We start from the raw sequence: 72,089 nt of genomic DNA, 5'->3' as shown, positions 1-72,089 counted from the left end.
GAGAGCAGAAGAGGGTGTTTTGAAATGGTTTGGGCACATGGAGAGAATGAGTGAGGAAAGATTGATCAAGAGGATATATGTGTCGGAGGTGGAGGGAACGAGGAGAAGAGGGAGACCAAATTGGAGGTGGAAAGATGGAGTGAAAAGGATTTTGTGTGATCGGGGCCTGAACATGCAGGAGGGTGAAAGGAGGGCAAGGAATAGAGTGAATTGGAGCGATGTGGTATACAGGGGTTGACGTGCTGTCAGTGGATTGAATCAAGGCATGTGAAGCGTCTGGGGTAAACCATGGAAAGCTGTGTAGGTATGTATATTTGCGTGTGTGGACGTGTGAATGTACATGTGTATGGGGGGGGGGGGGGTTGGGCCATTTCTTTCGTCTGTTTCCTTGCGCTACCTCGCAAACGCGGGAGACAGCGACAAAGTATAAAAAAAAAAAAAAAAAAAAAAAATATATATATATATATATATATATATATATATATATATATATATATATATATATATATATATATATATATATATATATATATATATATATATATATATATATATATATATATATATATATATATATATATATATATATATATATATATATATATATATATATATATATATATATATATATATATATATATATATATATATATATATATATATATATATATATATATATATATATATATATATATATATATATATATATATATATATATATATATATATATATATATATATATATATATATATATATATATATATATATATATATATATATATATATATATATAATATATATATATATATCATCCCTGGGGATAGGAATTAAGAATACTTCCCACGTATTCCCTGCATGTCGTAGAAGGCGACTAAAAGGGGAGGGAGCGGGGGGCTGGAAATCCTCCCCTCTCGTTTTTTTTTAATTTTCCAAAAGAAGGAACAGAGTGGGGCCAGGTGAGGATATTCCAAAAAAGGCCCAGTCCTCTGTTCTTAACGCTACCTCGCTAACGCGGGGAATGGCGAATAGTTTAAAAGAAAGAAAGAATATACATATATATATATATATATATATATATATATATATATATATATATATATATATATATATATATATATATATATATATATATATACTTGTGATGAAGCGGATTGTGCCCTGGAGTAGGTTCTGGTTGATAACTGGTGCGAATCCATATCTGTTATAGGGATGATATAGGTAATGACGTCTTTTGGCAATTTTTTGTAACTATCCTAGAATCAAACAAAAGATCATAACGTCTTAATTTCTAGAGAATATACTGTGATTTATGATTCGGGGCGACTCTCTTTCATATCTTATACGGATGCCAGAGATGGTTTAAGAATAGTCTCCGTGTATTTCGAGGAAAGCCTATCTTGAGTCTTATCTCGTTCATAATACAAGCATGACTTGTTGCGAAACGAGGGCCATGAAATGTCATGAGAGCTAATTTTTCCATCTGATTCGTATTCTCTATTGATTTATTGCTGGTTTCAATAAAGATTGAAGGAATTTTCAGAATATCTAATTTTTCTTAGCATTACGCGAAAAATTGCTGAAAACGTCGAGTCATACTTGTGTCGTCTTATAAATTCAAGAAACTGATGGAAAGGGTTAGCAAGTAGCACTACGGCATCTCTTCTCCCTTGACGACTGTTTGAGTCACTGGAAGAGACCTAATACAGTCCTTATCTTCAGGAGTGAGGCCAGTTAGAATAGTTGACGAAATACGAACCAAAATCCTTCTCTACTGTTATCGTTCGTAAAGACGACTTCAAGAAACACGAAAGTGTAGCATAAAGAGAGATACTTGGGTTAGGGCGTGAGTTAAAATGGTATGGGAAGGCACTAGTATAAGTACTCCTCTCAAGTATTAGCCAATTCTTAGAAGTGCAGTCAGGAGGAGCAGTTGGGAGAGGTTTAAGTCAAGACCTTCTACTCATGTGTGAAGCTTTCCTGTATGGTTGAGAGTCAGGCTTGTCTTTTTATCAGTGAAGCTGAGGAAAATCCTAGAAGCAAACGTAAGTCACTTGAGTCTTTCTCAGCAGTAAAGTAAGAGTGAGTAAAAGAGAAGATACTTAATCATTCTGAATAGTAAAGTCATTGAATGTGTCCGTATTTAGCAAAGCCACTTTCTCCCTTAGAAAGATACAAGTGAAAAAAGAGACTGAAGGGACGCAGTTCAGTTGAAGCCGATATGAGTGACTGAAAGTGGTAAGAGCGCAAATTCTCCTCCTTGGCAGAGAAGCCCCTGCGAACTAGAAGAGTGACTAATCAATGTATCCTCAGAGTTAAAGCAATTTGAAACAGGGGTTTGCATGAGTCAGGTCTTTCTCCTAAAACTTGTTAGTTTAGTCACTGGGAAAAGAACGAGTAGATATTCCTCATTCTTATATTGAGACCAATGAAAGTGACGAAAAGTGGCAAGAATCATATACATCCCTTCGGTATCTAAACCAGTGGGCGTGAGTGAGAAAGGGACGAGTCTCTCCTCACCAAAGTAGCCAGCGAAAGTAGCTGAGGAAGTCGGGCATCTTATCGTTACACTTGAAACACAAAGGATATCGATGGAAGATATCTGGTCATCCAGGCAACGGGGGAAGTGGGATATCCTCTTGCTGAAAGCAGGAGTGTGATCCCAAAAGACAGAGTCTGTACCCAGACACAACACTGACTGTGATGGATTCTCACCGCATTTTCATGTTCACCTAAAAAGAAAGATTTTGTTAGAATAAAAGGATTGGAGAATTAATGTAAATGTAAAGATATAGGTTGAAGTAACGTATAAAGAAAACAGGAAATGTAACTCAGCACAATTAATTCTCACGAAAGAATAGAAAAAGATCACTAAAGAATAATAGATGCCACAAGCATCTTTTGTGCAAGCCATCACTGCTTCCCTAAATACGTCCCATTCCTCCCCTACCCCCCCTGGCGTCATTCGTTCTCAGCTTTTCCCATTCTACTCTCAATCTTTCCTTGTACTTCCTCACTCAAGTCTCCTTTCCAAGCTCACTTACGCTTACTACTCTCTTCACCACAACAATCTCTCATCTTTTCTGAAAACCTCTACAATTCTTCACCTTTGCCTCCACAAGATAATGATCCAGTTGCCCCTCTCAGCATATTAACATCCAAAAGTCTCTCTTTTACGCGCCTGTCAATTATCCCTGGGGATAGGGGAGAAAATATATATATATATATATATATATATATATATATATATATATATATATATATATATATATATATATATATATATATATATATATATATATATATATATATATTTTTTTTTTTTTTTTTTTTTTTATACTTTGTCGCTGTCTCCCGCGTTTGCGAGGTAGCGCAAGGAAACAGACGAAAGAAATGGCCCAACCCCCCCCCCATACACATGTATATACACACGTCCACACACGCAAATATACATACCTACACAGCTTTCCATGGTTTACCCCGGACGCTTCACATGCCTTGATTCAATCCACTGACAGCACGTCAACCCCTGTATACCACATCACTCCAATTCGCTCTATTTCTTGCCCTCCTTTCACCCTCCTGCATGTTCAGGCCCCGATCACACAAAATCCTTTTCACTCCATCTTTCCACCTCCAATTTGGTCTCCCTCTTCTCCTCGTTCCCTCCACCTCCGACACATATATCCTCTTGGTCAATCTTTCCTCACTCATTCTCTCCATGTGCCCAAACCATTTCAAAACACCCTCTTCTGCTCTCTCAACCACGCTCTTTTTATTTCCACACATCTCTCTTACCCTTACGTTACTTACTCGATCAAACCACCTCACACCACACATTGTCCTCAAACATCTCATTTCCAGCACATCCATTCTCCTGCGCACAACTCTATCCATAGCCCACGCCTCGCAACCATACAACATTGTTGGAACCACTATTCCTTCAAACATACCCATTTTTGCTTTCCGGGATAATGTTCTCGACTTCCACACATTTTTCAAGGCTCCCAAAATTTTCGCCCCCTCCCCCACCCTATGATCCACTTCCGCTTCCATGGTTCCATCCGCTGACAGATCCACTCCCAGATATCTAAAACACTTCACTTCCTCCAGTTTTTCTCCATTCAAACTCACCTCCCAATTGACTTGACCCTCAACCCTACTGTACCTAATAACCTTGCTCTTATTTACATTTACTCTTAACTTTCTTCTTCCACACACTTTACCAAACTCCGTCACCAGCTTCTGCAGTTTCTCACATGAATCCGCCACCAGCGCTGTATCATCAGCGAACAACAACTGACTCACTTCCCAAGCTCTCTCATCCCCAACAGACTTCATACTTGCCCCTCTTTCCAAAACTCTTGCATTTACCTCCCTAACAACCCCATCCATAAACAAATTAAACAACCATGGAGACATCACACACCCCTACCGCAAACCTACATTCACTGAGAACCAATCACTTTCCTCTCCTCCTACACGTACACATGCTTTACATCCTCGATAAAAACTTTTCACTGCTTCTAACAACTTGCCTCCCACACCATATATTCTTAATACCTTCCACAGAGCATCTCTATCAACTCTATCATATGCCTTCTCCAGATCCATAAATGCTACATACAAATCCATTTGCTTTTCTAAGTATTTCTCACATACATTCTTCAAAGCAAACACCTGATCCACACATCCTCTACCACTTCTGAAACCACACTGCTCTTCCCCAATCTGATGCTCTGTACATGCCTTCACCCTCTGAATCAGTACCCTCCCATATAATTTACCAGGAATACTCAACAAACTTATACCTCTGTAATTTGAGCACTCACTCTTATCCCCTTTGCCTTTGTACAATGGCACTATGCACGCATTCCGCCAATCCTCAGGCACCTCACCATGAGTCATACATACATTAAATAACCTTACCAACCAGTCAACAATACAGTCACCCCCTTTTTTAATAAATTCCACTGCAATACCATCCAAACCTGCTGCCTTGCCGGCTTTCATCTTCCGCAAAGCTTTTACTACCTCTTCTCTGTTTACCAAATCATTTTCCCTAACCCTCTCACTTTGCACACCACCTCGACCCAAACACCCTATATCTGCCACTCTGTCATCAGACACATTCAACAAACCTTCAAAATACTCATTCCATCTCCTCACATCACCACTACTTGTTATCACCTCCCCATTTACGCCCTTCACTGAAGTTCCCATTTGCTCCCTTGTCTTACGCACCCTATTTACCTCCTTCCAGAACATCTTTTTATTCTCCCTAAAATTTACTGATAGTCTCTCACCCCAACTCTCATTTGCCCTTTTTTTCACCTCTTGCACCTTTCTCTTGACCTCCTGTCTCTTTCTTTTATACTTCTCCCACTCAATTGCATTTTTTCCCTGCAAAAATCGTCCAAATGCCTCTCTCTTCTCTTTCACTAATACTCTTACTTCTTCATCCCACCACTCACTACCCTTTCTAAACAGCCCACCTCCCACTCTTCTCATGCCACAAGCATCTTTTGCGCAATCCATCACTGATTCCCTAAATACATCCCATTCCTAAATATATATATATATTCCTAAATATATATATATATATATATATATATATATATATATATATATATATATATATATATATATATATATATATATATATATATTCCTAAATATATATATATATTTAGATATATATATATATATATATATATATATATATATATATATATATATATATATATATATATATATATATATATATATATATATATATATATATATATATATATATATATATATATATATATATATATATATATATTAGATAGATAGATATAATGAATGCTGTGAAATTTAAACGACATATTTTTCAAAATTATTCATAAACTGCTGTCATCCACTCTAATTGGCAAATCGTTCCATATGTTAAACTTCTTGAAAAGAAAGTACTTTGCGTCATTCGAGATAAATCGTTTGCCTATGAGTCATGTCTTCTGTAACTTGATTGATGAAGGTCATCAAAGCATTTGATCATTTTGATCATTTTGAATACCTGTAGTAAGTCATTTACTAACCCTCTCTTTTGTAGGCTAAATAGATTCAAATTGTTTAATCTTATTTCTTAGGATTTAGAGCACCGTCTAGGAATCATCTTAGTAGCTCGAAGCTGTGCTCTCTCTGTTCTGTCTGTCTTTTCCTAAGTAGGGTGATCAAAACTGAATACAGTATTCAATATGCGGATGAAGGAAAGAACTTTTGTATGCACTGCATACTTAGTTTTAGGTCACTAGAGATTATATAACTTAAGTCTTTTTCCTCGTTTACCATTTGCAGTTCAACAAAATTCATACTGTATCTCGCCTTTAATTTCTACTTTCGATATGTAAAACTTTGCCCTAATGAATATCAAATTTCATTTGCTACATACAACATACAAGCCCATTTACTCAGCTTGTTTATGTCAGTTCGAAGCTATTAGACGTTCAGATTCATTTGTAGACTTATTTTCAAGCTTTGTATCATCAGCGAATTTTGCTATCTTACAATTCAGCCCATTATCAATATCATTAACATAAATGATCAAAAGAACAGGTACCAAGACTGATCCTTGGGTCATTTCAATTGCTATGTCTCACCATTCTGATTGAGGTTTCACCATTAATCACTACTCTGTTTACGGCCAGTTAACTAATGTCCTTTCCATCAATGCCATGTGGCCTAATTTTTCCTTGTAATCTTTGATACGAAATCTTCTCGAAAGCTTTCTGAAAATCGACATAGATAATATCAAATTGCTTTACTTTCCTCATACATGTTGATTATATCCTAAAGGAAATCAAGCGGATTTCTCAGACATGATCGATTTCTTCGAATATGAATCGCTAATTAAGCGGTGGTCCTTTGAATGGTTTACAGTTCTGTCTCAAATGATGGTTTTCATCATTCTTCACCTTCAATGCTGTGTACAAGATCCTCATTTGTAGTTAGAACTAAATCAAATATAATCTCGTCGCAAGAAGGTTTCTTAGCTAATTGGATTAGGACTCTATCAGCATATTTATGTATATCGTCAATCAATTCAATACAACGGTACTATACCCTTCCACCCTAACAACTATATGAGTAACGACTATAATGAATTGGATCTCAAAATTTTTTGGTAGAACTTCTTTGAGAAGTGGTATACCGTTTAACTGCGCAAAGAGATAATTAGGATATTCATAAGAAAGTGATTTACTTTCGTAGCTCATAATCCCTTTTTTGATTACAGCGTCAAGTACAGGTTAACCAAAGAAGAGAATATACCTGTAATCGCTTATACTAGAGGACAGAAAACTTTCCACATGTTGTTGAGGAATATAGAAACTGTTAACTGGAAAACTATTTGAAGACTTTGAAAAATTTTTGACCAGACAGAGAACGGAGCTAATGTACAAATCTCTGGGAGACCGAAATTAATTTGCAGGTATGAAAATTACAGTTACGCAGATCTAATATAAATTTGTAAACAGTTGAGTGAAATACTGGGATACAGAGCAAATAGACTACATCTGCTGTATGGTTTTCTTCAAGATTCCTTAAACTTTAAATGTGTAAGTCGTTTAGGTATTTAAGCGAACAGAATCTATCTCTCAGGAAAATTGTTTTGGTGGAGGAGGCATACTTCAAATTAAATGGGTCTGTAAACAGGCATGCTTATATATATTATGCCACTGAGAATCGAAATATCTTTATTGGAAGCACAATTTAACCAACGCGGAAATTAGAGTCTGGCTGCAATTTCCGGCCTGGGAGTCATTGGGCTATACTTTCTAAAGTACATTATAAATGTTGATAACTACCACGAAACACTAACCATTTCTACGACACTAAAGTTTCCACAGCTTAATAGCTATAACAATGTAAATTTTATGCAAGAAGAGGCATCTGCTTGCCATGGAAGAACTGAAGATATTTTTTTTATATTTTGCCAGGTGCATAGCCCATAGCACGGGAATATTGAAGTGAAAACAAGTGCTCCGGATCGAAAACTATTGATTAATTCCTCTGCGTTAGAGAGAGAGAGAGAGAGAGAGAGAGAGAGAGAGAGAGAGAGAGAGAGAGAGAGAGAGAGAGAGAGAGAGAGAGAGAGAGATTAATCAAATTAATCCACAGAAAAATCTATGTATAAAGTGGTCAACAATGATCTTTTGTTTCACATAATTTGACATTCTGACTACAAAAAATGGTGCTCATAAATTTCCTTGTCATCACTGGGTGTTGCATGTCTGAGCTAAGTCGAGTTCTTCTGGAATTTTAATATGTTCCTAAGATGCTTTTAGTTCATTTCAACGAAACATTGACGTTTGAGTTATTAGAGTACAAAGTTAAGTGAACACTGACAACGAACCATAACTATGCTGCAACGTCTGAGGTAAATGTAATCACTAAAAGCTATTCTCCTCAATAATGTTGAAGTTTGGTACAACTGATGACCGACTTATCATTTTTGAAATCACTTTCAATACTACACGTAATGTTGGTCGCGGAAAAAATACCAGATTTTAAACTTGCAAATTTTACCGATCTTCATGCTGCTCTTGATAGGCAAACTTGGGAGAATATGATCAATGAACATGCTCGGTGCAGATGAGGAAACATATATGCCAATGCGTAATAGATTTTTGTTTTTTTATGTTATCTACGACGGCAAAGGCTTCTGAGGCCCTAATCAAGGCCATCCCATTGACGCTATATATGCATATACCTTAGCCTGAGCCAGATGCCCATTTTATCGACCAACCCCTAGGGTTGGATGAACATTTGGGTTGACTGTGGACCGACTGACGTAACCAGGATTTGAGCCTATGAGCTCGACTCTGGGCGGCCCGCAAATGCATTACAGTCAGGAACGCTAACTGCTGCACCAAGGAGGTTTGTGGTATATCTTTAAAGCAAAGCCAAGATGGTCATAAGGAGCTCAAAAATACCAATTGTCAACATGATGAAAATTATAAGAATTTGTGCAGAGAAACATACGATAAAGTAAACGTCAATATGTTGTTTTTGTTTCAGCTAAGTAGCAAAATAGACCCCAAGGAGGTTACGAGTTGTGTTAAGATGAAGAGTCATTACCCTGTTAAATGGTCCATTAATTACGGAAACTGGTGATTTAGTTCAAGACACCGAGGCAATGAAAAAAATTCTGAAATGAGTTTATTGCATATCTATTTGCAACTCACATCCCAAAGACATAGCTGAAGACATACCATCAGCAACAAACAGCGTGAAAAATAAATGAAATTGCAAGTCCTGATAAGTTCTATCCGAGGAGAATGAAGGAGAAATATGAGTTAGTTAAGCCCTTAACTGCTCTTTTCAGTCAGACGCTGTCTACGGGAAAAGTTCCAGATGAATGGAAACTTGCCAAATTAACACCGATATTCCAGAGAGGGAATGCAACGCTATCCGGTAATTATCGTCCAATTAACGTCTGTAGCTGAGAAACTTAATAGAAACAATTGAGACAGAAGTGTAAACCATTTAGAGAGCCATCACTTACTAAACAGTTCTCTGCATAGTTTTCGACGAAATCGCTCATGTCCCACAAATCTGCTAAATTTTTCTGTTATAATCAGTATATATGATGAAAGTTTAACATATGATGTCATTTATCTAGGTTTTCAAAATGAATTAGATAAGGTTCTGCACCAGCGCATCATAGGTGACTAACAAAATTATGTACGTCAGTACATAGGAATCTTTTTGACTGAACCTAAACAGAAAATTGTGATTAATGGTCATGCCTCAGAATGGTCAGAAGTAACATATGGGGTTCTCCAAGGATCAGTCTTGGGACCAATTTTCTTTTCCCTATACATTTTATTGTCTTTGGAAATATTAAGGGATAAATTACCCTATTTTCATGATTGATTATTTTATGTCCTTAAATTTGTCATGACTACATATGTAGTCACTGGGGATGTGCTCTATCCTTTCGTTATTTCCAGCCTTCAACATACATGATAATTTTTAGTATATGCTAACTTTAGATATACACTGTTATGACACGGATATCACATTAAATTCTGTTTATTTACTCAAGGGTGTTGCTAATACCAAGAACAAAAGCAAAAAATGTAATACTGTAGTCATAAGTTTTTTTCTCAAACCAAAATATTTCATTTGTCATGTATACTAATACATATTTCCATGAGAAGAGTTCATTGTAATTATACAGTATAAGTCATCATTCGTAAAAAAAAAAAAAAAGTAGAACCAAAATATCTTTAAAGAAAATATCTCATTTCTAGATTACAAAGAATCCAAAGAAAATTAGCATTATTGTTAGGGCCTCAAAAAGTTATTTCTCGTGGTAGTTTTGAAAGCAGTTGTTCAAATGCATTGATTTATTGCATATATCACATTGAATCCTACAATTCTTTTTGCACACAGAGCAGCGTCTTACTGGGCAGCTCTGTGGGTAGTGGTTTCGGTTGTCTGTCCTGACATCTACAGGGACAGAATAAGAGGGACCAAGTACTGGTTCTGCTCTTGGCCTTGGCTTTGATTGCTTCAGCATTACTGCAACTAAGCTTTCGTCGGAAGTCTTTTTGCTTCATTTGAACATTTGTGCACAGTTGATAAACTATCCTACTGTAAACTACTGCAACGTTTACTGCATTTGCAAGCAGAGGCCAATATTATTTCTTTCCTTTGAGTCCTGACCTGTAATCAGCCAGTGCTTTCCCCACGATATCTACTCCACTCATTCCACTGTTGTAATGCACAACTTGAGCGTGGGGATCGTTGCTGGGCCTTTCTTTTTCTCCTATCGTTTTATTGTGTAACCGGGTCAACTACACCAGAATTACTACGTAAGGTTACTACTAATTTATCATTCCTTCTAACCATCTCGACATCTCCATCTGATCTATAATCATATGAAACTCTTCCATTTTTTTTATTTCTGCTACGCTCTTCACGACACACCCTTCTGTGCGATTTGCCCTTATTGTGCCAGCAGCTCTGTATCCAAGGGATTTCAAATCAGTAATTAGATCATAGGATGTACAAAACTTGTCAAAGGAAGTGTGGTGAGAGGTAGGATTTTCATATACTTTGAGACAGTCCATAACAACACGCGTACCAAGAGGAATCTCTTTGCCGTGCTTTCCATCCTTTCCTTCATGTGTGGTAACCTGTAAGGCATTCCACTAGAACTAGCAATTACCCAGCATTTGAAGCCAGACCTGATTGGCTTTCCTCATATGAATTGCTGACATGAATGCCTTCCAGAACATGGAACCATAGACTTACCAATACTAAGGTGTTCATTTGATAAACCAAACATCAGTAAAGATTAGTTTAGAATATAGCGGACAGATCTTTGCCATTTTCTCTGAACCAAATGATTGATCGGGTGCGTGGAGTACATGTTTGATCTGCTGGAAACGATTGTGACTCATAGTTTCTGCAAAAGCTCGACATGATAGATCAGGTGATTCACTCCAACAATATCTCTCAATATCTCTCACTTGTGCGAAGGTTGTACCCAGAAAGCGTTAATGAACCAAGAAAGTAGTACATTTCTTCATATGATATTTGGAAGCCTGTGATGTTACAGTCTTTCTTAGCATACTTATTTGTCTCGCAGACAAGATAACTGAGCATGTTCTGAAACCAGACCTCTCAGACACTCAGAGCATTTTTCAGTAGGGTCTGTTTCGTACTTTCTTGTTTGTCATGGATCAGGTCTTACTGAGGAGCAATATGGCTGCGTTTCCATTTTGGCAGATCTCTTCTTTGTTTCATTCTATTATTACAGGAATCTTCAACAGGGTCCTCATAGAACACATCAATTTCACTCGCAAAATCTGCTGGTATTGTCTTTTCATCGTCAAGGTTATCGTTATCTTCTTGTTCAGTATCACTGCCATCACCATCAGCTGGTGGGCCAGTAATGGCAATATCAACACCTCCTTCTAGATCTTCAGTGAAGTGTACAGTGTTGGTCCATTTCCTTAGCCTGTCAAAAAGAACATTATGAAGAATGGATGACAATGGAATTCTGTAAAGACGTAACAAAAAAAAACAAGTTACATACTCTATAATATTTCATGAATTGCATCTTTCATAACCTGCATTCATGTATTGCTAAATGTCAATATAGTATCACCATCAACAAAGTCATTGGTAAAGCACAGGAGCTACAGGTCATCAGCCTAGTGGCTAAATATGTCGTCTTCCAAATTCACACTCTCCTTATGAGGACATAAGAGCAATTGGTGGTCTGTCCCCGCGTCTGTCTTATGTGGCATTCAGCTTCTGACAGAGAATGCTCGGTGAAGCAGTCTCCTACATCTGTTGCGAGACAGGTTTGAACAAGATGGTGTTGGAGACCAAACAAAACTGGTAAAATTAACGTTCGACGGGCAATTAAACCTCGGGCTACCTACTAGAAAATATATTCTCGGCCACAGTATGTTACAACGAAGCCAGCTAAGGGATTGGGACCCATATTTCAACAAATAATCCTGTCACAATAAATCACGGAATTTTTAGAATCAGGACTACAAAGCTGGGTAATAAATCGACAAACTAACCTGAATGTCCACAATTTCAAACTAACTTAGACAAACAGAGTAGACTGGGCTCATAGGTTAGGAAATGACTTGAAATATAGATAAGTGCAAAGTTTGGCATAAAGGTAGTGAAAACGAAAGGGTACGCCACAGTATGAATTCTGTTTAACTGCAAAAGGTAAACCACGAAAAAGACTAGGGTGTAACAAGTTCTAGTGACCTAAATTCAATTAGCAGTGTATAGAAGTAGTGAAAAGAGCGAACAAAATTCTTGGATTCATAGGTGGGGCTTTCGAGATGAAGTCTAGGAAAATCACTCTTGCTTTTTGCAATTCATTAGTTCGTCCCCATATTGAGAACTGAATTCAGTTTTGGGCAACCTTCCTGAAAAAACGACATAAAACAGAATAAGAGCTCTTAGTGCAGCGTCAGGCTTCTAAGATGATTCCGTGGCTGAGAAGAAAATCTTACGAGAACCGACGAGACGACGAATTTATTTAGCATACGAAAGAGGTTGATTTGATGTAGTGCAAGTATTCAGAATTATTGAAGGTTTGATAATGCTGATCTAACCATCTACTTAAGACTTGACTCATCTAATTTCACTCGAAGCAATGGATACAAACTCACGGACAAACATTTTACCTCGAATGAGGAGAAGTGCTTTTTCTTCGATAAGATTTTTAACATATGAAAAGATTTACCAACTAAGGTTGTTAAAAGCAGCTCCATAAGTACGTTTGAAAATAGAATTGATAGATATTTCGCTTCAAGTCCACGATTTACATTATTTGCTGCTCTTTAGTCATAGTACGCCTTCTAGCTTTTGCTACATTAATTTGTGTGTCTGATATCTTCCACTGTCACAAACAGGCTCGATAGGACTCAGTATTGCTATTTAAATTTCTTTGTATACGTCTTGGTTTGCGTGAAAGTTTCACATTCCCCCAGTTCCATCCATCCCTTTGGAACAGCCTTGCAACTCAGGAGCACCATTCAGTGAAATAGTGGCCTGTGAAAGAAAAATCTGTTCCTTGGAAGACATGTAAAGCAATTTCCAATAATCGACCAAAGAAAACTTTCATACTCTCTTTACATATCAAACGAGGCTTGATGAAGAATTTTATTGAAAGCTTTAGCTAAGGACGGAGGCCCCTTATGTTATTTAAAGAAGTTTCGAAAAAATCAAGTTACCTTAAGATGAAAGAAGAAACTCATTTTGGACCGCAAACTAGAAAGAAAGTTAAAAAAGTTTTGAAAACGAGCTGAAATATGTAGAATTGGCTGTCTCGCGGATCTTCAATGCTTATATCGAAATGATTCTTAGGAATTAGAATAGCTATAACTATGAGACATATGAGTGGAAGCTTTTGGATGACTATAAAAAGTATGTGCTATACTATATCTTTAAAGATGATACAGACTCACTATCTAGAAACACGATGAGAAATTCCATTACCATATGTCGAGGCACATGGAAGTCAGGAAGGACAGGGAACTAACGGTGGTTACATTACACAAAAGGTAAAATGTGGTACAAAAACAAGTCTTATTCCTTAAAACAGAGTCGCACTGCACTTAGATTATTTTCATGTGAAGCTCCTGCGAGACCTCATGAACACTGATAGAAGATAGATTCCAAAACTTGCAGTCTTTTTCAAGATCATTAAATTCAGAAATTTTTTGGAATTAGTTTCCTAAATTGGAAATTTTGCTGCTATACTCTTCTGTGAAGACATCGCTATGAAACTTAATTGTGAAGACTCCATACATAGCATTCGTCAGCAACATTGAAGTTACAGTTAGCAGCATGCATTATCAGCAGCAGAGATGCCGTGTATACTGTACGTAACTACAACAAACAGCACATAAATAAGTTCGCAACAGTAGATACCATACATAACATACGTCAGCAACAGTAAAGACACCGTTCACAACATACATCAACAACTGTTAAAGATGGCGCCATACATATCATACGTCAGTAACAGTAATGATGCCTTACACAGCAAGTGCCTATCCTGTTCTGTGCTACACACACACACACACACACACACACACACACACACACACACACACACACACACACACACACACACACACACACACACACACACACACACACACATCACCAGCAAAAGTACGCTGTGTTAGAAGCTCACGTTATTGTTGTCATTGCCAATCTCTGTAGTGGAAGTCTAGTAAGGCTAGAAGGCTCTTTTGGATCCAACGAGGGTAATGTTGCCATACCTAACAGGAAAAGATTGAGTTCTATGAGGCAAAACTAAACGGGCCGTTTATAAAGAGGGTTGGCCTAAACCAACGTGGAAGATTTTAACATCATTATTATAACTGAGGATATAACGGAGGTGGAGGGTGGTGAGCGCCCCATACAGGAGCGCATCAGAGAAGGAATATAGTGGACAGGAGGGCAGGCTGGCGGTGCGGGCGTGAGGGGACTGTCAATATGTGCAGACTGAGGATGGGACGAGAATATTCGCTGAAAGGGATGCTGTTAGCGGCGTCGTCGTCCTGTGCCTCCGTCCCCTGCAGAGTTCCTTTATTGAATCAGAAGTTTGTTGAGCGGAATATGTTTATTTATAGATTTCATCTACATACGAGAGTAAATATTTATTGATGTGTGTGTGTGTGTGTGTGTGTGTGTGTGTGTGTGTGTGTGTGTGTGTGTGTGTGTGTGTGCGCGCGCGCGCGTGTATATGTGTGTGTGTGTGTGTGTGTGTGTGTGTGTGTGTGTGTGTGTGTGTCTTTAACTAATTTGTACCAGGAACTTTCATATTTGTGGCGCCCCCATTCCCGTTCACTACACACTTTTAAATTTCTATATGCGGTACCCAATCACCACGTCCTCCTTCACTTCTACTATTCATCCACTATAATTCTTGTAATAAAAAAGTATAAATTGTGACATTTAAAACAAGTTACTCGTTTCAATTCATGCTATGTTCCCTGGTTGTTCTAGCACTACATCTTTCGAGGAACTGTTCCTTGTCTGTCATCAGCCTTGTTTTCACTAAAATGTTATAAATATTCACTTACAGCTCTCGTCCTTGATAGGCAAATTTAAGGCCCCTAGCACTTCCCGTTTAATTCTTCTCTTGTAATTCTGTCGCCATCTTTGATGCTACGCTACAGATATTGGGAAAGATATGAGGGGTTATTGATATCCAAAGCAGAGAAGTGTTGAGAAAGAAACAGTTATCAAAACGGCCTATCCCTGAGTTACCAACGGTCACACAGTAATTATGTCACAGAGTAGCTTGGTGAGTATTACTTGTTCTAGGTAATGGTAGGGGCACATAAACAGTGAGTTCCCTGGAGCATACACCATATCAATACTATATACATAGACAATGGAAAGTAAACCTGCATTACAGAATGGAAAGTAGGTCAAGTTTTGAGATTAGCCTTGGAGAGTCAAGTCGGATAACTTTCCATTCAACTCTTTTTAATAAGGATTCAGAGCTAGAACTACCCCAGATGCGAGAGCAGTACTCCATAAAGGGAAGGATCAATCTATTGAAGGAACGAAGAACTGCTAAGAAGAAAAGAAATTTCGTCACCTCAATATCTATCATTAAATTTTAGGGAGAATTAAAAGATGTTTTGGAAGGAGGTAAATAAAGTGCGTAAGACAAGGGAGCAAATGGGAACTTCAGTGAAGGGGGCTAATGGGGATGTGATAACAAGTAGTGCTGATGTGAGAAGGAGATGGAGTGAGTATTTTGAAGGTTTGTTGAATGTGTTTGATGATAGAGTGGCAGATATAGGGTGCTTTGGTCGAGGTGGTGCGCAAAGTGAGAGGGTTAGGGAAAATGATTTGGAAAAAAGAGAAGTAGTAAAAGCTTTGCAGAAGATAAAAGCCGGCAAGGCAGCAAGGTTTGGATGGTATTGCAGTGGGATTTATTAAAAAATGGGGGTGACTGTATTGTTGACTGGTTGGTAAGGTTATTTAATGCATGTATGATTCATGGTGAGGTGCCTGATAATAGGAGGAATGCTTGCATAGTGCCATTGTACAAAGGCAAAGGGGACAAAGGTGAGTGCTCAATATTGCAGAGGTATAAGTTTGTTGAGTATTCCTGGTCTATCATAGGGGTGGCAAATGAGAGTTGGGGTGAGAGAGTATCATTAAATTTTAGGGAGAATAAAAAGATGTTCTGGAAGGAGGTAAATAAAGTGCGTAAGACAAGTGAGCAAATGGGAACTTCAGTGAAGGGCGCAAATGGGGAGATGATAACAAGTAGTGGTGATGTGAGAAGGAGATGGAGTGAGTATTTTGAAGGTTTGTTGAATGTGTCTGATGATAGAGTGGCAGATATAGGGTGTTTTGGTCGAGGTGGTGTGCAAAGTGAGAGGGTTAGGGAAAATGATTTGGTAAACAGAGAAGAGGTAGTAAAAGCTTTGCGGAAGATGAAAGCCGGCAAGGCAGCAGGTTTGGATGGTATTGCAGTGGAATTTATTGAAAAAGGGGGTGACTGTATTGTTGACTGGTTGGTAAGGTTATATATATATATATATATATATATATATATATATATATATATATATATATATATATATATATATATATATATATATATATATATATATATATATATATATATATATATATATATATATATATATATATATATATATATATATATATATATATATATATATATATATATATATATATATATATATATACATATATATATATACATATATATATATATATATATATATATATATATATATATATATATATATATTATATCTGGGTAAAACTGAAAGTTGATGGAGAGAGGTGGGTGATTGTTGGTTCATATGCACCTGGGCATGAGAAGAAAGATAATGAGTGGCAAGTGTTTTGGGAGCAGCTGAATGACTGTGTTAGTGGTTTTGATGCACGAGACCGGGTTATAGTGATGGGTGATTTCAATGCAAAGGTGAGTAATGTGTCAGTTTAGGGAATAATTGGTATACATGGGGTGTTCAGTGTTGTAAATGGAAATGGTGAAGAGCTTGTAGATTTATGTGCTGAAAAAGGACTGATGATTGGGAATACCTGGTTGAAAAAGCGAGATATACATAAGTATACTTATGTAAGTAGGAGAGATGGCCAGAGAGCGTTATTGGATTACGTGTTGATTGACAGGCGTGCGAGGGAGAGACTTTTGGATGTTAATGTGCTGAGAGGTGCAACTGGAGGGATGTGTGATCATTATCTTGTGGAGGCTAAGGTGAAGATTTGTATGGGTTTTCAGAAAAGAAGAGTGAATGTTGGGGTGAAGAGGGTGGTGAGAGTAAGTGAGCTCGGGAAGGAGACCTGTGTCAGGAAGTACCAGGAGAAACTGAGTACAGAATGGAAGAAGGTGAGAACAATGGAAGTAAGGGGAGTGGGGGAGGAATGGGATGTATTTAGGGAATCAGTGATGGATTGCGCAAAAGATGCTCGTGGCATGAGAAGAGCGGGAGGTGGGTTGATTAGAAAGGGTAGTGAGTGGTGGGATGAAGAAGTAAGAGTATTAGTGAAAGAGAAGAGAGAGACATTTGGACGATTTTTGCAGGGAAAAAATGCAATTGAGTGGGAGATGTATAAAAGAAAGAGACAGGAGGTCAAGAGAAAGGTGCAAGAGGTGAAAAAAAGGGCAAATGAGAGTTGGGGTGAGAGAGTATCATTAAATTTTAGGGAGAATAAAAAGATGTTCTGGAAGGAGGTAAATAAAGTGAGTAAGACAAGGGAGCAAATGGGAACTTCAGTGAAGGTCGCAAATGGGGAGGTGATAACAAGTAGTGGTGATGTGAGAAGGAGATGGAGTGAGTATTTTGAAGGTTTGTTGAATGCGTTTCATGATAGAGTGGCAGATATTGGGTGTTTTGGTCGAGGTGGTGTGCAAAGTGAGAGGGTTAGGGAAAATGATTTGGTAAACAGAGAAGAGGTAGTGAAAGCTTTGCGGAAGATGAAAGCCGGCAAGGCAGCAGGTTTGGATGGTATTGCATTGGAATTTATTAAAATAGGGGTGTGACTGTATTGTTGACTGGTTGGTAAGTTTATTTAATGTATGTATGACTCATGGTGAGGTGCCTGAAGATTGGCGGAATGCGTGCATTGTGCCATTGTACAAAGGCAAAGGGGATAAGAGTGAGTGCTCAAATTACAGAGGTACAAGTTTGATGAGTATTCCTGATAAATTATATGGGAGGGTATTGATTGAGAGGGTGAAGGCATGTACAGAGAATCAGATTGGGGAAGAGCAGTGTGGTCTCAGAAGTGGTAGCGGATGTGTGGATCAGGTGTTTGTTTTAAAGAATGTATGTGAGAAATACTTAGAAAAGCAAATGGATTTGTATGTAGCATCTATGGATCTGGAGAAGGCATATGATAGAGTTGATAGAGATGCTCTGTAGAAGGTATTAAGAATATATGGTGTGGTAGGCAAGTTGTTAGAAGCAGTGAAAAGTTTTTATCGAGGATGTAAGGCATGTGTACGTGTAGGAAGAGAGGAAAGTGATTGGTTCTAAGTGAATGTAGGTTTGCGGCAGGGATGTGTGATGTCTCCATGGTTGTTTAATTTTTTTATGGATGGGGTTATAAGGGAGGTGAATTCAAGAGTTTTGGAAAAAGGGGCAAGTATGAAGTCTGTTGGGGATGAGAGAGCTTGGGAAGTGAGTCAGTTGTTCGCTGATGATACAGCGCTGGTGGCTGATTCATGTGAGAAACTGCAGAAGCTGGTGACTGAGTTTGGTAAAGTGTGTGAAAGAAGAAAGTTAAGAGTAAATGTGAATAAGAGCAAGGTTATTAGGTACAGTAGGGTTGAGGGTCAAGTCAGTTGGGAGGTGAGTTTGAATGGAGAAAAACTGGAGGAAGTGAAGTGTTTTAGATATCTGGGAGTGGATCTGGCAGCGGATGGAACCATGGAAGCGGAAGTGGATCATAGGGTGGGAGAGGGGGCGAAAACTCTGGGAGCCTTGAAGAATGTGTGGAAGTCGAGAACATTATCTCGGAAAGCAAAAATGGGTATGTTTGAAGGAATAGTAGTTCCAACAATGTTGTATGGTTGCGAGGCGTGGGCTATGGATAGAGTTGTGCGCAGGAGGATGGATGTGCTGGAAATGAGATGTTTGAGGACAATGTTTGGTGTGAGGTGGTTTGATTCGAGTAAGTAACGTAAGGGTAAGAGAGATGTGTGGAAATAAAAAGAGCGTGGTTGAGAGAGCAGAGGAGGGTGTTTTTAAATGGTTTGGGCACATTCCTTGCGCTACCTGGCAAACGCCGGAGACAGCGACAAAGCAAAAAAAAAAAAAAATATATATATATATATATATATATATATATATATATATATATATATATATATATATATATATATATATATATATATATATATATATATTTATTATTTATTTATTATACTTTGTCGCTGTCTCCCGCGTTTGCGAGGTAGCGCAAGGAAACAGACGAAAGAAATGGCCCAACCCCCCCCCTCCATACACATGTATATACATACGTCCACACACGCAAATATACATACCTACACAGCTTTCCATGGTTTACCCCAGACGCTTCACATGCCTTGATTCAATCCACTGACAGCACGTCAACCCCGGTATACCACATCGCTCCAATTCACTCTATTCCTTGCCCTCCTTTCACCCTCCTGCATGTTCAGGCCCCGATCACACAAAATTTTTTCACTCCATCTTTCCACCTCCAATTTGGTCTCCCTCTTCTCCTTGTTCAATCTTTCCTCACTCATCCTCTCCATGTGCCCAAACCACTTCAAAACACCATCTTCTGCTCTCTCAACCACGCTCTTTTTATTTCCACACATCTCTCTTACCCTTACGTTACTCACTCGATCAAACCACCTCACACCACACATTGTCCTCAAACATCTCATTTCCAGCACATCCATCCTCCTGCGCACAACTCTATCCATAGCCCACGCCTCGCAACCATACAACATTGTTGGAACCACTATTCCTTCAAACATACCCATTTTTGCTTTCCGAGATAATGTTCTCGACTTCCACACATTCTTCAAGGCCACCAGAATTTTCGCCCCCTCCCCCACCCTATGATCCACTTCCGCTTCCATGGTTCCATCCGCTGCCAGATCCACTCCCAGATATCTAAAACACTTCACTTCCTCCAGTTTTTCTCCATTCAAACTCACCTCCCAATTGACTTGACCCTCAACCCTACTGTACCTAATAACCTTGCTCTTATTCACATTTACTCTTAACTTTCTTCTTCCACACACTTTACCAAACTCAGTCACCAGCTTCTGCAGTTTCTCACATGAATCAGCCACCAGCGATGTATCATCAGCGAACAACAACTGACTCACTTCCCAAGCTCTCTCATCCCCAACAGACTTCATACTTGCCCCTCTTTCCAAAACTCTTGCATTTACCTCCCTAACAACCCCATCCATAAACAAATTAAACAACCATGGAGACATCACACACCCCTGCCGCAAACCTACATTCACTGAGAACCAATCACTTTCCTCTCTTCCTACACGTACACGTGCCTTACATCCTCGATAAAAACTTTTCACTGCTTCTAACAACTTTCCTCCCACACCATATATTCTTAATACCTTCCACAGAGCATCTCTATCAACTCTATCATATGCCTTCTCCAGATCCATAAATGCTACATACAAATCCATTTGCTTTTCTAAGTATTTCTCACATACATTCTTCAAAGCAAACACCTGATCCACACATCCTCTACCACTTCTGAAACCACACTGCTCTTCCCCAATCTGATGCTCTGTACGTGCCTTCACCCTCTGAATCAATACCCTCCCATATAATTTACCAGGAATACTCAACAAACTTATACCTCTGTAATTTGAGCACTCACTCTTATCCCCTTTGCCTTTGTACAATGGCACTATGCACGCATTCCGCCAATCCTCAGGCACCTCACCATGAGTCATACATACATTAAATAACCTTACCAACCAGTCAACAATACAGTCACCCCCTTCTTTAATAAATTCCACTGCAATACCATCCAAACCTGCTGCCTTGCCGGCTTTCATCTTCCGCAAAGCTTTCACTACCTCTTCTCTGTTTACCAAATCATTTTCCCTAACCCTCTCACTTTGCACACCACCTCGACCAAAACACCCTATATCTGCCACTCTATCATCAAACATATTCAACAAACCATCAAAATACTCACTCCATCTCCTTCTCACATCACCACTACTTGTTATCACCTCCCCATTTGCGCCCTTCACTGAAGTTCCCATTTGCTCCCTTGTCGTACGCACTTTATTTACCTCCTACCAGAACATCTTTTTATTCTCCTTAAAATTTAATGATACTCTCTCACCCCAACTCTCATTTGCCCTTTTTTTCACCTCTTGCACCTTTCTCTTGACCTCCTGTCTCTTTCTTTTATACATCTCCCACTCAATTGCATTTTTTCCCTGCAAAAATCGTCCAAATGCCTCTCTCTTCTCTTTCACTAATACTCTTACTTCTTCATCCCACCAATCAGTACCCTTTCTAATCAACCCACCTCCCACTCTTCTTATGCCACAAGCATCTTTTGCGCAATCCATCACTGATTCCCTAAATACATCCCATTCCTCCCCCACTCCCCTTGCTTCCATTGTTCTCACCTTTTTCCATTCTGTACTCAGTCTCTCCTGGTACATCCTCACACAGGTCTCCTTCTCAAGCTCACTTACTCTCACCACCCTCTTCACCCCAACATTCACTCTTCTTTTCTGAAAACCCATACAAATATATATATATATATATATATATATATATATATATATATATATCATCCCTGGGGATAGGGGAGAAAGAATACTTCCCACGCATTCCTCACGTGTCGTAGAAGATGACTAGAGGGGATGGGAGCGGGGGGCCAGAAACCCTCCCCTCCTTGTATTTTAACCTTCTGAAAGGGGAAACAGAAGAAGGAGTCACGCGGGGAGTGCTCATCCTCCTCGAAAGGCTCATATTGGGGTGTCTAAATGTGTGTGGATGTAACCAAGATGAGAAAAAGGAGAGATAGGTAGTATGTTTGAGGAAAGGAACCTGGATGTTTTGGCTCTGAGCGAAACGAGGCTCAAGGGTAAAGGGGAATAGTGGTTTGGGAATGTCTTACTAGTAATGTCAGGGGTTAGTGAGAGGACAAGAGCAAGGGAAGGAGTAGCACTACTCCTGAAACAGGAGTTGTGGGAATGTTTGATAGAGTGTAAGAAAGTAAGTTCTAGATTGATATGGGTAAAATTGAAAGTTGATGGAGAGAGATAGGTGATTATTGGTGCATATGCACCTGGGCATGAGAATAAAGATCATGAGAGGCAAGAGTTTTGGGAGCAGCTGAATGAGTGTGTTAGTGGTTTTCATGCACAAGACCGGGTTATAGTGATGGGTAATTTGAATACAAAGGTGAGTAATGTGGCAGTTGAGGGAATAATTGGAATACATGGGGTGTTCAGTGTTGTAGATGGAAATGGTGAAGAGCTTGCAGATTTATGTGCTGAAAAAGACTGGTGATTGGGAACATCTGGTTCAAAAAACGAGATATACATAAGTATACGTATGTAAGTAGGACAAATGGCAAGAGAGCGTTATTGCATCACGTGTTAATTGATAGGCGCGCGAAAGAGAGACTTCTGGATGTTAATGTACTGAGAGGTGCAACTGGAGGGATGTCTAATCATTATCTTGTGGAGGTCAAGGTGAAGATTTGTAGGGGTTTTCAGAAAGAAGAGAGAATGTTGGGGTGAATAGAGTGCTGAAAATAAGTGAGCTTGGGAAGGATACTTGTGTGACGAAGTACCAAGAGATACTGAGTACAGAATGGAAAAGCGTGAGAACAAAGGAGGTAAGGGGAGTGGGGGAGGAATTGGATGTATTTAGGGAAGCACGGATGGCTTACGCAAAAGATGCTTGTGGCATGAGAAGAGTGGGAGGTGTGTTGATTAGAAAGGGTAGTGAGTGGTGGGATGAAGAAGTAAGATTATTAGTGAAAGAGAAGAGAGAGGCATTTGGACGATATTTGCAGGGAAAAAGTGCAAATGAGTGGGAGATTTATAAAAGAAAGAGGCAGGATATCAAGAGAAAGGTTCAAGAGTTAAAAAATAGGGCAAATGAGAGTTGGGGTGAGAGAGCATCATTAAATTTTAGGGAGAATTAAAAGATGTTTTAGAAGGAAGTAAATAAAGTGAGTAAGACAAGGGAACAAATGGGAATTTCAGTGAAGGGTGCTAATGCGGAGGTGATAACAAGTAGTGGTGATGTGAGAAGGAGATGGAGTGAGTATTTTGAAGGTTTGTTGAATGTGTTTGATGATAGAGTGGCAGATATAGGGTGCTTTTGGTCGAGGTGGTGTGCAAAGTGAGAGGGTTAGTGAAAATAATTTGGTAAACAGAGAAGAGGTAGTAAAAGCTTCGCGGAAGATCAAAGTCGGCAATGCAGTGGGTTTGGATGGTATTGCAGTGGAATTTATTAAGAAAGTGGGTTACTGCACTGTTGACTGGTTGGTAAGGTTATTTAATGCATGTATGATTCATGGTGAGGTGCCTGAGGATTGGCGGAATGCTTGCATAGTGCCATTGTACAAAGGCAAAGGGGTATCAGTGAGTGCTCAAATTACAGAGGTATAAGTTTGTTGAGTATTCCTGGTGAATTATAGGGGAGGGTACTGATTGCTTTGAATAATGTATGCGAGAAATACTTAGAAAAGCAAATGGATTTGTATGTAGCATTTATGGATCTGGACAAGGCATATGATAGAGTTGATAGAGATGTTCTGTGGAGGGTACTAAGAATATATGGTGTGCGAGGCAAGTTGTTAGAAGCAGTGAAAAGTTTTTATCGAGGATGTAAGGCATGTGTACGTTTAGGAAGAGAGGAAAGTGATTGGTTCTCAGTGAATGTAGGTTTACAGCAGGGGTGTGTGATGTCTCCATGGTTGTTTAATTTGTATATGAATGGGGTTGTTAGGGAGGTGAATGCAAGAGTTTTGGAAAGAGGAGCAAGTATGCAGCCTGTTGTGGATGAGAGAGCTTGGGAAGTGAGTAAGTTGTTCCAAAACATCATTTTATTCTCCCTAAAATTTAATGATACTCTCTCACTCCAACTCTCATTTTCCCTCTTTTTCACCTCTTGCACCTTTCTCTTGACCTCCTAACTCTTTCTTTTATACATCTCCCACTCATTTGCATTTTTTCCCTGCAAAAATCGTCCAAATGCCTCTCTCTTCTCTTTCACTAATAATCTTACTTCTTCATCCAACCAATCAACCAACCTCCCACGCTTTTCATGCCACAAGCATCTTTTGCGCAAGCTATCAATGCTTCCGTAGATACATCCCATTCCTGTGCCACTACCCTTACCCCCTTTATTCTCACCTTTTTCCATTCTGTACTCAGTCTCTCCTGGTACTTCCTTACACAAGTCTCCTTCCCAAGCTCACTTACTCTCACCACTCTCTTCACCCCAACATTCTCTCTTCTTTTCTGAAAACCCTGCATATCTTCACCTTCGTCTGAGGAAAATAATGATCAGATATCCCTCCACTTACACCTTTCACCACATCAAAATCCAAAAGTCTCTCTTTCGCGCGCCTATCAATTAACACGTAATCGAATAACGCTCTCTGGCCATCTTTCCCACTTACATACGTATACTTATGTGTACCTCGCTTTCTAACCAGGTATTCCCAATCCCCAGTCCTTTTTCAGCACATAAAGCTACAAGCTCTTCACCATTTCCATTTACAACACTGAACACCCCATGTATACCAATTACTCCCTTAACTCCCAAATTACTCACCTTTGCATTAAAATCATCCATCACTATAACCCGGTTTTGTGCATCAAAACCACTAACACACTCATTCACCTGCTCCCAAAAGACTTGCCTCACATGATATTTCTTCTCATGCACAGGTGCATATGCACCAATAATCGCCCATCTCTCTCCATCAACTTTCAGTTTTACCCATATCAATTTAGAATTTATTTTCTTCCACTCTATCACCTATTCCCACAACTCTTGTTTCAGGAGTAGTGCTACTCCTTTCCTTGCTCTTGTCCTCTCACTAACCCCTGACTTTACTCCCAATACATTTCCAACCACTCTTCCCGTTTACCCTTGAGCTTCGTTTCATTCAGAGCCAAAACATCCAGATTCTTTTCCTCAAACATACTACGTATCTATATGTATATATGTACTTTCTTTTTCTTTTTTCATACTATTCGCCATCTCCCGCATTAGCGAAGTTGCGTTAAGAAAAGATGACTGGACCTTTGAGGGAATATCCTCACCTGGCCCCCTTCTCTGTCCCGTCTTTTGGAAAATTAAAAAAAACCGAGAAAGGAGGATTTGTAGCCCCCCGCTCCCTACCCTTTTAGTCGCCTTCTAAGACACGCAGGGAATACGTGGGAAGTATTCTTTCTCCCCTATCCTCAGTGATAATATATATAAATATATATATATATATATATATATATATATATATATATATATATATATATATATATATATATATATATATATATACATATTTTTTTTTCTTTTTTTCTTTTTTTTCCTTTGTCGCTGTCTCCCGCGTTTGCGAGGTAGCGCAAGGAAACAAACGAAAGAAATGGCCCAACCCACCCCCATACACATGTATATACATACGTCCACACACGCAAATATACATACCTACACAGCTTTCCATGGTTTACCCCAGACGCTTCACATGCCCTGATTCAATCCACTGACAGCACGTCAACCCCGGTATACCACATCGCTCCAATTCACTCTAATCCTTGCCCTTCTTTCACCCTCCTGCATGTTCAGGCCCCGATCACACAAAATCTTTTTCACTCCATCTTTCCACCTCCAATTTGGTCTCCCTCTTCTCCTCGTTCCCTCCACCTCCGACACATATATCCTCTTGGTCAATCTTTCCTCACTCATTCTCTCCATGTGCCCAAACCATTTCAAAACACCCTCTTCTGCTCTCTCAACCACGCTCTTTTTATTTCCACACATCTCTCTTACCCTTACGTTACTTACTCGATAAAACACCTCACACCACACATTGTCCTCAAACATCTCATTTCCAGCACATCCATCCTCCTGCGCACAACTCTATCCATAGCACACGCCTCGCAACCATATAACATTGTTGGAACCACTATTCCTTCAAACATATCCATTTTTACTTTCCGAGATAATGTTCTCGACTTCCACACATTCTTCAAGGCTCCCAGAATTTTCGCCCCCTCCCCCACGCTTTGATCCACTTCCGCTTCCATGGTTCCATCCGCTGCCAGATCCACTCCCAGATATCTAAAACACTTCACTTCCTCCAGTTTTTCTCCATTCAAACTCACCTACCAATTGACTTGACCCTCAACCCTACTGTACCTAATAACCTTGCTCTTATTGACATTTACTCTTAACTTTCTTCTTTCACACACTATACCAAACTCAGTCACCAGCTTCTGCAGTTTCTCACATGAATCAGCCACCAGCGCTGTATCATCAGCGAACAACAACTGACTCACTTCCCAAGCTCTCTCATCCCCAACAGACTTCATACTTGCCCCTCTTTCCAAAACTCTTGCATTCACCTCCCTAACAACCCCATCCATAAACAAATTAAACAACCATGGAGACATCACACACCCCTGCCGCAAACCTACATTCACTGAGAACCAATCACTTTCCTCTCTTCCTACACGTACACATGCCTTACATCCTCGATAAAAACTTTTCACTGCTTCTAACAACTTTCCTCCCACACCATATATTCTTAATACCTTCCACAGAGCATCTCTATCAACTCTATCATATGCCTTCTCCAGATCCATAAATGCTACATACAAATCCTTTTGCTTTTCTAAGTATTTCTCACATACATTATTCAAAGCAAACACCTGATCCACACATCCTCTACCACTTCTGAAACCACACTGCTCTTCCCCAATCTGATGCTCTGTACATGCCTTCACCCTCTCAATCAATACCCTCCCATATAATTTACCAGGAATACTCAACAAACTTATACCTCTGTAATTTGAGCACTCACTCTTATCCCCTTTGCCTTTGTACATTGGCACTGTGCACGCATTCCGCCAATCCTCAGGCACCTCACCGTGAGTCATACATACATTAAATAACCTTACCAACCAGTCAACAATACAGTCACCCCCTTTTATATATATATATTTTTAAATATATATATATATATATATATATATATATATATATATATATATATATATATATATATATACATATATATATTTATATATATATATATATATATATATATATATATATATATATATATATATATATATATATATATACATATATATATATATATATATATATATATATATATATATATATATATATATATATATATATATATATATATATATATATATATATATATATATATATATATATATATATATATATATATATATATATATATATATATATATATATATATATATATATATATATATATATATATATATATATATATATATATATATATATATATATATATATATATATATATATATATATATATATATATATATATATATATATATATATATATATATATATATATATATATATATATATATATATATATATATATATATATATATATATTTATATATATATTATCCCTGAGGATAGGGGAGAAAGAATACTTCCCAGGTATTCCCTGCGTGTCTTAGAAGGCGACTAAATGGGTAGGGAGCTGGGGGCTACAAATCCTCCTCTGTCGGTTTTTTTTTAATTTTCCAAAAGAAGGGACAGAGAAGGGGGCCAGGTGAGGACATTCCCTCAAAGGTCCAGTCCTCTTTTCTTAACGCAACTTGCTAATGCGGGAGATGGCGAATAGTATGAAAAAAGAAAAAGAAAGTACATATATATACATATAGATACGTAGCATGTTTGTGGAATATATATATATATATATATCTATATATATATATATATATATATATATATATATATATATATATATATATATATATATATATATATATATATATATATATATATATATATATATATATATATATATACATATATATATATATATATATATATATTTATATATATATATATATCAGTGATGGATTGCGCAAAAGATGCTTGTGGCATGAGAAGAGTGGGAGGTGGGTTGATTAGAAAGGGTAGTGAGTGGTGGGATGAAGAAGTAAGAGTATTAGTGAAAGAGAAGAGAGAGGCATTTGGACGATTTTTGCAGGGAAAAAATGCAATTGAGTGGGAGATGTATAAAAGAAAAGACAGGAGGTCAAGAGAAAGTGCAAGAGGTGGAAAAAAAGGGCAAATGAGAGTTGGGGTTAGAGAGTATCAATAAATTTTAAGGAGAATAAAGATATGTTCTGGAAGGAGGTAAATAAAGTGCGTAAGACAAGGGAGCAAATGGGAACTTCAGTGAAGGGCACAAATGGGGAGGTGATAACAAGTAGTGGTGATGTGAGAAGGAGATGGATTGAGTATTTTGAAGGTTTTTGAATGTATTTGATGATAGAGTGGCAGATATAGGGTGTTTTGGTCGAGGTGGTGTGCAAAGTGAGAGGGTTAGGGAAAATGATTTGGTAAACAGAGAAGAGGTAGTAAAAGCTTTGCGGAAGATGAAAGCCGGCAAGGCAGCAGGTTTGGATGGTATTGCAGTGGAATTTATTAAAAAAGGGGGTGACTGTATTGTTGACTGGTTGGTAAGGTTATTTAATGTATGTATGACTCATGGTGAGGTGCCTGAGGATTGGCGGAATGCGTGCATAGTGCCAATGTACAAAGGCAAAGGGGATAAGAGTGAGTGTTCAAATTACAGAGGTATAAGTTTGTTGAGTATTCCTGGTAAATTATATGGGAGGGTATCGATTGAGAGGGTGAAGGCATGTACAGAGCATCAGATTGGGGAAGAGCAGTGTGGTTTCAGAAGTGGTAGAGGATGAGTGGATCAGGTGTTTGCTTTGAAGAATGTATATGAGAAATACTTAGAAAAGCAAATGGATTTGTATGTAGCATTTATGGATCTGGAGAAGGCATATGATAGAGTTGATAGAGATGCTCTGTGGAAGGTATTAAGAATATATGGTGTGGGAGGAAAGTTGTTAGAATCAGTGAAAAGTTTTTATCGAGGATGTAAGGCATGTGTACGTGTAGGAAGAGAGGAAAGTGATTGGTTCTCAGTGAATATAGGTTTGCGGCAGGGGTGTGTGATGTCTCCATGGTTGTTTAATTTGTTTATGGATGGGGTTGTTAGGGAGGTAAATGCAAGTGTTTTGGAAATAGGGGCAAGTATGAAGTCTGTTGGGGATGAGAGAGCTTGGGAAGTGAGTCAGTTGTTGTTCGCTGATGATACATCGCTGGTGGCTGATTCATGTGAGAAACTGCAGAAGCTGGTGACTGAGTTTGGTAAAGTGTGTGGAAGAAGAAAGTTAAGAGTAAATGTGAATAAGAGCAAGGTTATTAGGTACAGTAGGGTTGAGGGTCAAGTCAATTGGGAGGTGAGTTTGAATGGAGAAAAACTGGAGGAAGTGAAGTGTTTTAGATATCTGGGAGTGGATCTGGCAGCGGATAGAACCATGGAAGCGGAAGTGGATCATAGGGTGGGGGAGGGGGCGAAAATTCTGGTGGCCTTGAAGAATGTGTGGAAGTCGAGAACATTATCTCGGAAAGCAAAAATGGGTATGTTTGAAGGAATAGTGGTTCCAACAATGTTGTATGGTTGCGAGGCGTGGGCTATGGATAGAGTTGTGCGCAGGAGGATGGATGTGCTGGAAATGAGATGTTTGAGGACAATGTGTGGTTTAATCGAGTGAGTAACGTAAGGGTAAGAGAGATGTGTGGAAATAAAAAGAGCGTGGTAGAGAGAGCAGAGGAGGGTGTTTTGAAGTGGTTTGGGCACATGGAGAGAATGAGTAAGGAAAGATTGACCAAGAGGATATATGTGTCGGAGGTGGAGGAAACGAGGAGAAGAGGGAGACCAAATTGGAGGTGGAAAGATGGAGTGAAAAAGATTTTGTGTGATTGGGGCCTGAACATGCAGGAGAGTGAAAGGAGGGCAAGGAATAGAGTGAATTGGAGCGATGTGGTATACCGGGGTTGACGTGCTGTCAGTGGATTGAATCAAGGCATGTAAAGCGTCTGGGGTAAAAAATGGAAAGTTGTGTACGTATGTATATTTGCGTGTGTGGACGTATGTATATACATGTGTATGGGGGGATTGGGCCTTTTCTTTCGTCTGTTTCCTTGCGCTACCTCGCAAACGCGGGAGACAGCGACAAAGTATAATAAAAAAATTATATATATATATATATATATATATATATATATATATATATATATATATATATATATATATATATATGCATATATATATATATATATATGTTTTGGGAGCAGGTGAATGAGAGTGTTAGTGGTTTTGATGCACGAGACCGGGTTATAGTGATGGGTGATTTGAATGCAAAAGTGAGTAATGTGGCAGTTGAGGGAATAATTGGTATACATGGGGTGTTCAGTGTTGTAAATGGAAATGGTGAAGAGCTTGTAGATTTATGTGCTGAAAAAGGACTGGTGATTGGGAATACCTGATTTAAAAAGTTACGTATGTAACTAGGAGAGATGGCCAGAGAGCGTTATTGGATTACGTGTTAATTGACAGTCGCGCGAAACAGAGACTTTTAGATGTTAATGTGCTGAGAGGTGCAGCTGGAAGGAAGTCTGATCATTATCTTGTGGAGGCTAAGGTGAAGATTTGTATGGATTTTCAGAAAAGAAGAGTGAATGTTGGGGTGAAGAGGGTGCTAAGAGTAAGTGAGCTTGGGAAGGAGACTTGTGTGAGGAAGTACCAGGAGAGACTGAGTACAGAATGGAAAAAGGGGAGAACAGTGGAAGTAAGGGGAGTGGGGGAGGAATGGGATATATTTAGGGAATCATAGATGGATTGCGGAAAAGATGCTTGTGGCATGAGAAGAATGGGAGGTGGGTTGATTAGAAAGGGTACTGAGTGGTGGGATGAAGAAGTAAGATTATTAGTGAAAGAGAAGAGAGAGGTATTTGGACGATTTTTTGCAGGGAAAAAATGCAATTGAGTGGGAGATGTATAAAAGAAAGAGACAAGGTCAAGAGAAAGGTGCAAGAAGTGAAAAAGAGGGCAAATGAGAGTTGGGGTGAGAGAGTATCATTAAATTTTAGGGAGAATAAAAAGATGTTCTGGAAGGAGGTAAATAAAGTGCGTAAGACAAGGGAGCAAATGTCAACTTCAGTGAAGGGCGCAAATGGGGAGGTGATAACAAGTAGTGGTGATGTGAGAAGGAGATGGAGTGAGTATTTTGAAGGTTTGTTGAATGTGTTTGATGATAGAGTGGCAGATATAGGGTGTTTTGGTCGAGGTGGTGTGCAAAGTGAGAGGGTTAGGGAAAATGATTTGGTAAACAGAGAAGAGGTAGTAAAAGCTTTGCGGAAGATGAAAGCCGGCAAGGCAGCAGGTTTGGATGGTATTGCAGTGGAATTTATTAAAAAAGGGGGTGACTGTATTATTGACTGGTTGATAAGGTTATTTAATGTATATATGATTCATGGTGAGGAGCCTGAGGATTGGCGGAATGCGTGCATAGTGCCATTGTACAAAGGCAAAGGAGATAAGAGTGAGTGTTCAAATTACAGAGGTATAAGTTTCTTGAGTATTACTGGTAAATTATATGGGAGGGTATTGATTGAGAGGATGAAGGCATGTACAGAGCATCAGATTGGGGAAGAGCAGTGTGGTTTCAGAAGTGGTAGAGGATGTGTGGATCAGGTGTTTTCTTTGAAGAATGTATGTGAAAATTACTTAGAAAAGCAAATGGATTTGTATGTAGTATTCATGGATCTGGAGAAAGCATATGATAGAGTTGATAGAGATGCTCTGTGGAAGGTATTAAGAATATATGGTGTGGGAGGCAGTTTGTTAGAATTAGTGAAAAGTTTTTATCGAAGATGTAAGGCATGTGTACGTGTAGGAAGAGAGGAAAGTGATTGGTTCTTAGTGAATATAAGTTTGTGGCAGGGTTGTGTGATGTCTTCATGGTTGTTTAATTTGTTTATGGATTGTTAGGGAGTTGAATGTAAGAGTTTTGGAAAGAGGCTTAAGTATGCAGTCTGTTGGGGATGAGAGAGCTTGGGAAGTGTGTCAGTTGTTGTTCGGTGATGATAGAGCGCTAGTCGCTGATTCATTTGAGAAACTGCAGAAGCTGGTGACTGAGTTTCGTAATGTGTGTTAAAGAAGAAAGTTAAAAGTAAATGTGAATAAGAGCAAGGTTATTAGGTACAGTAGGGTTTAGGGTTAACTCAGTTGGGAGGTAAGTTTGAATGGAGAAAAACTGGAGGAAGAAAAGTGTTTTAGATATCTGGGAGTGGATCTGGCAGCGGATGGAACCATGGAAGCGGAAGTGAATCATAGGGTGGGAGAGGGGGCGAAAATCCTGGGAGCCTTGAAGAATGTGTGGAAGTCGAGAACATTGTCTCCGAAAGTAAAAATGGGAATGTTTGAAGGAATAGGAGGGTGATAGGCGGCGAGGGAATAGAGTGAATTAGATCGAGTGGTATACCGGGGTCGACGTGCTGTCAATGGATTCAATCAGGGTATGTGAAGCGTCTGGAGTAAACCATGGAAATTTCTCTGAGGCCTGGATGTGGAAAAGGAGCTGTCGTTTCGGGCTTTATTGCATGACAGCTAGAGAGTGAACGAATGCGGTCTTTGTTGTCTTTTCCTAGCGCTACCTCGCACACGAGGGGGGAGGGGGATGTTATTCCATGTGTCGCGAGGTGGCGATGGGAATGAATAAAGGCAGACAGTGTGAATTGTGTGCATGTGTATATATGTATATGTCTGTGTGTGAATATATTTGTGTACAGTGAGAGATATGGGTATGTATATTTGCGTGTGTATTTGCGTATGTATATACTTGTGTATGGGGGTGGGTTGGGCCATTTCTTTCGTCTGTTTCCTTGCGCTACCTCGCAAACGCGGGAGACGGCGACAAAGCAAAAAAGAAATATATATATATATATATATATATATATATATATATATATATATATATATATGTATATATATATATATACATATATATATATATATATATATATATATATATATATATATATATATATATATATATATATATATATATATATATATATATATATATATATATATATATATATATATATATATATGTATATATATATATATATATATATATATATATATATATATATATATATATATATATATATATATATATATATATATATATATGGATAGAGTTGTGCGCAGGAGGATGGATGTGCTGGAAATGAGATGTTTGAGGACAATGTGTGGTGTGAGGTGGTTTGATCGAGTAAGTAACGTAAGGGTAAGAGAGATGTGTGGAAATAAAAAGAGCGTGGTTGAGAGAGCAGAAGAGGGTGTTTTGAAGTGGTTTGGGCACATGGAGAGAATGAGTGAGGAGAGATTGACCAAGAGGATATATGTGTCGGAGGTGGAGGGAACGAGGAGAAGAGGGAGACCAAATTGGAGGTGGAAAGATGGAGTGAAAAAGATTTTGTGTGATCGGGGCCTGAACATGCAGGAGGGTGCAAGGAGGGCAAGGAATAGAGTGAATTGGAGCGATGTGGTATACGGGGGTTGACGTGCTGTCAGTGGAGTGAATCAGGGCATGTGAGGCGTCTGGGGTAAACCATGGAAAGCTGTGTAGGTATGTATATTTGCGTGTGTGGACGTGTGTATGTACATGTGTATGGGGGGGGGGGGGTTGGGCCATTTCTTTCGTCTGTTTCCTTGCGCTACCTCGCAAACGCGGGAGACAGCGACAAAGTATAAAAAAAAAAAAAAAAAAAAAAAAAATATATATATATATATATATATATATATATATTGCAGTGGAATTTATTAAAAAAAGGGATAACTGTATTATTGACTGGTTGGTAAGGTTATTTAATGAATGTATGACTCATCGTGAGGTGCCTGAGGATTGGCGGAATGCGTGCATAGTGCCATTGTACAAAGGCAAAGGGGATAAGAGTGAGTGCTCAAATTACAGAGGTATAAGTTTCTTGAGTATTCCTGGTAAATAATATGGGAGGGTATTGATTGAGAGGGTGAAGGCATGTACAGAGCGTCAGATTCGGGAAGAGCAGTGTGGTTTCAGAAGTGGTAGAGGATGTGTGGATCAGGTGTTTGCTTTGAAGAATGTATGTGAGGAATACTTAGAAAAGCAAATGGATTTGTATGTAGCATTTATGGATCTGGAGAAGGCATATGATAGAATTGATAGAGATGCTCTGTGGAAGGAAGTAAGAATATATAGTGTGGGAGGCAAGTTGTTAGAAGCAGTGAAAAGTTTTTATCGAGGATGTAAGGCATGTGTACGTGTAGGAAGAGAGGAAAGTGATTGGTTCTCAGTGAATGTACGTTTGCTGCAGGGGTGTATGATGTCTCCATGGTTTTTTAATTTGTTTATGGATGGGGTTGTTAGGGAGATGAATGCAAGAGTTTTGGAAAGAGCGGCAAGTATGAAGTCTGTTGGGGATGAGAGAGCTTGTGAAGTGAGTCAGTTGTTATTCGCTGATGATACAGCGCTGGTGGCAGATTCATGTGAGAAACTGCAGAAGCTGGTGACTGAGTTTGGTAAAGTGTATGAAAGAAGAAAGCTAAGAGTAAATGTGAATAAGAGCAAGGTTATTAGGTACAGTAGGTTTGAGGGTCAAGTCAATTGGGAGGTAAGTTTGAATGGAGAAAAACTGGAGGAAGTGAAGTGTTTTAGATATCTGGGAGTGGATCTGGCAGCGGATGGAACCATGGAAGCGAAAGTGGATCATAGTGTGGGGGAGGGGGCGAAAATTCTGGGAGTCTTGAAGAATGTGTGGAATTAGAGAACATTATCTCGGAAAGCAAAAATGGGTATGTTTGAAGGAATAGTGGTTCCAACAATGTTGTATGGTTGCGAGGAGTATGCCATGGATAGAGTGATGTGCTGGATATGAGATGTTTGATGACAATGTGTGGTTTGAGGTGGTTTAATCGAGTACGTAACGTAAGGGTAAGAGAGATGTGTGGAAATAAAAAGAGCGTGGTTGAGAAAGCAGAAGAGGGTGTTTTGAAATGGTTTGGGTACATGGAGAGAATGAGTGAGGAAACACTGACCAAGAGGACATATGTTTCGGAGGTGGAGGGAACGAGGAGAAGTGGGAGACCAAATTGGAGGTGGAAAGATGAAGTGAAAAAGATTTTGTGTGATCGGGGCCTGAACATGCAGGAGGGTGAAAGGAGGGCAAGGAATAGAGTTAATTGGATCGATGTGGTATACCGGAGTTGAAGTGCTGTTAGTGGATTGAATCAGGGCATGTGAAGCTTCTGGGGTAAACCATGGAAAGCTGTGTAGGTATGTATATTTGCGTGTGTGGACGTATGTATATACATGTGTATGGGGGTGGGTTGGGCCATTTCTTTAGTCTGTTTCCTTGCGCTACCTCGCAAACGCCGGAGACAGCGACAAAGCAAGAAAAAAAAAAAAAATATATATATATATATATATATATATATATATATATATATATATATATATATATATGTGTGTGTGTGTCGTAGAAAGTCGTAGAAAGCGACTAGAGGGGACGGGAGCGGGGGGCCAGAAATCCTCCCCTCCTTGTATTAACTTTCTGAAATGGGAAACAGAAGAAGGAGTCACGCGGGGAGTGCTCATCCTCCTCGAAGGCTCAGAGTGGGGTGCCTAAATGTGTGTGGATGTAACCAAGATGTGAAAAAAGGAGAGATAGGTAGTATGTTTGAGGAAAGGAACCTGGATGTTTTGGCTCTGAGTGAAACGAAGCTCAAGGGTAAAGGGGAAGAGTGGTTTGGGAATGTCTGGGGAGTAAAGTCAGGGGTTAGTGAGAGGACAAGAGCAAGGGAAGGAGTAGCAATACTCCTGAAACAGGAGTTGTGGGAGTATGTGATAGAGTGTAAGAAAGTAAATTCTCGATTAATGTGGGTAAAACTGAAAGTTGATGGAGAGAGGTGGGTGATTATTGGTGCATATGCACCTGGGCATGAGAAGAAAGATCAAGAGAGGCAAGTGTTTTGGGAGCAGCTGAATGAGTGCGTTAGTGGTTTTGATGCACGAGACCGGGTTATAGTGATGGGTGATTTCAATGCAAAGGTGAGTAATGTGGCAGTTGAGGGAATAATTGGTATAAATGGGGTGTTCAGTGTTGTAAATGGAAATGGTGAAGAGCTTGTAGATTTATGTGCTGAAAAAGGACTGATGATTGGGAATACCTCGTTTAAAAAGCGAGATATACATAAGTATACTTATGTAAGTAGGAGAGATGGCCAGAGAGCGTTATTGGATTACGTGTTAATTGACAGGCGTGCGAAAGAGAGAGTTTTGGATGTTAATGTGCTGAGAGGTGCAACTGGAGGGATGTCTGATCATTATCTTGTGGAGGCTAAGGTGAAGATCTGTATGGGTTTTCAGAAAAGAAGAGTGAATGTTGGGGTGAAGAGGGTGGTGAGAGTAAGTGAGCTTGAGAAGGAGACCTGTGTGAGGAAGTACCAGGAGAGACTGAGTACAGAATGGAAAAAGGTGAGAACAATGGAAGCAAGGGGAGTGGGGGAGGAATGGGATGTATTTAGGGAATCAGTGATGGATTGCGCAAAAGATGCTTGTGGCATGAGAAGAGTGGGAGGTGGGTTGATTAGAAAGGGTACTGAGTGGTGGGATGAAGAAGTAAGAGTATTAGTGAAAGAGAAGAGAGAGGCATTTGGACGATTTTTGCAGGGAAAAAATGCAATTGAGTGGGAGATGTATAAAAGAAAGAGACAGGAGGTCAAGAGAAAGGTGCAAGAAGTGAAAAAAAGGGCAAATGAGAGTTGGGGTGAGAGAGTATCATTAAATTTTAGGGAGAATAAAAAGATGTTCTGGAAGGAGGTAAATAAAGTGCGTAAGACAAGGGAGCAAATGGGAACTTCAGTGAAGGGCGCAAATGGGGAGGTGATAACAAGTAGTGGTGATGTGAGAAGGAGATGGAGTTAGTATTTTGAAGGTTTGTTGAATGTGTTTGATGATAGAGTGGCAGATATAGGGTGTTTTGGTCGAGGTGGTGTGCAAAGTGAGAGGGTTAGGGAAAATGATTTGGTAAACAGAGAAGAGGTAGTGAAAGCTTTGCGGAAGATGAAAGCCGGCAAGGCAGCAGGATTGGATGGTATTGCAGTGGAATTTATTAAAAAAGGGGGTGACTGTATTGTTGACTGGTTGGTAAGGTTATTTAATGTATGTATGACTCATGGTGAGGTGCCTGAGGATTGGCGGAATGCGTGCATAGTGCCATTGTACAAAGGCAAAGGGGATAAGAGTGAGTGCTCAAATTACAGAGGTATAAGTTTGTTGAGTATTCCTGGTAAATTATATGGGAGGGTATTGATTGAGAGGGTGAAGGCATGTACAGAGAATCAGATTGGGGAAGAGCAGTGTGGTCTCAGAAGTGGTAGAGGATGTGTGGATCAGGTGTTTGCTTTGAAGAATGTATATGAGAAATACATAGAAAAGCAAATGGATTTGTATGTAGCATTTATGGATCTGGAGAAGGCATATGATAGAGTTGATAGAGATGCTCTGTGGATGGTATTAAGAATATATGGTGTGGGAGGCAAGTTGTTAGAAGCAGTGAAAAGTTTTTATCGAGGATGTAAGGCATGTGTACGTGTAGGAAGAGAGGAAAGTGATTGGTTCTCAGTGAATGTAGGTTTGCGGCAGGGGTGTGTGATGTCTCCATGGTTGTTTAATTTGTTTATGGATGGGGTTGTTAGGGAGGTAAATGCAAGAGTTTTGGAAAGAGGGGCAAGTATGAAGTCTGTTGGGGATGAGAGAGCTTGGGAAGTGAGTCAGTTGTTGTTCGCTGATGATACAGCGCTGGTGGCTGATTCATGTGAGAAACTGCAGAAGCTGGTGACTGAGTTTGGTAAAGTGTGTGGAAGAAGAAAGTTAAGAGTAAATGTGAATAAGAGCAAGGTTATTAGGTACAGTAGGGTTGAGGGTCAAGTCAATTGGGAGGTGAGTTTGAATGGAGAAAAACTGGAGGAAGTGAAGTGTTTTAGATATCTGGGAGTGGATCTGGCAGCGGATGGAACCATGGAAGCGGAAGTGGATCATAGGGTGGGGGAGGGGGCGAAAATTCTGGTGGCCTTGAAGAATGTGTGGAAGTCGAGAACATTATCTCGGAAAGCAAAAATGGGTATGTTTGAAGGAATAGTGGTTCCAACAATGTTGTATGGTTGCGAGGCGTGGGCTATGGATAGAGTTGTGCGCAGGAGGATGGATGTGCTGGAAATGAGATGTTTGAGGACAATGTGTGGTGTGAGGTGGTTTGATCGAGTGAGTAACGTAAGGGTAAGAGAGATGTGTGGAAATAAAAAGAGCGTGGTTGAGAGAGCAGAGGAGGGTGTTTTGAAGTGGTTTGGTCACATGGAGAGAATGAGTGAGGAAAGATTGACCAAGAGGATATATGTGTCGGAGGTGGATGGAACGAGGAGAAGAGGGAGACCAAATTGGAGGTGGAAAGATGGAGTGAAAAAGATTTTGTGTGATCGGGGCCTGAACATGCAGGAGGGTGAAAGGAGGGCAAGGAATAGAGTGAATTGGAGCGATGTGGTATACCGGGGTTGACGTGCTGTCAGTGGATTGAATCAGGGCATGTGAAGCGTCTGGGGAAAACCATGGAAGGATGTGTAGGTATGTATATTTGCGTGTGTGGACGTATGTATATACATGTGTATGGGGGGGGTTGGGCCATTTCTTTCGTTTGTTTCCTTTCGCTACCTCGCAAACGCGGGAGACAGCGACAAAGTATAAAAAAAAAAAAAAAAAATATATATATATATATATATATATCTATATATCTATATATATATATATATATATATATATATATATATATATATATATATATATATATATATATATATATATATATATATATATATATACATTTTATCCCTGGGGATAGGTGAGAAAGAATACTTCCCACCCATTTCTCACGTGTCGTAGAAGGCGTATAAAGCGGACGGGAGCGGGGAGCCAAAAACCCTCCCCTCCTTGTATTTTGAGTTTCCAAAGGGGGAAACGGAAGAAGGAGTCACGCGGGGAGTGCTCATCCTCCTCGAAGGCTCAGATTGGTGTGTCTGAATGTGTGTGGATGTAACCAAGATGAGACAAAAGGAGAGATAGGTAGTATGTTTTAGGAAAGGAACCTGGATCTTTTGGCTCTGAGTGAAACGAAGCTCAAGGGTAAAGGGGAGGAGTGGTTTGGGAATGTCTTGGGAGGAAAGTCAGGTGTTAGTGAGAGGACAAGAGCAAGGGAACGAGTAGTACTACTCCTGAAACAGGAGTTGTGGGAGTATGTGATAGGGTGTAAGAAAGTAAATTCTAGATTGATATGGGTAAAACTGAAAGTTGATGGAGAGAGATGGGTGATTATTGGTGCATATGCACCTGGACATGAGAAGAAAGATCATGAGAGGCAAATGTTTTCTGAGCTCCTGAATGAGTGAGTTAGTCGTTTTGATGCACAAGACCGGGTTATAGTGATGGGAGATTTCAATAGAAAGGTGAGTAGTGTGGCAGTTGCGGGAATAATTGGTATACATGGGGTGTTCAGTGTTGTAAATGGAAATGGTGAAGAGCTTGTAGATTTGTGTGCAGAGAAAGGACTGGTGATTGGGAATACCTGGTTTAAAAAGCGAGATATATATAAGTATACGTATATAAGTAGGAGAGATGGCCAGAGAGCGTTATTGGATTACGTGTTAATTGATAGGCGCGTGAAGGAGAGACTTCTAGATGTTAATGTACTGAGATTTGCAACTGGAGGGATGTCTGATCATTATCTTTGGAGGTGAAGGTGAAGATTCGTAGGAGTTTTCAATAAAGACGAGAGAATGTTGGGGTGAAGGGAGTGGTGAGAGTAAGTGAGCTTGGGAAGGAGACTTGTGTCAGGAAGTACCTAGAGAGACTGAGTGCAAAATGGAAAAAGATGAGAACTAAGGAGGTAAGGGGAGTGTGGGAGGAATGGGAGGAATTTAGGGAAGCAGTGATGGCTTGCTCAAAAGATGCTTATGGCATGAGAAGCGTGGGAGGTGGGCAGTTTAGAAAAGGTACCGAGTGGTGGAATGAAGAAGTAATATTATTAGTGAAAGAGAAGAGAGAAGCATTTGGATGATCTTTGCAGGGAAAAAATGCAAATGAATGGGCGATGTATAAAAGAAAGAGGGAAGAGGTCAAGAGAGAGGTGCAAGAGGTGAAAAAGAGGGCAAATGAGAGTTGGGGTGAGAGAGTATCATTAAATTTTAGGGACAATAAAGATATGTTTTTGAAGGAGGTAAATAAAGTGCGTAAGACAAGGGAGCAAATGAGAACTTCAGTGAAGGGGGCTAATGGGGAGGTGACAACAAGCAGTGGTGATGTGAGAAGGAGATGGAGTGAGTATTTTGAAGGTTTGTTGAATGTGTTTGATGATAGAGTGGCAGATATAGGGTGTTTTGGTCGAGGTGGTGTGCAAAGTGAGAGGGTTAGGGAAAATTATTTGGTAAACAGAGAAGAGATAGTAAAAGCTTTGCGGAAGATGAAAGCCGGGAAAGCAGCAGGTTTGGATGGTATTGCTGTGGAATTTATTGAAAAAGGGTTGACTATATTGTAGACTGGCTGGTAGGGTTATTTAATGTATGTATGATTCAGGGTGAGGTGCCTCAGGATTGGCGGAATGCTTGCATAGTGCCATTGTACAAAGGCAAATGGGATAAGAGTAAGTGCTCAAATTACAGAGGTATAAGTTTGTTGACTATTCCTGGGAAATTATATGGGAGGGTATTGATTGAGAGGGTGAAGGCATGTACAGAGCATCAGATTGGGGAATAGCAGTGTGGTTTCAGAAGTGGTAGAGGATGTGTGGATCAGGTGTTTGCTTTCAAGAATGTATGTGAGAAATACTTAGAAAAGCAAATGGATTTGTACGTAGCATTTATGTATCTGGAGAAGGCATATGATAGAGTTCATAGAGATGCTCTGTGGAAGGCATTAGGAATATATGGTGTGGGAGGGAAGTTGTTAGAAGCAGTGAAAAGTTTTTATCGAGGATGTAAGGCATGTGTACGTGTAGGAAGAGAGGAAAGTGATTGGTTGTCAGTGAATGTAGGTTTGCGGCAGGGGTGTGTGATGTCTCCATGGTTGTTTAATTTGTTTATGTATGGTGTTGTTAGAGAGGTGAATGCAAGAGTTTTGGAAAGAGGGGAGAATATGCAGTCGGTTGTGGATAAGACAGCTTTGGAAGTGAGTCAGTTGTTGTTCGCTGATGATACAGCGCTGGTGGCTGATTCATGTGAGAAACTGCAGAAGCTGGTGACTGAGTTTGGTAAAGTGTGTGAAAGAAGAAAGTTAAGAGTAAATGGGAATAAGTGCAAGGTTATTAGGTAAAGTAGGGTTGAGGGTCAAGTCAATCGGGAGGTAAGTTTGAATGGAGAAAAACTGGAGGAAGTAAAGTGTTTTAGATATCTGGTAGTGGATCTGGCAGCGGATGGAACCATGGAAGCGGAAGGGAATCATAGGGTGGGGGAGGGGGCGAAAATTCTGGGAGCCTTGAATAATGTTTTGAAGTCAAGAAAATTATCTCGGAAAGCAAAAATGGGTATGTTTGAAGAAATAGTGGTTCCAACAATGTTTTATGATTGCGAGGCGTGAGCTATGGATAGAGTTGTGCGCAGGAGGGTGGATGTGCTGGAAATGAGATGTTTGAGAAGATTATGTGGTATGAGGTAGTTAGATCGAGTAAGTAATGTAAGGTTAATGGAGATGTGTAGAAATAAAAAGAGTATGGTTGGCAGAGCAGAAGGGGGTGTTTTGAAATGGTTTGGTCACATAGAGAGAATGAGTGAGGAAAGATTGACCAAGAGGATATATGTGTCGGAGGTGGATGGAACGAGGAGAAGTGGGCGACCAAATTGGAGGTGCACAGATGGAGTGAAAAAGATTTTGAGTGATCGGGGCCTGAACATGTAGTAGGGTGAAAGGCGTGCTTGGAATAGAGTGAATTTGAACGATGTTGTATACCGGGGTCGACGAGCTGTCAATGGACTGAACCAGGCATGTGAAGCGTCTGGGGTACACCATGGAAAGTTCTGTGGTGCCTGGATGTGGAAAGGGAGCTTTGGTTTCGGTGCATTATTACATGACAGCAAGAGACTGAGTGTGAACGAATGGTGCCTTTGTTGTCTTTTCTGGCGCTACATCGCACACATGAGGGGAAGGATGTTGTTATTCCATGTGTGGCGAGGTTGCGATGGGAATAGATAAAGGCAGACAGCTTGAATTATGTACATGTGTATATATGTATGTGTCTGTGTGTTTATATATATATATATATATATATATATGTATATTGAGATGTATAGGTATGCATATTTGCGTGTGTGGACGTGTATGTATATACATGTGTATGTGGGTGGGTCGGGCCATTTCTTTTGTTTGTTTCCTTGCGCTACTTCGCTAACGCGGGAGACAGCGACAAAGCAAAATAAATAATAAATTTATATATATATATATATATATATATATATATATATATATATATATATATATATATATATCATACTAACCTCCAACAGCCAGGATCGAACCCGGGACCCCTGTGGAACAGGCAGTCATGTAACCGCTAGGCTATGGGACTGTATAATAGGAAACAACTATTCGAAATACTAAGTACTCGAATACCCTTCGTCTCACAAGTGTGAGCAACGGGGTCTCTACCGGTTATTTCTGAACAGACGCACATAGCCATCTGATAGCGTTTTACCGAAGATAACTGTACAACGCGGAGTTATATGAATACGAATAAAGTGCATATGAACGCGCACCTTCATAGAACATACAAACCTTCAACAGCCAGGATCGAACCCGAGACCCCTGTGCAAGAGGCAGACATGCTAACCGCTAGGCTATGGGACTGTATAATAGGAAACAACTATTCGAAATACTAAGTACTCGAATACCCTTCGTCTCACAATGGTGAGCAACGGGGTCTATACCGGTTATTTCCGAACAGAAGTACATAGCCAGCTGATAGCGTTTTACCGAACCTAACTGTACAACGCGGAGGTATATGGATACGAATAAAGTGCATATGAACGCGCACCTTCATAGAACATACAAACCTCCAACAGCCAGGAACGAACCCGGGACCCCTGTGCAAGAGGCAGGCATGCTAACCGCTAGGCTATGGGACTGTATAATAGGAAACAACTATTCGAAATACTAAGTACTCGAGTACCCTTCGTCTCACAATGGTGAGCAACGGTGTCTATACTGGTCATTTTCGAACAGACGCACATAGCCAGCTGATAGCGTTTTACCGAACCTAATTGCACAACGCGGAAGTATGTGAATACGAACAAAGTGCATATGAAAGCGCACCTTCATAGAACATATATACATATATAAATATATATATGTGTGGAAATCGAGAACATTATCTCGGAAAGCAAAAATGGGTATGTTTGAAGGAATAGTGGTTCCAACAATGTTGTATGGTTCCGAGGCGTGGGCTATGGATAGAGTTGTGCGCAAGAGGATGGATGTGCTGGAAATGAGATGTTTGAGGACAATGTGTGGTGTGAGGTGGTTTGATCGAGTAAGTAACGTAAGGGTAAGAGAGATGTGTGGAAATAAAAAGAGCGTGGTTGAGAGAGCAGAAGAGGGTGTTTTGAAATGGTTTGGGCACATGGAGAGAATGAGTGAGGAAAGATTGACCAAGAGGATATATGTGTTGGAGGTGGAGGGAACGAGGAGAAGAGGGAGACCAAATTGGAGGTAGAAAGATGGAGTGAAAAAGATTTTGTGTGATCGCGGCCTGAACATGCAGGAGGGTGAAAGGAGGGCAAGGAATAGAGTGAATTGGAGCGATGTGGTATACCGGGGTTGACGTGCTGTCAGTGGATTGAATCAAGGCATGTGAAGCGTCTGGGGTAAACCATGGAAAGCTGTGTAGGTATGTATATTTGCGTGTGTGGACGTATGTATATACATGTGTATGGGGGTGGGTTGGGCCATTTCTTTCGTCTGTTTCCTTGCGCTACCTCGCAAACGCGGGAGACAGCGACAAAGCAAAAAAAAAAAAAAATATATATATATATATATACATATATATATATATATATATATATATATATATATATATATATATATATATATATATATATATATATATATATATATATATATATATATATATATATATATATATATGTATATATTTTTTTTTTTTTTTTTTTTTTTTTATACTTTGTCGCTGTCTCCCGCGTTTGCGAGGTAGCGCAAGGAAACAGACGAAAGAAATGGCCCAACCCCCCCCCCCATACACATGTACATACACACGTCCACACACGCAAATATACATACCTACACAGCTTTCCATGGTTTACCCCAGACGCTTCACATGCCTTGCTTCAATCCACTGACAGCACGTCAACCCCTGTATACCACATGACTCCAATTCACTCTATTTCTTGCCCTCCTTTCACCCTCCTGCATGTTCAGGCCCCGATCACACAAAATCTTTTTCACTCCATCTTTCCACCTCCAATTTGGTCTCCCTCTTCTCCTCGTTCCCTCCACCTCCGACACATATATCCTCTTGGTCAATCTCTCCTCACTCATTCTCTCCATGTGCCCAAACCATTTCAAAACACCCTCTTCTGCTCTCTCAACCACGCTCTTTTTATTTCCACACATCTCTCTTACCCTTACGTTACTTACTCGATCAAACCACCTCACACCACACATTGTCCTCAAACATCTCATTTCCAGCACATCCATCCTCCTGCGCACATCTCTATCCATAGCCCACGCCTCGCAACCATACAGCATTGTTGGAACCACTATTCCCTCAAACATACCCATTTTTGCTTTCCGAGATAATGTTCTCGACTTCCACACATTTTTCAAGGCTCCCAAAATTTTCGCCCCCTCCCCCACCCTATGATCCACTTCCGCTTCCATGGTTCCATCCGCTGACAGATCCACTCCCAGATATCTAAAACACTTCACTTCCTCCAGTTTTTCTCCATTCAAACTCACCTCCCAATTGACTTGACCCTCACCCCTACTGTACCTAATAACCTTGCTCTTATTCACATTTACTCTCAACTTTCTTCTTCCACACACTTTACCAAACTCAGTCACCAGCTTCTGCAGTTTCTCACATGAATCAGCCACCAGCGCTGTATCATCAGCGAACAACAATTGACTCACTTCCCAAGCTCTCTCATCCCCAACAGACTTCATACTTGCCCCTCTTTCCAGGACTCTTGCATTTACCTCCTTTACAACCCCATCCATAAACAAATTAAACAACCATGGAGACATCACACACCCCTGCCGCAAACCTACATTCACTGAGAACCAATCACTTTCCTCTCTTCCTACACGTACACATGCCTTACATCCTCGATAAAAACTTTTCACTGCTTCTAACAACTTGCCTCCCACACCATATATTCTTAATACCTTCCACAGAGCATCTCTATCAACTCTATCATATGCCTTCTCCAGATCCATAAATGCTACATACAAATCCATTTGCTTTTCTAAGTATTTCTCACATACATTCTTCAAAGCAAACACCTGATCCACACATCCTCTACCACTTCTGAAACCGCACTGCTCTTCCCCAATCTGATGCTCTGTACATGCCTTCACCCTCTCAATCAATACCCTCCCATATAATTTACCAGGAATACTCAACAAACTTATACCTCTGTAATTTGAGCACTCACTCTTATCCCCTTTGCCTTTGTACAATGGCACTATGCACGCATTCCGCCAATCCTCAGGCACCTCACCATGAGTCATACATACATTAAATAACCTTACCAACCAGTCAACAATACAGTCACCCCCTTTCTTAATAAATTCCACTGCAATACCATCCAAACCTGCTGCCTTGCCGGCTTTCATCTTCCGCAAAGCTTTTACTACCTCTTCTCTGTTTACCAAATCATTTTCCCTAACCCTCTCACTTTGCACACCACCTCGACCAAAACACCCTATATCTGCCACTCTGTCATCAGACACATTCAACAAACCTTCAAAATACTCATTCCATCTCCTTCTCACATCACCGCTACTTGTTATCACCTCCCCATTTACGCCCTTCACTGAAGTTCCCATTTGCTCCCTTGTCTTACGCACCCTATTTACCTCCTTCCAGAACATCTTTTTATTCTCCCTAAAATTTACTGATAGTCTCTCACCCCAACTCTCATTTGCCCTTTTTTTCACCTCTTGCACCTTTCTCTTGACCTCCTGTCTCTTTCTTTTATACTTCTCCCACTCAATTGCATTTTTATATATATATATATATATATATATATATATATATATATATATATATATATATATATATATATATATATATATATATACATATATATATATATATATATATATATATATATATATATATATATATATATATATATATATATATATATATATATATATATATATATATATATATATATATATATATATATATATATATATATATATATAAATGTGTGTGTATATATGAAAATGAAACACGAAACGCGAAAAGTTCCCAAGTGCACTTTCGTGTAATAATCACATCATCAAGGGAGACAAAACAGAGAAATATAACAGTCAGTTGATATACATCGAAGAGACGAAGCGAGGACGCCATTTGGTAAACATGCGATTGTCCAAAACATACAACAAGCGTTCATAAACTTATTATTTTACAAATCTTATCAACAATAAATATATCTAATTTGTATAGACAATCACTAATGTTAAGATTATAATTCTTTTGTATTTGATAATAGAAGTTTCAATGACATTTCTCTTGTATGTTTTGTGTATTCAATAATAGAAGATCCAATGATATTTGTCTTGGTAATAGAGTAGAGTTAACAACTGAGATGGCGTTACTCCAGTCAATACAATGATCATAGTTTTTAACATTATTAAACAAGGCATTTGATTCTTTTCCTGTTCTTATACTATATTTATATTGCTTAAGTCTAACAGTTACATCCTTACCAGTCTGCCCAACATAAAATTTATCAGTTTCCAAAAGGAACTTTATAGATGTAAACAAGAGAATTTTCTGGTGGATTCCTGATTAAGATATTCTTTATAGTATTATTGTTGTTAAAGGCAACATTTACATTAAAGGATTTAAGGAACATGGGCAGCAAAGTGAAATTATTATTAAAACGGAGAACTAAAAGATTCTTGGTGTCAATGGGAGGTTTGGGCTCAAGTCTATGAAATGATTTCTTTGCTAACTTAAGGGATTTATCAATGAAAGATCTAGGGTACTTTAACTTAGATCCTTAGAATATATCTTCTCAAACTCATCATCAACAAACTCTGGACTGCAAATACGTAATGCCCTAAGGAACATAGATTGAAATGATAATAATTCAACTCTGTCATGTTGAGGTGAGTAATGATGGATATATGAGCATACATTGGTGAGTTTTCTGTATATGCTAAACTTAAACTTGTTTCCTTGTTTATGGATCATGCAGTCTAAAAATGGTAACATCCAATTATTTTCATTTTCTACAGTAAATTTGATGGAAGGTACTAAATTGTTAAGTAAGGGGAGAAATATTTGTAAATTTTCATTTGTTGGCCAAACACAAAGAACATCATCTACATACCTAAACCAAATTGCATTAGAAGGTAAGATATCCTTCAGTAATTTTGTTTCAAAAAATTCCATTTAAAGATTACTTAGTACAGGTGAAAGAGGGTTACCCATTGCCATACCAAATTTTTGAGAATAATAATCTCCATTAAATTGAAATACACAGTCTTTTATACACAACTTTATCAGTTCAATGAAATTAGAGTTTGAAACAGGTAAATGAATATCATATAAGATATCAAATAAATATTCTAAAAGGTCATCAACTGGAGCTTTAGTGAAAAGTGAGGAAACATCAAAGCTAACTAGTTTTTAATCAAAATCAGTATTAACATTGTTTAGTTTGTTGACTAAATCTACATTGTTCATGATATTAGAATTTGATACCTTACCCACTAAAGGGCTTAATAAGTAAACTAATCATTTTGACAATTTATATGTGATGGAGCCTACTGAATTCACTATAGGTCTTACTGGAAAATTCTGTTTATGTGTTTTGATAAGTCCATACATATATGGCAATGAAGGGGACAAAGATGACAAATTTTTGATAAGAGAAATGTTACCTTTCAACAACAACATCATACCTTTATCAAAATGAGAATTAATTGCTTCTAAGGGATTTTTACTAAGTTTAGAATATGTTGTGTTATCATTTAGAAGACCATTCATTTTAGATTAATAGTTACTTTTGTCTAAAATCACAACAATGTTAGCCTTATCTGCTTTAGTAATATGTATATCCTTGTTTTTTTTTAAGGTGTTAACAGCTCTTATGATTTTTTTAGGGCAATTAGCTTCCACTGGTTTTGACAAACTGGCATACACTAGACTCTTACAAATATTAATATCATCATTACTTAAATTACTGTATTTTTCTAAATTACAAAAAGACTTTGTGACATCAACACAGCTGGCTTCTCTGTTAGAGAACACAAAACTTAAACCATAGCCTGATGCACACAAGGAATCTTTATCTAGTTGTTTATTAGACAGGTTTACCACAAAAGATGGGTTTGTGTTCTTAGTCCAGTCGCTGTTTTCAATAAGATGGTCCAACTTACGATTTAGTGACACTTGTAGCACATTGCGTTTTTTTCTTAATTCATCATTGCCATAGTCCAACATCCGGTTCTTCCAGTGTGTCGGTATTGCAATTTGAAAGGCACGTTTCTTCTCCCTTGAAATGCGAAAAGCTTCCTCCATTTCAAGTTACTTTAAATCAATATTTTTCTTTAAAATAATATTTTGAAATTGGTCAAATGGTCGACCAGACAGCTGCAACAAACGTTGAGATTGAACAGATCTTGGCATCACTTGTTCCTCAAGGCATTTCCTAATGAAAACAAATCGTAACTTCAGTTGGTGAGCCTTGATTAACGATTTGGAGAAAGCAGTAGCGAAAGGAGAAAGTCCAGGACAGCTTGTAGAGAAGTAATAGAAGAGCCGTGTGGAATCCATGTTGGAAAGGATCACAATTTTGCGCGTGATCAAGATATTTCTATGAGTCAGGGGAAAATGAAACACGAAAAGGTCCCAAGTGCACTTTCGTGTAATAAACACATCATCAGGGGAGACACAAGAGAGAAATATAACAGTCAGTTGATATACATCGAAGAGACGAAGCTAGGACGCCATTTGGTAAACATGTGATTGTCCAAAACATACAACGAGCGTTCATAAACTTATCATTTTACAAATCTTATCAACAATAAAGTGATCTAATTTGTATCGACAATCACTAATATTAAGATTATAATTCTTTGTGTATTTAATGATAGAAGATTCAATGGTATTTCTCTTGGAAATAGAGTTATAGTTAACAACTGAGATGGCGTTACTCCAGTCAATACAATGATCATAGTTTTTAACATGATTAAACAAGGCATTTGATTCTTTTCCCGTTCTTATACTATATTTATGTTGCTTAACTCTAACAGAAAGATCCTTACCAGTCTGACCAACATAAAATTTATCACAGTTTCCACAAGGAACTTTATAGATGTAACCAAGAGAATTTTCTGGTGAATTCCTGATTAATATAATCTTTATAGCATTATTGTTGGTAAAGACAACATTTACAATAAACGATTTAAGCAAAATGGGAAGCAAAGTGAAATTATTATTAAAACGGAGAACTAAAAGATTTTTGGTGTCAATGGGAGATTTGGGCTCAAGTCTATAAAATAATTTCTTTGCTGACTTAAGGGATTTATCAATGAAAGATCTAGGGTACTTTAACTTAGATCCAATAGAATATATCTTCTCAAACTCATCATCAATAAACTCTGAACTGCAAATGCTTAATGCCCTTAGGAACATAGATTGAAATGATAATAATTTAACTCTGTCATGTTGAGATGAGTAATAATGGATATATGAGCATACGTTGGTGGGTTTTCTGTATATGCTAAACTTAAACTTGTTTCCTTGTCTATGGATCATGTAATCTAAAAATGGTAACATACCAAAATTTTCATTTTCTTCAGTAATTTGGATGGAAGGTACTAAATTGTTAAGTAAAGGGAGAAATATTTGTAAATTTTCATTTGTTGGCCAAACACAAAGAACATCATCTACATACCTAAACCAAATTGCATTAGAAGGTAAGATATCCTTTAGTAAGTTTGTTTTAAAAAATTCCATTTAAAGATTACTTAGTACAGGTGAAAGAGGGTTACCCATTGCCATACCAAATTTTTTTAGAATAATAATCTTCATTAAATGAAAGTACACAGTCTTTTATACACAATTTTATCAGTTCAATGAAATTAGACTTTGAAACAGGTAAACGAATATCATATGAGATATCAAATAAATATTCTAAAAGGTCATGAACAGGAGCTTTAGTGAAAAGTGAGGAAACATCAAAGCTAACTAGTTTGAAATCAAAATTGATATTGATATTGTTTAGCTTGTTGACTAAATCTACATTGTTCATGATATTAGAATTTGATACCTTACCCACTAAAGGGCTTAATAAGTAAACTAACCATTTTGACAATTTATATGTGATGGAGCCTACTGAACTCACTATAGGTCTTGCTGGAAAATTCTGTTTATGTGTTTTGATAAGTCCATACATATATGGCAATGAAGGGGACAAAGATGACAAGTTTTTGATAAGATAAATGTTACCTTTTAACAAAAACTTCATTTCTTTATTGTAGTGAGAATTAACTTCTTCTAAGGGATTTTTACTAAGTTTAGAATACGTCGTGTTATAATTTAGAAGATCATTCATTTTAGATAGATAGTTATTTTTGTATAAAATCACAACAGTGTTAGCCTTATCTGCTTTAGTAATATCTACTGACTGTTATATTTCTCTCTTGTGTCTCCCCTGATGATGTGATTATTACACGAAAGTGCACTTGGGAACGTTTCGTGTTTCATTTTCCCCGTGGACTCATAGGAATATCTTGATCACGCGCAAAATTGTGATCCTTTCCAACATGGATTCCACACGGCTCTTCTATTACTTCTCTACAAGATGTCCTGGACTTTCTCCTTTCGTTACTGCTTTCTCCAAGTCGTTAATCAAGGCTCACCAACTGAAGTTACGATTTGAATTCCTTAGGAAATGCCTTGATGAACAAGTGATGCCAAGATCTGTCCTACCGCAACGTTTGTTGCGGCTGTCTGGTCGACCATTTGACCAATTTCAAAATATTATTCTAAAGAAGAATATTGAATTAAAAAACTTGAAATGGAGGAGGCTTTTCGCATTTCAAGAGAGAAGAAAAGTGCCTTTCAAATTGCAATACCGACACACTGGAAGAACCGGATGTTGGACTATTGCTATAATGAATTAAGGAAAGAACGCAACTGGCTACAAGTGTCACTAAATCGTAAGTTGGACCATCTTATTGAAAACAACGACTGGACCAGGAACACAAACCCATCTTTTGCGGTAAACCTGTCTAATAAACAACTAGATAAAGATTCCTTGTGTGCATTAGGCTATGATTTAAATTTGTTTTGCTCTAACAGAGAAGCCAGCTGTGTTGATGTCACAAATCTTTCGTCTCACAATTGTGAGTAACGGGGTCTATCGGTAGTTTCCGAACAGAACACATAGCCAGCTGATAGCGTTTTACCGAACCTAACTGTACAACGAGGAGTTATATGAATACGAATAAAGTGTATATGAACGCGCACCTTTATAGAACATACAAGCTTCCAACAGCCAGTATCGAACGTGGGACCCCTTGTGCAAGATGCAGGCATGCTAACCGCTCGGCTAAGGGACTGTATAATAGGAAACAACTATTCGAAATACTAAGTACTCGAATACCCTTCGTCTCACAATGGTGAGCAACGGGGTCTATCAGATGTTTCCGAACAGAACACATAGCCAGCTGATGGCGTTTTACCGAACCTAACTGTACAACGCGGAGTTATATGAATGCGAATAAAGTGTATATGAACGCTCACCTTCATAGAATATACAAACCTCCAACAGCCAGGATCGAACCTGGGACCCCTTGTGCAAGAGGCAGGCATGCTAACCGCTAGGCTAAGGGACTGTATAATAGGAAACAACTATTCGAAATACTTCTTTTTCTTTTTCTTTTAAACTATTTGCCATTTCCCGCGTTGGCGAGGTAGCGTTAAGAACAGAGGACTGGGCCTTTTTTGGAATATCCTCACCTGGCCCCCTCTGTTCCTTCTTTTGGAAAATTAAAAAAAAAAAAAAAAAACGAGAGGGGAGGATTTCCAGCCCCCCGCTCCCTCCCCTTTTAGTCGCCTTTTACGACACGCAGGGAATACGTGGGAAGTATTCTTAATCCCCTCTCCCCAGGGATAAAGTAAACATTTTGTAATTAAATTACAATGGACCTGACCAATTACTTGTATGTTCCAGTGAACACATTATTTTAGTCCAAGTAATAAGCAGTGTCATGATTATAAAACCTCCCCCCATCCTGTTGTTTTTGATCAGTTTGTATAGCAAGACACACTGAGGGTAATACAAAATGGTTTACATGTCAGAGCTTGCAGGTAGGGTTAAATGTATCCTGAAACTGATCATATCTTCCCACTACATCCATGGTAGTTTGTGATGATGCATTCGAGACGCAAATTGCATTTTCAAACTAATGTCAGCCAGGGTAACCATAATGAGGATTTGCCACAAACCATTATTGTTGTTTCCCTTTTCATCTCACAATATATATATACATATATATATATATATATATATATATATATATATATATATATATATATATATATATATATATATATATATATATATATATATATATATATATATATATATATATATATATATATATATATATATATTGGAAAGGATCACAATTTTACGCGTGATGAAGATATTCCTATGTGTCCAAGGGGAAAATGAAACACTTAAAGTTCCCAAGTGCACTATCGAGTAATAATCACATCATCAGGGGAGGCAAAAGAGAGAAATATAATAGTCAGTTGATATACATTGAAGAGACGATGCTAGGACGCCATTTGGTAAACATGTGATTGTCCAAAACATACATCGAGCTTTCATAATCTTATCACTTTACAAATCCTATCAACAATAAAGAGATCTAATTTGTATAGACCATCACTAATATTAAGATTATAATTCTTTGTGTATTTAATAATAGAAGATTCAATGATATTTCATTTGGTAATAGATTTAGAGTTAACAAGTGAGATGGCATTACTCCAGTCAATACAATGATCATAGTTTTTAACATGATTAAACAAGGCATTTGATTCTTGTCCCGTTCTTATACTATGTTTATGTTGATAAAGTCTAACAGAAAGATCCTTACCAGTCTGAGCAACATAAAATTTATCACATTTTCCACAAGGAACTTTATAGATGCAACCAAGAGAATGTTCTGGTGAACTACTGATATATTCTTTATAGTATTATTGTTGCAAAAGGCAACATTTACATTAAAGGATTTAAGCAACATGGGAAGCAAAGTGAAATTATTATTAAAACGGAAAACTAAAAGTTTTTTGGTGTCAATGGGAGGTTTGGGCTCAACTCTATAAAATGATTTCTTTGCTAACTTAAGGGATTTTTCATTGAAAGATCTAGGGTACTTTAACTTAGATCCAATAAAATATATCTTTTGAAACTCATCATCAATAACCTCTGGACTGCAAATACGTAATGCCCTTAGGAACATAGATTGAAATGATAATAATTTAACTCCGTCATGTTGAGATGATTAATAATGGATATATGAGCATACATTGGTGCGTTTTCTGTATATGCTAAACTTAAACTTGTTTCCTTGTCTATGGATCATGCAATCTAAAAATGGTAACATACCATATTCTCATTTTCTATAGTAAATTTGATGGAAGGCACTAAAGTGTTAAGTAAGGGGAGAAATATTTGTAAATTTTCATTTGTTGGCCAAACACAAAGAACATCATCTACATACCTAAACCAAATTGCATTAGAAGGTAAGATATCCTTTAGTAATTTTGTTTCAAAAAATTCCATATAATGATGACTTAGTACGGGTGAAAGGGGGTTACCCATTGCCATGCCAAATTTTTTAGAATAATTATCTCCATTAAATTGAAATACACAGTCTTTAATACCCAATTTTATCAGTTCAATGAAATTAGACTTTGAAACAGGTAAATGAATATCATCCAAGACACCAAATAGATATTCTAAAAGATCATCAACCGGAACTTAAGTGAAAAGTGAGGAAACATCAAAGCTTACTAGTTTGAAATCAAAATTAATATTGATATTGTTTAGCTTGTTGACTATATCTACAATGTTCATGATACTAGAATTTGGTACCTTACCCACTAAAGGGCTTAATAAGGAAAATAACCATTTTGACAATTTGTATGTGATGGAGCCTACTGAACTCACTATAGGTCTTGCTGAAAAATTTTGTTTATGTGCCTTTATAAGTCCATACATATATGGCAAATAAAGGCACTTTTCTTCTCTCTTGAAATGCGAAAAGCCTCCTCCATTTCAAGTTTTTTAATTCAATATTCTTCTTTAGAATAATATTTTGAAATTGGTCAAATGGTCGACCAGACAGCCGCAACAAACGTTGCGGTAGGACAGATCTTGGCATCACTTGTTCATCAAGGCATTTCCTAAGGAATTCAAATCGTAACTTCAGTTGGTGAGCCTTGATTAACGACTTGGAGAAAGCAGTAACGAAAGGAGAAAGTCCAGGACATCTTGTAGAGAAGTAATAGAAGAGCCGTGTGGAATCCATGTTGGAAAGGATCACAATTTTGCGCGTGATCAAGATATTCCTATGAGTCCACGGGGAAAATGAAACACGAAACGTTCCCAAGTGCACTTTCGTGTAATAATCACATCATCAGGGGAGACACAAGAGAGAAATATAACAGTCAGTAGATATTACTAAAGCAGATAAGGCTAACACTGTTGTGATTTTATACAAAAATAACTATCTATCTAAAATGAATGATCTTCTAAATGATAACACGACGTATTCTAAACTTAGTAAAAATCCCTTAGAAGAAGTTAATTCTCACTACAATAAAGAAATGAAGTTTTTGTTGAAAGGTAACATTTATCTTATCAAACATTTGTCATCTTTGTCCCCTTCATTGCCATATATGTATGGACTTATCAAAACACATAAACAGAATTTTCCAGCAAGACCTATAGTGAGTTCAGTAGGCTCCATCACATATAAATTGTCAAAATGGTTAGTTTACTTATTAAGCCCTTTAGTGGGTAAGGTATCAAATTCTAATATCATGAACAATGTAGATTTAGTCAACAAGCTAAACAATATCAATATCAATTTTGATTTCAAAATAGTTAGCTTTGATGTTTCCTCACTTTTCACTAAAGCTCCAGTTCATGACCTTTTAGAATATTTATTTGATATCTTATATGATATTCGTTTACCTGTTTCAAAGTCTAATTTCATTGAACTGATAAAATTGTGTATAAAAGACTGTGTACTTTCATTTAATGAAGATTATTATTCTAAAAAATTTGGTATGGCAATGGGTAACCCTCTTTCACTTGTACTAAGTAATCTTTAAATGGAATTTTTTAAAACAAACTTACTAAAGGATATCTTACCTTCTAATGCAATTTGGTTTAGGTATGTAGATGATGTTCTTTGTGTTTGGCCAACAAATGAAAATTTACAAATATTTCTCTCTTTACTTAACAATTTAGTACCTTCCATCCAAATTACTGAAGAAAATGAAAATATTGGTATGTTACCATTTTTAGATTACATGATCCATAGACAAGGAAACAAGTTTAAGTTTAGTATATACAGAAAACCCATCAACGTATGCTCATATATCCTTTATTACTCATCTCAACATGACAGAGTTAAATTATTATCATTTCAATCTATGTTCCTAAGGGCATTAAGTATTTGCAGTTCAGAGTTTATTGATGATGAGTTTGAGAAGATATATTCTATTGGATCTAAGTTAAAGTACCCTAGATCTTTCATTGATAAATCCCTTAAGTCAGCAAAGAAATCATTTTATAGACTTGAACCCAAATCTCCCATTGACACCAAAAATCTTTTAGTTCTCCGTTTTAATAATATTTCACTTTGCTTCCCATTTTGCTTAAATCGTTTATTGTAAATGTTGTCTTTACCAACAATAATGCTATAAAGATTATATTAATCAGGAATTCACCAGAAAATTCTCTTGGTTACATCTATAAAGTTCCTTGTGGACACTGTGATAAATTTTATGTTGGTCAGACTGGTAAGGATCTTTCTGTTAGACTTAAGCAACATAAATATAGTATAAGAACGGGAAAAGAATCAAATGCCTTGTTTAATCATGTTAAGAACTATGATCATTGTATTGACTGGAGTAACGCCATCTCAGTTGTTAACTATAACTCTATTACCAAGAGAAATACCATTGAATCTTCTATCATTAAATACACAAAGAATTATAATCTTAATATTAGTGATTGTCGATACAAATTAGATCACTTTATTGTTGATAAGATTTGTAAAATGATAAGTTTATGAACGCTCGTTGTATGTTTTGGACAATCACATGTTTACCAAATGGCGTCCTAGCTTCGTCTCTTCGATGTATATCAACTGACTGTTATATTTCTCTCTTGTGTCTCCCCTGATGATGTGTTTATTACACGAAAGTGCACTTGGGACCTTTTCGTGTTTCATTTTCCCCTGACTCATAGAAATATCTTGATCACGCGCAAAATTGTGATCCTTTCCAACATGGATTCCACACGGCTCTTCTATTACTTCTTTACAAGCTGTCCTGGACTTTCTCCTTTCGCTACTGCTTTCTCCAAATCGTTAATCAAGGCTCACCAACTGAAGTTACGATTTGTTTTCCTTAGAGAATGCCTTGAGGAACAAGTGATGCCAAGATCTGTTCAATCTCAACGTTTGTTGCAGCTGTCTGGTCGACCATTTGACCAATTTCAAAATATTATTTTAAAGAAAAATATTGATTTAAAGTAACTTGAAATGGAGGAAGCTTTTCGCATTTCAAGGGAGAAGAAACGTGCCTTTCAAATTGCAATACCGACACACTGGAAGAACCGGATGTTGGACTATGGCAATGATGAATTAAGAAAAAAACGCAATGTGCTACAAGTGTCACTAAATCGTAAGTTGGACCATCTTATTGAAAACAGCGACTGGACTAAGAACACAAACCCATCTTTTGTGGTAAACCTGTCTAATAAACAACTAGATAAAGATTCCTTGTGTGCATCAGGCTATGGTTTAAGTTTTGTGTTCTCTAACAGAGAAGCCAGCTGTGTTGATGTCACAAAGTCTTTTTGTAATTTAGAAAAATACAGTAATTTAAGTAATGATGATACTAATATTTGTAAGGGTCTAGTGTATGCCAGTTTGTCAAAACCAGTGGAAGCTAATTGCTCTAAAAAAATCATAAGAGCTGTTAACACCTTAAAAAAAAACAAGAATATACATATTACTAAAGCAGATAAGGCTAACATTGTTGTGATTTTAGACAAAAGTAACTATTAATCTAAAATGAATGGTCTTCTAAATGATAACACAACATATTCTAAACTTAGTAAAAATCCCTTAGAAGCAATTAATTCTCATTTTGATAAAGGTATGATGTTGTTGTTGAAAGGTAACATTTCTCTTATCAAAAATTTGTCATCTTTGTCCCCTTCATTGCCATATATGTATGGACTTATCAAAACACATAAACAGAATTTTCTAGTAAGACCTATAGTGAATTCAGTAGGCTCCATCACATATAAATTGTCAAAATGATTAGTTTACTTATTAAGCCCTTTAGTGGGTAAGGTATCAAATTCTAATATCATGAACAATGTAGATTTAGTCAACAAACGAAACAATGTTAATACTGATTTTGATTAAAAACTAGTTAGCTTTGATGTTTCCTCACTTTTCACTAAAGCTCCAGTTCAGGAACTTTTAGAATATTTATTTGATATCTTATATGATATTCATTTACCTGTTTCAAACTCTAATTTCATTGAACTGATAAAGTTGTGTATAAAAGACTGTGTATTTCAATTTAATGGAGATTATTATTCTCAAAAATTTGGTATGGCAATGGGTAACCCTCTTTCACCTGTACTAAGTAATCTTTAAATGGAATTTTTTGAAACAAAATTACTGAAGGATATCTTACCTTCTAATGCAATTTGGTTTAGGTATGTAGATGATGTTCTTTGTGTTTGGCCAACAAATGAAAATTTACAAATATTTCTCCCCTTACTTAACAATTTAGTACCTTCCATCAAATTTACTGTAGAAAATGAAAATAATTGGATGTTACCATTTTTAGACTGCATGATCCATAAACAAGGAAACAAGTTTAAGTTTAGCATATACAGAAAACTCACCAATGTATGCTCATATATCCATCATTACTCACCTCAACATGACAGAGTTGAATTATTATCATTTCAATCTATGTTCCTTAGGGCATTACGTATTTGCAGTCCAGAGTTTGTTGATGATGAGTTTGAGAAGATATATTCTAAGGATCTAAGTTAAAGTACCCTAGATCTTTCATTGATAAATCCCTTAAGTTAGCAAAGAAATCATTTCATAGACTTGAGCCCAAACCTCCCATTGACACCAAGAATCTTTTAGTTCTCCGTTTTAATAATATTTCACTTTGTTTCCCATTTTGCTTAAATCGTTTATTGTAAATGTTGTCTTTACCAACAATAATGCTATAAAGATTATATTAATCAGGAATTCACCAGAAAATTCTCTTGGTTACATCTATAAAGTTCCTTGTGGACACTGTGATAAATTTTATGTTGGTCAGACTGGTAAGGATCTTTCTGTTAGACTTAAGCAACATAAATATAGTATAAGAACGGGAAAAGAATCAAATGCCTTGTTTAATCATGTTAAGAACTATGATCATTGTATTGACTGGAGTAACGCCATCTCAGTTGTTAACTATAACTCTATTACCAAGAGAAATACCATGAATTTTCTATCATTAAATACACAAAGAATTATAATCTTAATATTAGTGATTGTCGATACAAATTAGATCACTTTATTGTTGATAAGATTTGTAAAATGATAAGTTTATGAACGCTCGTTGTATGTTTTGGACAATCACATGTTTACCAAATGGCGTCCTAGCTTCGTCTCTTCGATGTATATCAACTGACTGTTATATTTCTCTCTTGTGTCTCCCCTGATGATGTGTTTATTACACGAAAGTGCACTTGGGACCTTTTCGTGTTTCATTTTCCCCTGACTCATAGAAATATCTTGATCACGCGCAAAATTGTGATCCTTTCCAACATGGATTCCACACGGCTCTTCTATTACTTCTTTACAAGCTGTCCTGGACTTTCTCCTTTCGCTACTGCTTTCTCCAAATCGTTAATCAAGGCTCACCAACTGAAGTTACGATTTGTTTTCCTTAGAGAATGCCTTGAGGAACAAGTGATGCCAAGATCTGTTCAATCTCAACGTTTGTTGCAGCTGTCTGGTCGACCATTTGACCAATTTCAAAATATTATTTTAAAGAAAAATATTGATTTAAAGTAACTTGAAATGGAGGAAGCTTTTCGCATTTCAAGGGAGAAGAAACGTGCCTTTCAAATTGCAATACCGACACACTGGAAGAACCGGATGTTGGACTATGGCAATGATGAATTAAGAAAAAAACGCAATGTGCTACAAGTGTCACTAAATCGTAAGTTGGACCATCTTATTGAAAACAGCGACTGGACTAAGAACACAAACCCATCTTTTGTGGTAAACCTGTCTAATAAACAACTAGATAAAGATTCCTTGTGTGCATCAGGCTATGGTTTAAGTTTTGTGTTCTCTAACAGAGAAGCCAGCTGTGTTGATGTCACAAAGTCGTTTTGTAATTTAGAAAAATACAGTAATTTAAGTAATGATGATATTAATATTTGTAAGGGTCTAGTGTATGCCAGTTTGTCAAAACCAGTGGAAGCTAATTGCTCTAAAAAAATCATAAGAGCTGTTAACACCTTAAAAAAAAACAAGGATATACATATTACTAAAGCAGATAAGGCTAACATTGTTGTGATTTTAGACAAAAGTAACTATTAATCTAAAATGAATGGTCTTCTAAATGATAACACAACATATTCTAAACTTAGTAAAAATCCCTTAGAAGCAATTAATTCTCATTTTGATAAAGGTATGATGTTGTTGTTGAAAGGTAACATTTCTCTTATCAAAAATTTGTCATCTTTGTCCCCTTCATTGCCATATATGTATGGACTTATCAAAACACATAAACAGAATTTTCTAGTAAGACCTATAGTGAATTCAGTAGGCTCCATCACATATAAATTGTCAAAATGATTAGTTTACTTATTAAGCCCTTTAGTGGGTAAGGTATCAAATTCTAATATCATGAACAATGTAGATTTAGTCAACAAACTAAACAATGTTAATACTGATTTTGATTAAAAACTAGTTAGCTTTGATGTTTCCTCACTTTTCACTAAAGCTCCAGTTGATGACCTTTTAGAATATTTATTTGATATCTTATATGATATTCATTTACCTGTTTCAAACTCTAATTTCATTGAACTGATAAAGTTGTGTATAAAAGACTGTGTATTTCAATTTAATGGAGATTATTATTCTCAAAAATTTGGTATGGCAATGGGTAACCCTCTTTCACCTGTACTAAGTAATCTTTAAATGGAATTTTTTGAAACAAAATTACTGAAGGATATCTTACCTTCTAATGCAATTTGGTTTAGGTATGTAGATGATGTTCTTTGTGTTTGGCCAACAAATGAAAATTTACAAATATTTCTCCCCTTACTTAACAATTTAGTACCTTCCATCAAATTTACTGTAGAAAATGAAAATAATTGGATGTTACCATTTTTAGACTGCATGATCCATAAACAAGGAAACAAGTTTAAGTTTAGCATATACAGAAAACTCACCAATGTATGCTCATATATCCATCATTACTCACCTCAACACGACAGAGTTGAATTATTATCATTTCAATCTATGTTCCTTAGGGCATTACGTATTTGCAGTCCAGAGTTTTTTGATGATGAGTTTGAGAAGATATATTCTAAGGATCTAAGTTAAAGTACCCTAGATCTTTCATTGATAAATCCCTTAAGTTAGCAAAGAAATCATTTCATAGACTTGAGCCCAAACCTCCCATTGACACCAAGAATCTTTTAGTTCTCCGTTTTAATAATATTTCACTTTGCTTCCCATTTTGCTTAAATCGTTTATTGTAAATGTTGTCTTTACCAACAATAATACTATAAAGATTATATTAATCAGGAATTCACCAGAAAATTCTCTTGGTTACATCTATAAAGTTCCTTGTGGACACTGTGATAAATTTTATGTTGGTCAGACTGGTAAGGATCTTTCTGTTAGACTTAAGCAACATAAATATAGTATAAGAACGGGAAAAGAATCAAATGCCTTGTTTAATCATGTTAAGAACTATGATCATTGTATTGACTGGAGTAACGCCATCTCAGTTGTTAACTATAACTCTATTACCAAGAGAAATACCATGAATCTTCTATCATTAAATACACAAAGAATTATAATCTTAATATTAGTGATTGTCGATACAAATTAGATCACTTTATTGTTGATAAGATTTGTAAAATGATAAGTTTATGAACGCTCGTTGTATGTTTTGGACAATCACATGTTTACCAAATGGCGTCCTAGCTTCGTCTCTTCGATGTATATCAACTGACTGTTATATTTCTCTCTTGTGTCTCCCCTGATGATGTGTTTATTACACGAAAGTGCACTTGGGACCTTTTCGTGTTTCATTTTCCCCTGACTCATAGAAATATCTTGATCACGCGCAAAATTGTGATTCTTTCCAACATGGATTCCACACGGCTCTTCTATTACTTCTTTATAAGCTGTCCTGGACTTTCTCCTTTCGCTACTGCTTTCTCCAAATCGTTAATCAAGGCTCACCAACTGAAGTTACGATTTGTTTTCCTTAGAGAATGCCTTGAGGAACAAGTGATGCCAAGATCTGTTCAATCTCAACGTTTGTTGCAGCTGTCTGGTCGACCATTTGACCAATTTCAAAATATTATTTTAAAGAAAAATATTGATTTAAAGTAACTTGAAATGGAGGAAGCTTTTCGCATTTCAAGGGAGAAGAAACGTGCCTTTCAAATTGCAATACCGACACACTGGAAGAACCGGATGTTGGACTATGGCAATGATGAATTAAGAAAAAAACGCAATGTGCTACAAGTGTCACTAAATCGTAAGTTGGACCATCTTATTGAAAACAGCGACTGGACTAAGAACACAAACCCATCTTTTGTGGTAAACCTGTCTAATAAACAACTAGATAAAGATTCCTTGTGTGCATCAGGCTATGGTTTAAGTTTTGTGTTCTCTAACAGAGAAGCCAGCTGTGTTGATGTCACAAAGTCTTTTTGTAATTTAGAAAAATACAGTAATTTAAGTAATGATGATAATAATATTTGTAAGGGTCTAGTGTATGCCAGTTTGTCAAAACCAGTGGAAGCTAATTGCTCTAAAAAGAGCTGTTAACACCTTAAAAAAAAACAAGGATATACATATTACTAAAGCAGATAAGGCTAACATTGTTGTGATTTTAGACAAAAGTAACTATTAATCTAAAATGAATGGTCTTCTAAATGATAACACAACATATTCTAAACTTAGTAAAAATCCCTTAGAAGCAATTAATTCTCATTTTGATAAAGGTATGATGTTGTTGTTGAAAGGTAACATTTCTCTTATCAAAAATTTGTCATCTTTGTCCCCTTCATTGCCATATATGTATGGACTTATCAAAACACATAAACAGAATTTTCCAGTAAGACCTATAGTGAATTCAGTAGGCTCCATCACATATAAATTGTCAAAATGATTAGTTTACTTATTAAGCCCTTTAGTGGGTAAGGTATCAAATTCTAATATCATGAACAATGTAGATTTAGTCAACAAACGAAACAATGTTAATACTGATTTTGATTAAAAACTAGTTAGCTTTGATGTTTCCTCACTTTTCACTAAAGCTCCAGTTCATGACCTTTTAGAATATTTATTTGATATCTTATATGATATTCATTTACCTGTTTCAAACTCTAATTTCATTGAACTGATAAAGTTGTGTATAAAAGACTGTGTATTTCAATTTAATGGAGATTATTATTCTCAAAAATTTGGTATGGCAATGGGTAACCCTCTTTCACCTGTACTAAGTAATCTTTAAATGGAATTTTTTGAAACAAAATTACTGAAGGATATCTTACCTTCTAATGCAATTTGGTTTAGGTATGTAGATGATGTTCTTTGTGTTTGGCCAACAAATGAAAATTTACAAATATTTCTCCCCTTACTTAACAATTTAGTACCTTCCATCAAATTTACTGTAGAAAATGAAAATAATTGGATGTTACCATTTTTAGACTGCATGATCCATAAACAAGGAAACAAGTTTAAGTTTAGCATATACAGAAAACTCACCAATGTATGCTCATATATCCATCATTACTCACCTCAACACGACAGAGTTGAATTATTATCATTTCAATCTATGTTCCTTAGGGCATTACGTATTTGCAGTCCAGAGTTTTTTGATGATGAGTTTGAGAAGATATATTCTAAGGATCTAAGTTAAAGTACCCTAGATCTTTCATTGATAAATCCCTTAAGTTAGCAAAGAAATCATTTCATAGACTTGAGCCCAAACCTCCCATTGACACCAAGAATCTTTTAGTTCTCCGTTTTAATAATAATTTCACTTTGCTGCCCATGTTCCTTAAATCCTTTAATGTAAATGTTGCCTTTAACAACAATAATACTATAAAGAATACTTAATCAGGAATCCACCAGAAAATTCTCTTGTTTACATCTATAAAGTTCCTTTTGGAAACTGTGATAAATTTTATGTTGGGCAGACTGGTAAGGATGTAACTGTTAGACTTAAGCAATATAAATATAGTATAAGAACAGGAAAAGAATCAAATGCCTTGTTTAATAATGTTAAAAACTATGATCATTGTATTGACTGGAGTAACGCCATCTCAGTTGTTAACTCTAACTCTATTACCAAGACAAATATCATTGGATCTTCTATTATTGAATACACAAAACATACAAGAGAAATGTCATTGAAACTTCTATTATCAAATACAAAAGAATTATAATCTTAATATTAGTGATTGTCTATACAAATCAGATATATTTATTGTTGATAAGATTTGTAAAATAATAAGTTTATGAACGCTTGTTGTATGTTTTGAACAATCGCATGTTTACCAAATGGCGTCCTAGCTTCGACTCTTCGATGTATATCAACTGACTGTTATATTTCTCTGTTTTGTCTCCCTTGATGATGTGATTATTACACGAAAGTGCACTTGGGAACTTTTCGCGTTTCGTGTTTTATTTTCATATATACACACACATTTATATATATATATATATATATATATATATATATATATATATATATATATATATATATATATATATATATATATATATATATATATATATATATTTATATATATATATATATATATATATATATATATATATATATATATATATATATATATATATATATATATATATTTTTTTTTTTTTTTTTTGCTTTGTCGCTGTCTCCCGCGTTTGCGAGGTAGCGCAAGGAAACAGACGAAAGAAATGGCCCAACCCACCCCCATACACATGATACATACGTCCACAAGAAAAATATAATACCTAACGCTTTCCAGGGTTTTTACCCCAACGCTTCACTCCTTGATTAAATCCATGACAGCACGTCAACCCTATCCACTCGTCCAATTACTCTTTTCCTTGCCCTCCTTCCCCCTCCTGCGTCGGCGCGATCACACAAAATTTTTTTTCACTCCATCTTTTACTCCAATTTGGGTTTCTCCCTCTTCTCCCTTTTCCCTCCCCTCCAACCATATACCTCTTGGTCAATCTTTTCACTCTTCCCTTCCTTGCCCAAAAACCATTTAAAAACCCCCTCTTCGCTCTCTAACCACGCTTTTTTTATTTCCAACTTTCCTCTTCCCCTTTACTTATTATCGATCAAACCACCTCACACCACATTTTTGTCCTCAAACACTCATTTCCCACATCCACCCCTTTTGCGAAACCCCTCTTCCTGGGGAAACTCCTCTTTGTCAGTTAGGTTGGGTAAAACGCACAGCTGGCTATGTGTTCTGTTGGGAAAAACCGAAGACCCCATTATCCCCATTGTGGACGAAAGATATTCGAGTACTTAGTATTTCAATAGTTGTTTCCTATTAACAGTCCCAACCTAGGGGTTTAGCATCCGCCTCTTGCCAAGGGCCCCGGGTTCGACCCGGGTTTTGGGGTTTTGTATTTCTATGAAGGTGCGCGTTCATATACACTTTATTCGTATCATATAACTCCGCGTTGTACAGTTAGGTTGGAAAAACGCTATCAGCTGGCTATGTTTTTCTTGCCGAAACAACCGATAGCCCCCCGTTGCTCACCATTGGAGACGAAGGGTATTCGAGTACTTAGTATTTCGAAAAAGTTTTTCCATTATACATCCCTTACCTGGGTTAGCATCCTGCCTTTTGCAAAAGGGGTCCCAGGTTCGATCCTGGTGTTGGGATTGTATTTTCTATGAAGGTGCGCTTTCATAAAATATTTATTATATAAAATATATATATATTTATATATATATAATATATATATATATATTATAATATATGTGAAAGAGAAAGAGAGGCATTTGGAAGATTTTTCAGGGAAAAAATAAAATTTGAACGGAATGTAAAAAGAAAAGACAGGAATGTATGTGAAAAAAAAAACGGGGAATGGTTGCGAAGGCGCGGCTATGGATAGAGAAGTGCGCAGGAGGTGGATGTGCTGGAAATGCGAATGTTTTGAAGACATATATGTGGTGTGAGGTGGTTTGATCGAGTAAGTAACGTAAGTTAAGAGAGATTTTGGAAATAAAAAGAGCGTGGTTGAGAGAGCAGAATAGGTGTTTTGAAATGGTTTGGGCCACCTGGAGAAGAATGAGTGAGGAGAGATTGGACCAAGTGATATATGTGTCGAGGTGGAAGGAACGAGAAGTAGTGAGACCAAAATTGGAGGATGAAAGAATTGAGTGAAAACAGATTTGTGTGATCGGGGCCTGAAACATGCGGAGGGTGAAAGGAAGGGCACGGAATAAGTAAAATTGGACGATGCGGTATACCGGGGATTGACTTGCTGTCGGTGTATTGAATCAGGGCATGTATAAACTTTCGGGGGTAAACCATTGGAAAGCTGTGTAAGGAAAGTATATTTTGCGTGTGTGGACGGAGTGTATGACATGTGTTAATGGGGGGGTTGGCCATTTCCTTTTCTTTCTTCTGTTTTTCCTTGCGCTAACTCGCAAACGCGGGATACAGCGACGAGGTAAAAAATAGAAAAAAAAAAAAAAAAAAAAAAAAATAAAAATATAATATATATAATAATATATATATATATATATTATATTATATATATATAATATAATATATATATAATATATATATATATTATAATATAATAAAATATATATATATATATATATATATATAATATATATATATATATCTTTTATATATATATATATATATATATACCATATATATATATATATATATGGGTTTAAATGGGTTTTAGAAAAGAAGAGTGAATGTTGGGGTGAGGAGGTAGGTGAGAGTAAAGGAGCTTGGAAAGGAGACGTGTGTGAGGAAGTACCAGGAGAGACTGAGGTACATAATTGAAAAAGGTGAGAACATGGAAGTAAGGGAGTGGGGGAGGAATGGATGTATTTAGGAATCAGTGATGGTAGCGCAAAAGATGCTTGTGGCATGAGAAGGGGCTGGGAGGTGGGTTGATTAGAAAGGGTACTGAGTGGTGGATTAAGAAGTAAGAGTATTGTGTAAAGAGACAAGAGAAGGCAATTTGGACGATTTTTGCAGGGAAAAAATGAAATAGAGGGGAGAGGTAACAACGAAAGAGACAGGAAATCAAGAGAAAGGTCAAGAGGTGAAAAAGAGGGCAAATAGGGTTGTGGTGACAAAGAGCATCATTAAATTTTAGGGAAAATAAAAGTGTTTTGGAAGAGGCAAATAAAGTTCGTAAGAACAAAGGAGCAAATGGAACTTCAGTGAAGGGCGCTAATGGGGAGGTGATAACAATTTGTGTGATGTGAGAAAGAGATGGAGTGAGTTATTTTGAAGGTTTGTTGAATGAGTTTGATGTAGGTGGCCAAGATATAGGGTTTTTTTGGTCGAAGTGGTGTGCAAAGTGAAAGGGTTAGGGAAAATGATTTGGGTAAACCAGAGAAGAGGTAGTAAAAGCTTTGGCGGAAGAATGAAACGCCTGCAAGAGCAGCAGGGTTTGGATGGTAATTGCATTTAATTGCTATTAAAAAAGGGGGTGACTGTAATGTGACTGATTGTTAGGATTTATTTGAATGTATTTATCACTCATGTTGAGTGCCTGAGGATTTGCGGAATGCGTGCATAGTGCCATTGTACAAAGGCAAAAGGGGATACAGAGTGATGCTCAAATTACAGAGGTAAAGTTTGTTGAGTATTCCTGGTAAATTATATGAGGCGGTATTGATTGAGAGGGTGAAGGCACGTAACAGAGCATCAGATTAGGAAGAGCAGTGTGCTTTCAGAAGTTGGTAGAAGAAGTGTGGATCATGTTTTGCTTTGAAGGAATGTATGTGAGAAATAATGAAGAAAGCAAATGGATTTGTATGTAGATTTATGGATCTGGAGAGAGCATATGATAGAGTTCATAGAAGATGCTCTGTGGAAGGTATTAAGTTATTATGGTTGTGTGAGGCAAGATTGTTTAGAAGCAGTGAAAAGTTTTTATCGAGAATGTAAGGGGAATGTGTACGTGTAGGAGAGAAGATAGTGATTGGTTCTCAAGTGAATGTAGTTTGCGGCAGGCGGTGTGTGATGGTCTCCATGGTTAGACCCGGATAACGCGATGACCCGATTGCTCCCATTGTGAGACGAGGGTATTCGAGACTTAGTATTTCGACTTGTTGTTTCCTATTATTACAGTCCCTTAGCCTAGCGGTTAGCATGCCTTCTGCCTCTTGCAAAAGGGGGTCCAGGTTCGACTCCTGGCTGTTGGCGGTATTGTATGGTTATATGAAGGTGCGCGCGTTATATATATATATATATATATATATATATATATATATATATATATATATATATATATAGTGAAAGAGAAGAGAGAGGCATTTGGAAGATTTTTGCAGGGAAAAAATACAATTGAACGGGAGATGTATAAAAGAAAGAGACAGGAATGTATGTGAGAAATACTGAGAAAAGCAAATGGATTTGTATGTAGCATTTATGGATCTGGAGAAGGCATATGATAGAGTTCATAGAGATGCTCTGTGGAAGGTATTAAGAATATATGGTGTGGGAGGCAAGTTGTTAGAAGCAGTGAAAAGTTTTTATCGAGAATGTAAGGCATGTGTACGTGTAGGAAGAGAAGAAAGTGATTGGTTCTCAGTGAATGTAGGTTTGCGGCAGGCGTGTGTGATGTCTCCATGGTTGTTTAATTTGTTTATGGATGGGGTTGTTAGGGAGGTGAATGCAAGAGTTTTGGAAAGAGGGGCAAGTATGAAGTCTGTTGGGGATGAGAGAGCTTGGGAAGTGAGTCAGTTGTTGTTCACTGATGATACAGGGCTGGTGGCTGATTCATGTGAGAAACTGCAGAAGCTGGTGACTGAGTTTGGTAAAGTGTGTGAAAGAAGAAAGTTAAGAGTAAATGTCAATAAGAGCAAGGTTATTAGGTACAGTAGGGTTTAAGGTCAAGTCAATTGGGAGGTGAATTTGAATGGAGAAAAACTGGAGGAAGTAAAGTGTTTTAGATATCTGGGAGTGGATCTGGCAGCAGATGGAACCATGGAAGCGGAAGTGGATCATAGGGTGGGGGAGGGGGCGAAAATTCTGGGAGCCTTGAAGAATGTGTGGAAGTCGAGAACATTGTCTCGGAAAGCAAAAATGGGTATGTTTGAAGGAATAGTGGTTCCAACAATGTTGTATGGTTGCGAGGCGTGGGCTATGGATAGAGTTGTGCGCAGGAGGATGGATGTGCTGGAAATGAGATGTTTGAAGACAATATGTGGTGTGAGGTGGTTTGATCGAGTAAGTAACGTAAGGGTAAGAGAGATGTGTGGAAATAAAAAGAGCGTGGTTGAGAGAGCAGAAGAGGGTGTTTTGAAATGGTTTGGGCACATGGAGAGAATGAGTGAGGAGAGATTGACCAAGTGGATATATGTGTCGGAGGTGGAGGGAACGAGAAGAGGGAGACCAAATTGGAGGAGGAAAGATTGAGTGAAAAAGATTTTGTGTGATCGGGGCCTGAACATGCAGGAGGGTGAAAGGAGGGCACGGAATAGAGTGAATTGGAGCGATGTGGTATACCGGGGTTGACGTGCTGTCGGTGTATTGAATCAGGGCATGTGAAACGTCTGGGGTAAACCATGGAAAGCTGTGTAGGTATGTATATTTGCGTGTGTGGACGTGTGTATGTACATGTGTATGGGGGGGGTTGGGCCATTTCTTTCGTCTGTTTCCTTGCGCTACCTCGCAAACGCGGGAGACAGCGACGAGGTAAAAAAAAAAAAAAAAAAAAAAAAAAAAAATATATATATATATATATATATATATATATATATATATATATATATATATAAATATATATATAAATATATATATATATATATATATATATATATATATATATATATATATATATATATATATATATATATATATATATATATATATATATATATATATATATATATATATATATATATATGGGTTTATATGGGTTTTCAGAAAAGAAGAGTGAATGTTGGGGTGAGGAGGTAGGTGAGAGTAAGTGAGCTTGGGAAGGAGACGTGTGTGAGGAAGTACCAGGAGAGACTGAGTACAGAATGGAAAAAGGTGAGAACAATGGAAGTAAGGGGAGTGGGGGAGGAATGGGATGTATTTAGGGAATCAGTGATGGATTGCGCAAAAGATGCTTGTGGCATGAGAAGGCTGGGAGGTGGGTTGATTAGAAAGGGTACTGAGTGGTGGGATGAAGAAGTAAGAGTATTAGTGAAAGAGAAGAGAGAGGCATTTGGACGATTTTTGCAGGGAAAAAATGAAATTGAGTGGGAGAGGTATAAACGAAAGAGACAGGAGATCAAGAGAAAGGTGCAAGAGGTGAAAAAGAGGGCAAATGAGGGTTGGGGTGAGAGAGCATCATTAAATTTTAGGGAGAATTAAAAGATGTTTTGGAAGGAGGCAAATAAAGTGCGTAAGACAAAGGAGCAAATGGGAACTTCAGTGAAGGGCGCTAATGGGGAGGTGATAACAAGTTGTGGTGATGTGAGAAAGAGATGGAGTGAGTATTTTGAAGGTTTGTTGAATGAGTTTGATGATAGAGTGGCAGATATAGGGTTTTTTTGTCGAAGTGGTGTGCAAAGTGAAAGGGTTAGGGAAAATGATTTGGTAAACAGAGAAGAGGTAGTAAAAGCTTTGCGGAAGATGAAAGCCGGCAAGGCAGCAGGTTTGGATGGTATTGCAGTTTAATCTATTAAAAAAGGGGGTGACTGTATTGTTGACTGATTGGTTAGGTTATTTAATGTATTTATCACTCATGTTGAGGTGCCTGAGGATTGGCGGAATGCGTGCATAGTGCCATTGTACAAAGGCAAAGGGGATAAGAGTGAGTGCTCAAATTACAGAGGTATAAGTTTGTTGAGTATTCCTGGTAAATTATATGGGAGGGTATTGATTGAGAGGGTGAAGGCACGTACAGAGCATCAGATTAGGGAAGAGCAGTGTGCTTTCAGAAGTGGTAGAAGATGTGTGGATCAGGTGTTTGCTTTGAAGAATGTATGTGAGAAATACTTAGAAAAGCAAATGAAGTTGTATGTAGCATTTATGGATCTGGAGAAGGCATATGATAGAGTTGATAGAGATGCTCTGTGGAAGGTATTAATAATATATGGTGTGGGAGGCAAGTAGTTAGAAGCAGTGAAAAGTTTTTATCGAGAAAGTAAGGCATGTGTACGTGTAGGAAGAGAGGAAAGTGATTGGTTTTCAGTGAGTTTGCGGCAGGGGTGTGTGATGTCTCCATGGTTGTTTAATTTGTTTATGGATGGGGTTGTTAGGG

Source organism: Panulirus ornatus, chromosome 13, assembly GCF_036320965.1.
Source record: "Panulirus ornatus isolate Po-2019 chromosome 13, ASM3632096v1, whole genome shotgun sequence".
NCBI lineage: Eukaryota > Metazoa > Arthropoda > Malacostraca > Decapoda > Palinuridae > Panulirus > Panulirus ornatus.
This window is presented reverse-complemented; position numbering follows the sequence as displayed.